This window comes from Pyrus communis, chromosome 8, assembly GCF_963583255.1.
Source record: "Pyrus communis chromosome 8, drPyrComm1.1, whole genome shotgun sequence".
In the NCBI taxonomy this organism is placed as follows: Eukaryota; Viridiplantae; Streptophyta; class Magnoliopsida; order Rosales; family Rosaceae; genus Pyrus; species Pyrus communis.
In genome coordinates this window covers 16,381,712-16,444,515 of record NC_084810.1, presented here as the reverse complement: position 1 = coordinate 16,444,515, position 62,804 = coordinate 16,381,712, and the positions used below count along the sequence as shown (strand labels likewise).

The 62,804-nt window shown below is 35.0% G+C and overlaps 2 protein-coding genes and 1 pseudogene across 3 annotated transcripts; 2 read left to right on the top strand and 1 right to left on the bottom strand.

Annotated features, from left to right (window-relative positions):
• Positions 1–3,334: 3,334 nt before the first annotated feature.
• Positions 3,335–10,925, bottom strand: LOC137743490 (protein TIC 100-like; annotated as a pseudogene).
• Positions 10,926–29,384: 18,459 nt separating this feature from the next.
• Positions 29,385–33,283, top strand: LOC137741460 (beta-amyrin 28-monooxygenase-like). The gene is made up of 3 exons (XM_068481165.1): positions 29,385–30,405; positions 31,688–31,875; positions 32,976–33,283. Exons 1-3 carry the CDS (start codon positions 29,391–29,393, stop codon positions 33,279–33,281), a joined length of 1,509 nt encoding a protein of 502 aa, XP_068337266.1. The 5' UTR covers positions 29,385–29,390; the 3' UTR covers positions 33,282–33,283.
• Positions 33,284–38,665: 5,382 nt separating this feature from the next.
• On the top strand, positions 38,666–47,804 carry LOC137743232 (DNA glycosylase/AP lyase ROS1-like). Of its 2 annotated transcripts, XM_068483110.1 has the most exons (21): positions 38,666–38,778; positions 38,987–39,733; positions 40,580–41,515; positions 41,751–42,065; positions 42,165–42,255; positions 42,350–42,638; positions 42,816–43,187; positions 43,358–43,437; positions 43,544–43,628; positions 43,716–43,807; positions 43,882–43,950; positions 44,041–44,077; positions 44,178–44,260; positions 44,632–45,051; positions 45,743–45,779; positions 45,866–45,923; positions 46,100–46,215; positions 46,330–46,395; positions 46,512–46,626; positions 46,780–46,818; positions 47,438–47,804. In XM_068483110.1, exons 2-21 carry the CDS (start codon positions 39,010–39,012, stop codon positions 47,584–47,586), a joined length of 4,173 nt encoding a protein of 1,390 aa, XP_068339211.1. In that variant the 5' UTR covers positions 38,666–38,778; positions 38,987–39,009; the 3' UTR covers positions 47,587–47,804. The 2 variants fall into 2 exon arrangements, with proteins under 2 accessions (XP_068339211.1, XP_068339210.1); XM_068483109.1 differs by having other exon boundaries at positions 42,350–43,187.
• The last annotated feature ends 15,000 nt before the right edge of the window (positions 47,805–62,804 follow it).

Below are 62,804 nucleotides of genomic sequence, written 5' to 3'. Positions count from 1 at the left end.
AAAACTAAAAATTATACTAATAACGGTTTTTCAATACAAACTATACTAATAAAGATATATTTTTTTTCTTTTGAATAAATGATATTATCTACACTTAGGGGGGGGAAGCGGGTTAAGTCTCACAATAGGCCAGTCGAATAATGTGATTCAAATTCACCTTTGGTGAAAATCAAACTTAAAACCTTTCACTTACAAGTGAAGAAGAATATCACTAGATCGTAAACTAAGTGACTATACTAATAAAACATTGTTATCTTTATGCTGAAGAATGTGGACTTAAAAACTTGACTCACCATCTTTTGGACCACTTTTAATTTGATTCTAATTTAAATTTGTAATTAATTTCGATTAAAAGTAAAGCGCAGCCATGTTGGAATGCTCATGCTGCCGCCATTTTTAATAGTCAAGAACAAGTAATTGTAGGTGGCTGGCTGGCTTGTGAGATTTCGGCGTTCTCCCAAAGTTTAGGTGAGTACGTAAATACAGATACGGTCCATCTCCAATTCATTTCAGAATTAAAGTATTCATACACATCAAGTTAGGATGAAAATATTTACATATTAGGCCGTAATGGCATGCAAATTTGAGTACTATGAGAATGATTTTTATATTTGACGTTAATATATTGATAAGAGAAAAAAAAAAAAAAAGAAGGTAAACCAATCATAAAGTGGACAAAAAGAAAAAGTAGATGGATCACACATTTAATGCAAATCATAGTTACGGTGCTTAATTTCTTATATACAGACATCATATTTACCTAAACAACTATGAAGAGACTTAATTTGACCTCTAAACTACCTTTCATATATCAATTTAATTTTTTGAGTAAATGATGGATTTCAAACGGTGTGAGATTTGATATCCATTCTTATCTCTCAATATCAAATTTATGTGAGTCTATTAGCAACAAATATTAGCACTTAGTAGATGTGTCATTTCAATCCCTAGGAACGCGAGAGTGACATTGGTGTAACATGGTGTATATACCATTGTACCCATCTCTATTCTCATTTGAGATAATTGGAGGTGTGACATGACAAGAAAGAGACACAAAACGTTTTCTCCAAGAATATTTGCAGTTTAAACAGTGTAAAATGCCTTACTTATCTTATGATTTTTAATATACTTTCTCAATCATGATTGCCACTAGTTATCTCTTTTTTATAAAAACAAAATAAAAATAAAAATAAAAAAATAAAAATTTTATTATTTACAGATACTCGTAGTACAAACTTAATCATGTGAATAACGTTTCATTAAGGTAGGTTTGGTCAACGTAGATGAACACATTCATGGTCACCTCCATGGACTATCAGATGCAGAGGTGGTCTCAGTGGCATTCGAACGCGTAGCCCTTAAATCCAAGTGAACAACGTTTCATTAAAAGCAAAATTTTGTAGATATTTAGCCCATAAATCCAAGTGTAATTGTTTGTCACTCAGTACTACGATCTGATGGTATTCCTTTTCGTTTAGAAGTGAGAGATCTTAGGTTAAAATCTCGTAGATGACAAATTCGATACCAAATTAGACTGTTCATTATTTAGCTTAGTTGAACTTTCTCTCATTTTAGTGGAAAAATATCAATATACTCAATATATATATATATATATATCCAACTGTAACTGCACCCGACTGACTATTATTGCACTAAAGGTGAGGGGCGTTTTTCCTTCTACAATTTGATTGCTTCTCTGTCACATCCCGACCCGGGGCAGATTACTTCCCGGGTCCGCTCCACCACCGTAGTACGATATTATCCGATTTGGGCTTACCATTCCCTCACGGTTTTGTTTTTGGGAACTCACGAGCAACTTCCCAGTGGGTCACCCATCATGGGATTGCTCTCGCGCGCTACTCGCTTAACTTCGGAGTTCTTACGGAACCCGAAGCCAGTGAGCTCCCAAAAGGCCTCGTGCTAGGTAAGGATGGGAATATACATTTAAGAATCACTCCCCTGGGCGATGTGGGATGTCACAATCCACCCCCCTTAGGGGCCCGACGTCCTCGTCGGCACATTTCCGGCCAGGGATTGGCTCTGATACCAATTGTCACATCCCGGCCCGGGGCGGATTACTTCCCGGGCCCGCTCCACCACCGTAGCACGATATTGTCCGCTTTGGGCTTACCATTCCCTCACGGTTTTGTTTTTGGGAACTCACGAGCAACTTCCCAGTGGGTCACCCATAATGGGATTGCTCTCACGCGTTACTCGCTTAACTTCGGAGTTCCTACGGAACCCGAAGCCAGTGAGCTCCCAAAAGGCCTCGTGCTAGGTAAGGATGGGAATATACATTTAAGGATCACTCCCCTGGGCGATGCGGGATTGTGACATCCCGGCCCGGGGCGGATTACTTCCCGGGCCCGCTCCACCACCGTAGCACGATATTGTCCGCTTTGGGCTTACCATTCCCTCACGGTTTTGTTTTTGGGAACTCACGAGCAACTTCCCAGTGGGTCACCCATCATGGGATTGCTCTCGCGCGCTACTCGCTTAACTTCGGAGTTCCTACAGAACCCGAAGCCAGTGAGCTCCCAAAAGGCCTCGTGCTAGGTAAGGATGGGAATATACATTTAAGGATCACTCCCCTAGGCGATATGGGATGTCACAATCCACCCCCTTAGGGGCCCGATGTCCTCGTCGGCACATTTCCGGCCAGGGATTGGCTCTGATACCAATTTGTCACATCCCGACTCGGGGGGGGACCACTTCCCGGACCCGCTCCATCACCGTAGCACGATATTGTCCGCTTTGGGCTTACCATTCCCTCACGGTTTTATTTTTGGGAACTCACGAGCAACTTCCCAGTGGGTCACCCATCATGGGATTGCTCTAGCCCCCTTCTCGCTTAACTTCGGAGTTCCCATGGAACCCGAAGCCAGTGAGCTCCCAAAAGGCCTCTTGCTAGGTAAGGATGAGAATATACATTTAAGGATCACTTCCCTGGACGATGTGGGATGTCACATCTCACTAATATTATCAATTGTTAGGGAGAGATTAACATTAATTAGGCATTTCAACTTATTTTATACTTTCACCCAAATTGCTTTGTGCACTACTCTTTTTACTTGAGATGAACAAACCAAAGAACTTAGGAACTGTATCCAACTAACATGCTACTCTTATCGACAAGTAGGCATTGCCATGCGACTACTGACAGACTTCCCAACTAAACTTGCAATCTAAGCAACATCTCCATCACCATAACGTGGAAGCTGGTATTGTCTGGTTGCAAACACAGATAATAGCAATACTCGTAAATCTTTAACCTCGAAATCTTTTGCAATCTACCGAAGGCTGTCTACGATTCATAAGGATGAGACGATCCAAGGAAATGAAAATTTTGGAGCCCCGGAGGAGTTACACTTAACATCCTCCATATTATTATTAACCTAAAACGCATGCATACAGCGATATTGAGAATTACAAGAATACAATAACCGTGACAATGTCGCTACATAGGCCCTCTTCACGACACCTAAAAGACATTCAAACTCAAATCATCGTCATCTTCATTTCCGTCTTGGTTGGGTTTGGAGGGAGAACCTCGAGTATGTATATGAAATTTAAGCTAGAAAAAAATGTGGCGCTTACAAAACTGACCCTCTTTCACCGCCATAGCGTACCAGTGTTATGTTAACTTGGAAGATAGTTGCGGTTTGCCATGTATAGTTTCTTCATAGGGGTTCAAACAATGCACCGGGGTGTGGAGAGACAAAACGCTGTATGCTTCCGTCCCTTGTGCTACAGGCGGCCAACTATGGTTTCTTGATCTCATCTCTTTTGGGCTTATTCTGGTATCCATAGATGTTGAATGAGGTGAGCGAAATTGAGATATGGGCCGCATCCGACATAACCTCCCATTTGAGAAGTTTTTGGCTTCGAAGTTCAACCGTCTTTGACTAGTGGCTTTCAAGTTTACTTTTGGACCAACCACCGGAGGGAAACTGACTGAAACAGCTGGGAGGCAACTAGAGTCTTCATTGCATGAGGGAATAGTTGCGTTCGGCATTGCTCTACTCTTTTTCCAAGTCGAAAATGATTGTTGTAACCTGGATGGAACCTGCACAGCCAAAAAATAAGAGTCTTAAGAACTAGTTCAAATTGACAGGCATCACTCAAACTGCGTTCTCTTAGTACGGGGTATGGTCAAATTGAAAACACCAGCTGATATACCGATTAAAAGTCTTCATATTTTATGCGACAATCACCAGCCACTACTTTCAAATATGGATTATTAACTAATGCAACGTAATATAAAATAAAGGCTGCTGGCATTATTTAGAGTGCCCTCAATCTTCAAAGTATTTCAGACAAACAAGATGGGTTAGAAAGTGACAACGTTTATGATCAATCCATTAGACATAGTCTAACTTCTGAAGGACACTACTACCATAAGTTGTAACAACTTGACGGATATATAGATAAGTTCCCATAACTCAAAAATCATTTGGTTAAGTGAATCTTAAATCTGAGCTACCACAATAATGTCCCCAACTGCACATCGATAGATGCACACGCCCGGATTTATGGTAGTCAGACAAATTTAAATTTTTTAAACTCTTAATTCACAAGAAAACTGATCCATTATTTCATTTGTAAATATAACCTATGCTCCAATTACATACTTCGTAGACAGACTAATTAACTCATTCTACCAATTTATATGTGACTTGCGTATTCTATCAAAATTCTTCTTGCTGAGGCATATTGATAAATTTCGTAGGAGCATTTTTACACATGGAAAGATGACGAAGTGTGTAGTTCATAAAGACAAGAAGGGTTCTTGTTTCAATCATGAAAGCAATCAAGTTCAACAGTTTAAATCCTTAATGCAAATATTAACTGTCATCAACGTTAACTAGACACAAAAGATCAATCAAAGCCTCTACAATAGTGGATTATGAGTTCAGAACTCTAATCGTCATGACTCATCCATCAACCAGTAAACAGCTAATCAGACGGCACAACTGCTCATTAAGAGGACACCACGCACTAGCTTTTTACCCACACCAAATCCTTATTAAATAATATAAATATAAACCTGGTGCAGCGATATATAAGTCTATGATTTCTAATCCAAAAATTATAGACAAGTTCTTTATGAAGTTGCTTAGCTATGAGGTAAGGAAAAGATGCTGATTTGATCCAAAACCATGACATCATTGGGACTACCACAATATAAACTTTCCTACTGCCTTAGCTAATATATTGATTGGCTACGGTTTTCATTTTTGGAATCTAAGGCCCTGGATAGCATATATGTCTTAACACCACAAGACATTCTATTCATAAACGCTGACTTATCACAACAACTTTATGAAATGAAATTCCAAGAAATATTTTGTAAATGAAAAGTTCAGAACTCACTCCAGAGACGAGGCTACTTGATGCAAATGCCAATGTAGATGAAGAAAATGGAGATTTCCTAGGTTTGTTTCCCTTCTGGCCAATTTTAGTTGCATCTTGATCTGCAGTTGCAGAACCAAAACTTGATGGCGCAACATCATCCTCATCTTCATCTTCCTCTTCATCTTCATCTTCATCCTCTTCAACTAAGGGTTTCTCATCTTGCTTAGCCGATGCAGCAGAAGTATCTTCTTCCTCCTGCAAACCCACTTCGACCTTCTTCTCCTCTTTCTCTCTCCTCTTTAACTCCTCATCCACATCCTCAATTACCTCTTCTAGGCACAACTCAGCCTCTACAAGTTCAAGTTCTTTTTCAATCAACTTCAACTTCAACTCACCGGCTTTCCTCTTCTCTTCAGTCCATTTCTCTACTTTTTCAAAAATGGGCTTGCATGCATTTTCTACCGCTGATACTACACGCATCCATAAATTTTTCTTCTTCGCATCAACATTTCTTCCATAGAACTCATCAAAACCAAGGGGAAGGAACTCCACCTTTTTTGGGTCCACCTCTTCCCCATCTTTCAGAAGCGGCTGCCAAAATAAGCACACCCCATATTTTTCATCATTAATATAGTTGATTACCCGTCCAGTTCGTGTGTGTAGGGTTATGGGATCTTCAGTATATACAAGCTTCGATGGGTCTTCAGGATCAGGCTCTGGTTCCTTGTTAACAAGAACAAATTCTGGAGTTTCATCTGATCAAGCAAATGTAACATATATTTAGTATGCAACTTAACTTTGTCCCTTTTGGCCGAAGACCAAACCACACATTATATTCGGAGAAACAGAACACTAAACGGAATTCTATGAAGAAGCCACTGGCTTATGTGGCGAGGTAACACCTCTCAATTTTACAATGGAAAGATAAAAGCGTTCATAAAATTGAGTTTTTCGTATGTTGGGAAGATCTCTAACATTCTGCACTCCAAAAAAATGGGTGGATGTGCAGAGCAAATTTTTTTAAATGGATGCGAGATGGGGGAGAGGGGGTATGTCTATGGATGATGAAATTAATACCCCTTGACCACCAGTATTCAAGCTCAGCGGGCATGGGTATCCTCAGTGGAGCTTTATAGAAAGAGTTCATCCACATTTCCCTTTCTTCATCGACCTCATGCACATATGTTTTCCAATAATCAGGTACCTGACAAAGAAGTATAAACACTTTTCTATGAGAAAAGAAATATTACATACTCAACTTCTTAAACCTAACCAATCAATTTCCTGACTAATTAAGGTATATTGATTTACTTCCATTTGTTTTATGTGAAAATTTTTACCAGCCATAAACAATTGATGATAACTTACTTCATAAAATTGGTTTATGAAGCCTGGTGCCATCCAAACATCATCATCTTCATAAAAGTAGGGATGTTGAGGATCACCATAAGGTCCCCTTTCTTCCCTAACCACTTTAAAAGAAAAGAAATTCCATTGTCATGAACCAAGGAGAGATCACAGACTACACAGAAGCTGAACGGATCTTATGGTATAAACCAGATCTACATGATGCAAAAATTACAATAGTAATTCAAAGTTCCTGTGTACACAAATTTACAAAATCAACAAAATCTGCAATTTCTGAGGGCTAGATTATCAGAAAAATATTAATAATAAATGGAGCAAGGCCCCAAAAAGCGCTCAACTAAACATATGCAAACTTATAAGGGGTGTTCAAGAACTACTGGTATCTCTTCAGTAAAAATAATGCGTACACTCCATAGTCTGCTGAAATGCTATCGTTCCTTTTTGGTCAATGTCCTCAAATGCTATCTATATGGACAATTTAATCCGTGAATAAATACTAACAACATGCAAGTCATATTCCTGACAACAACGGTATATGTTTTAGTGCATATTTAGTTAACCTCTGGCCAGAAACTTCCAACTATAAAAGTTGAGTTCAAATTTCAGTTTCTACAAGATACAACAATTTGCAACTTAACATCCATGGAAGGCAATTATTAGTATTAAAAACATACTTCCATCAGGCTTGTTGACAAACATATTAGCCTTAGCAGCAGCCACATACCCGCATGCAGCTGAAAAGCAACCAACACATTAGTGAAATCTTCGCACAGATGGTAACTTTCACCTCTGTACTTGTAATGTAAGTATAATACATCAAAGAGGGAACATATATTTTTACCGCTGATACATCCTCATCACAACCAGTATCATCCTCCACTAACTCCCCAAAATAGAACCTACCCTGCATGCAAAGAGAAGATAAAGTACCTTAACTCAATAGCCATAATATAGTATGAAGCTGTTACAAACAGGGGCAGAACTTTCACATTATTTGATGCCCTACATGTTATTTCATTACTTTCCACTGTCAATTTTTTCACTAGCATCCCCTACAAGCATCTTGTATTGCTCGAGAGTATACTGGGATTTCCCACTGTCCCACATTTATTAGAGAGAGGCTGTCGTTGTAACCTAGGGATCTAATTTTGAGTTAAGAGATGTTATTAAGTTCTTATGAAGCCCTAGGGTAGTTTACAACTTGGTTTATTACTCGTAGATTGGGAGACAGGTTCTACATCATATTCGGATTAGAAGTAGTAGAAAACAAAAAGAAAAAGTATTGATGTTTTATGGAAACATTGGTGGTCTCAATTCAAAGGAATATGAATAGATATATCAGTATCGTTATAGGTCAAGGAAAGCTATAGATATTCTTTAAAATATAAAAACTGAAAATGAAAATTGGAGAAATATAAAACTAACTAATGATGCACCACTTAAACTTACAATAATAAACTTCATAAAATAAAGCAAAGAATTTATACCGGTACATCAGTTTTGCTATTAAAGTTATTTTTCCAGATCAATTAGCCATGTCTTGAATCTAAACAGTCCTCTTTCTGCTGAATATTGTACAACTTTCACTTTGTATGTCTTACTACCCCATATATTGTGGTCACTCAATCTACATGGTTCGATCTAATTTCAAAGATGTTGCTTCGTGTATTTTATTGTGACAAACAACAGGAAAAAACCTCCACTTGTACTTGATAAGAGGCAATATTTCTCTACTCTTTTGACCTCTTCCGTATCTTAATGTTGACTCTACGTGTTTAGTGAATTTATGAAAAGAAATGGCTTATATTCCATGCACCTACCTAAATGGTAGGCTCATTGACTTCATATACCCCGCATCCATGCATTCTGGCATGCTTCCACTGACCAGCATAACGATACCGACCTTTCTCCATGACAAAGAAAGATCATTAAATAAAATCACAAAACCAGTCTCAGAAAAAGAATATCCATTTGTCTTCTACAGTTGTACAGTAAAACTTGCAAATGCCTTGATAATGATATATGAAAATTGTAAATTAAAAGCCCTCATGCCCATTTCACCTCTTCTGATTGGTAAGAAGGGAAGAGATGCCAAAAGCTAGCTACTCTATACTCACACCTAGACTGTCTATGGGACTATTCAGCACCAGATATTTTCTGGCGGCTTGTTCTGACATTCTTGACACCGTCTAAATAAGATCCTAAGGGTTGGCTACTAAAGAAGGGGGAGTGACATCTTATTCAAGATGACGCAACTTTAGGAACTCAAGCCCATTGACCAATTATCTTACTTGATTTTACTTGATAATCCATACAAATAGCCATATCAAGATAACATATTAAAAAGCTAACCTCCCCTTCCAATCTTAAATAAATCCAATTTTTAATATTAAATAAAATTCATCAAAAAAACATTACAACTGATGTAACATAAAAACACTTTAACTTACAGTTTCCTCCCAAATTGTCTGATCCACTCATCTCTTTCATAAAAGGGTACCTCAGTCTGCCCTCCTGCTTGAAGAATGCTGTCTTCAATATCCATCTCCAGCCATTCCTTGTCTTCCGGGGTCATATAATCTCTTGATATTATGTGCCCTTCAGCACGCATTTGCGCTTCAAGCCTTACAAGAGGGTAACGAGTAACTCAATTAGTTTATAATGCAGAGAAAGAACTCTTAAAGCACTAACTGCTAAGAAATAGCAGGGCACATGAACATAGGGATAATAAATTTACTTGGAACCCGGAATAGGCTCTATATCAGGTATATCAACTTCAACAACCCCATGACCCTCCATGTTATTTTGAAGCCATTCACCTTCATACCTATAGAAGGGAAATGAAATTACATTTCTCACATAAAACAGAATTAACTATTTGCAAGCTAACCGAATTAAATAAACTTAGATAAGGATAAACAGGGGGCCTCAGACAAGGCAAAGTAACAATGCCAATTTATTTTTTAGCTAGTATATTGAACTTGAAAATTACTCCAACCTCACGAAAAAGAACCATAGTGATGAAGCAGACTATATCTCCTGCATGAAATCTTTTTGATACAAGCTTTGTCCACCGCACCCTAGGACGCCAATGTCAAAATACTCACTATCCCGTCATATGCCCCAACAAACAAAATAAAAAAAAGATACATTTGCTCAAGCCTGCCTTTCTTTCACAATTCTTTTTCTTTCAACATTCTCTTCTAGCAATTTTAAAGATGTGCAAGATAGTCATCGATATATAAGAGTACGGTCACAACTGAAATTCATAAATTCTATACAAACCTGACAAGTCCCGGGTCGGCAACGTAGACTCCTTTCCCATGAGCCAAGTCATCCCACACAGTGCCATCATACCTTCAACAAAGACCATCACAACATAATGTGATAAGAAACATGACAAGTTAAAACACTGAAAAGAAACAACTTTTTAACATACAAGGAGTAAAAATACAATCTTGCAGGAATGTAGAGAATGAACATTCGTTTCATCATAAAAGAAACAAAATCCGAGTGCAGTAAAGAAAGAAACAGAAACATACGTGCTTCCATCTACGAAAACATAGCTAACCCATTTGAGAAACTCCTCAATCCTATCCATTTCCTCAATCACAGCCTTGGGATTGGAAATGTCATGGTGGTCATCCGGTATAGCCGGGTAAGGCTTCCGGTAACGGGACATAAAATGGGGCAATTGGCGGGTCCCTGCCGGCCTTAATCTCCTCCCCCCCCACAACTCCTTCAAGAAGTCCTCCCCCTGCCACAACTCCTTCAAGAAGTCCTCCCTCCAATTCTCCGGGTCCTCGGGAAAGTCGAAGAGGTCCTCGTAAAAGACATAGCTTTTGTCCTCCTCCTCCTGCCTTCTCCTCACTCTCTTCCCCTGGAGGACCTGAGAGAAGAGCTTCATGTTCACCTCGGGTGTGTTATCGGCCTCGGGAATATCTTCACCGGGTCGGATGTACTTGAGTGAATCATCCGCTTCGGCGCCATCTTCGCCGCCACCAACACCATCTCCTTCGTACTCGGACTCTGAGTCGTCAGAGGAGGAAAGATTTGCTTTTTCCTCATCTGGGTCGGAATTCGGGTCGGGTTCTTGGTCCTTGAGTTGGGATTCAGTGGGTTTGGGCGAGTCTTGGTCCGGCATTGTGGTGGGTTTTCGGAGAAGAAGAAGAAGAAGAGAAAAAGGTAGCTGGCGAAATGGTCGAATAAGTAGAGAAGCAGCTGCAGAGAGGGACAAACAGAGGGTTTTGCCGTTTGGTATTCTTTACGCTATAAAATTCAAATATATAAAAATAGAAAATAGAAAATAGAAAATAAAGTAACATTGGTTTGTATGTGATGTAGAGTGTTTAAAATATCAATATTGGTAGAAATATCGATACGTAAATTTGTGAAAATAGTAATAGGTATATCAAATATTGATATTGGTTGTTTTTTATGGGAATGATGAAAATTTAATATGAAACTTTAGGAATTGTTAAACGTTAGTTTGAACGTATTTAAAGATGTGTAAGAAATATTGACGATTTCTATCGATTTTAAACTAAACTTAAGAGTTTCTCCGATATGATGTGAAGTTTAGACTTCACCTCCAATTTCCATATTTTTCTATGATTTTTTGGATATTTTCATGAAAATATCGACTATCTCTAAGAAATTTTAAACATTGATTATGTGGCCTAGGTTTTTTGTTGAGGTTTAAATCTTAGCCCGTGTCTTGAATTTGGGCCTGGGGTACTCAATTGAAGACCAAGTAAACTGAACATTTTCACATGATACTTTATTGGGTGGTTTTATGCTATCCCAAGTTATCATCCTACTTGGTGTAGTACGGTGATAGTAGTTGAACTGCTATTGTAAATTGTTCGGTGATTAATGACACGATGATACAAATGTTCAAAGTAGTATAACAAAGAAAATAAAATACAATATTAAAAGGGAGCTGTTATTAACATTTCAAAAATCTCATTCTACATTTCTCTCACAAGTGTATTTTTCTTTCTAATTATAAAAAATTTGAAGTGCAAAATAAGATTTTTAGAATGCTAACAATGATGTCCTATTAAAAATGCATAAAATAAGATAACGGTGCAAAAGATGTAATGGGGCAATTGAAACAAAGCTAAAATAATCAAGGGTGCACCAATCAAATAATGGTGCAAAATGATATTCGAAATAATTGTAAAAATACATCCTTAAAAATATGCTGAGTCATCATCGTAAATTTGGAATATTGTGTAGTTAGATCATAAGTCAATAAATCTAAATTGATAAGTGAAACTTCAAGATTAAATCTAATAACTGACTAACGTACTTAGTCTTATATCTAATTATTTTTTAGGGTAAAGTACAAAAAACTACCTCAACTATTAGGATCACGACAGTTTCATAACTCATCTTTTAAAATTGACAATGTCATACCGCATCTTACGAATTTGTGACAATGTCATACCTCCGTCAATTTTTCTGTTAGTTTTTCTGTTAAATGCTGACATGGCAAGAGACGGGGACCACTTTCTATTAAAAAATTAATAAAATATTATTAAAAACTAAAAAAAATATTTAATATTTTTTTAAATATTAAAATAATAAATAAAAGTAAAATTAAAAAAAAAAAGGTAAAATACAAAAAACTACCTCAATTATTGGGGTCACGACAGTTTCATACCTCATTTTTAAAATTGACAATGTCATACCGCATCTTACGAATTTGTGACAATGTCATACCTCCGTCAATTTTTCTGTTAAGTGCTGACGTGGCTTGATTCGTGACCTACTTTCTATTAAAAAATTATTAAAAACAAAAAAACAATTATTTAATATTTTTTAAATATTAAAGTAATAATTTAAAAAAAAAAAAAAAACCCTCATTTCGTCCCTCCCCTCCCCCCTCCTCCCTCCTCTCTCCTCACCCCATCTTTATCTTCTTCCCCCACCTGCAAATCCCAATAAAAAAAATAAAAAAAAAAACCTAGATCCTGTCGGCGGGAAGATGGGTGCGTAGAGAAGGTGGAGGATGGGTGTGGAAGAGGATGTGGAGAATGGATGAAAGTGGTGGATTTGGGGTGTGATGGGTTTTCAAAAAAATATTTTTTTCCTCTTCTTCTTCTTCCTCCTTCTTCTTCTGCAAGGGAGTTGATGGTTTTAAAAAACAATTTCCTTCCTCCTTTTTTTCCTCTTCTTCTTCTTCTTCCTCCTTCTCCTTCTCCTTCTCTTTCTTCTTCTTCCGCAGGGGGGTGTTGATGGGTTTTCAAATTTTTTTTTTAATTTTTTCTTCCTCTTCTTCTTCTTCCTCCTTCTCTTTCTTCCTCCTTCTCTTTCTCCCTTCTTCTTCTTCCGCGCCGACAGAGGGGAATTTTTTTTTTTCCTTCCTCCTTTTTTTCCTCGTCTTCTTCTTCTTCCTCCTCCTCCTCCTCCTTCTCCTTCTTGTTCTTCTGCAGGGGGTTGTTGGGTTTTCAATTTTTTTTTATTTTTTTAATTTTTTTGGGTTTGCAGGTGGGGGAAAGAAAATGAAGATGGGGAGAAAAGAGAGGAGGGGGGAGGGAGAAGGGAGGGGAGGGACAAACTGATGGTTTTTTTTTTTCTCTGCTTTTTATTATTATTTTAATATTTAAAAAATATTAAATAAATTTTTTTTAGTTTTTAATAATTTTTTAATAGAAAGTATGTCCCGAATCAAGCTACGTTAGCACTTAACAGAAAAACTAACAGAAAAATTGACGGAGGTATGACATTGTCACAAATTTGTAAGATGCGGTATGACATTGTCAATTTTAAAAGATAAGGTATGAAATTGTCGTGACCCCAATAGTTGAGGTAGTTTTTTGTACTTTACCTTTTTTTTTTTTTTTTAATTTTACTTTTATTTATTATTTTAATATTTAAAAATATTAAATATTTTTTTTTAGTTTTTAATAATATTTTATTAATTTTTTAATAGAAAGTGGTCCCCGTCTCTTGCCATGTCAGCATTTAACAGAAAAACTAACAGAAAATTTGACGGAGGTATGACATTGTCACAAATTCGTAAAATACGGTATGACATTGTTAATTTTAAAAGATGAGGTATGAAACTGTCGTGACCCCAATAGTTGAGGTAGTTTTTTGTACTTTACCCTATTTTTTAATTTTATTCTAGTCGAGGGACTAAAATATGACTTTTGGACAAGTTAGTGATTGTGCTATAAGAGCATCTACAACAACCAAGCTAAATGAGGTTTTTGGCTACTTTAACAAAAAATGTAGAAAAATCAAACTTTAACATGCTAGCTAAATGACTATCTTAATTTTGTAAACGGTAACTAACTAAATTTAGCTCGGAAGAGAGAGAAAGTTAAACTTTTACTACACTTTAAAAACTATAAATTTGCATTGTTTGTGGGCTTTAGGAGAAGAAAAAGAGTTTGGGTTGTTAAGTTAGGAAAAAGTAATATTTATATTTTGACTTAAGCTAAAATAGCTAACATTGCTAAAAGTCGTAGATAGCCAAATTAACATTTGGGTCATTTGTCATCATCCTAGGCACCAACTCTTGCCGGTCACCCTTCTTCCTTATCTAACATCGATTTAAAAAATTATAATTGTGTAATGCATGTGGTGTTGTATAATTGGTTATATGAGCCTACACATGCCAAAACAGCACGTAACAAAAGTTTTTACGGAATCCTAACAAAATAACCATATTAATTTGCAGCAGCAAATTTTAGGAACCAAAATGAGGAGTTTGGTCAATTTTAGGAACCTTCATGATAAAAACCTTTGTATGAAATATGTGGTAACACTAGTTCTTATTACATGTGTACTTCGTTTCTTTATTTATTAAGTGATCTTACTAATATAAGATGAAGACTTATAATCAGAGATGTAATGAGTTGAAGAGGAAATTCAATACATAAATAAGGTAATTTACAACTTAATCTTTTTTTGTTGAAATGAAATGATAGCGGTTTTATTATAATATAAACAGCTTATACAAATATTAAAAGGACATTCAAGAAAACATAGGCCTTCAATTCAAATAAAAGTAAACAAAACATAAAAGATCAATTCGACCAAACTAGTTGCCACAATACTAGTGAATTTGAGGGCGAGATAAGCCTGAGAATAAGTAAAGAAACGCATCAAGTCTTGAAATCATTCACACTCAAACACAGTAAACTTTGATAGCACTCCAAACCCAAAAAAAAAAACTCAATTCCTAATTATATTAAAATAAATAAATAAAAGTCAAACATTGCGAATTAGCATCTAAGAAATTCCACACAAATAAATAAATAAACCACTTGCTACACACGTAAGTCTGTGCTACCAATCAAATGGCTAGTCCCTTTTTTTAGATGAAAGTCAGAATTTGGCTGGAAATTCTGGAGTAGAATTATCTCCCCTCCTATTCTCATCCTCTTCCCTCCCCTCCTCTCACACTTTACTTTTGTCTTATTATCTCTATAAAAGAATCAATATAAGATGTTGACGTGACTTAATCATAACCGTTCAAGTAGGAAATGAAAGAAAGGGAGAGAGATTAGGAGAGGAGAGAATCTTCTTCTGGAAATTATTCCCTTTTATTAGGTAAAGGTAGTGTTCTAAAAATTGCTCTTGGTAGCCGCTTAGGTTCTAGGCAATGGTTGTCTGAGGCGATTTAGGGCAGATCATCTACAAAATCGGTGAAGAGCAAGGCAGCCACCTAGACGCTCGGCGGCATGTCTAGGCAAACTAAATCTGGTCATCTTATATTGCTGGCTCTGCATCTCTCGTCGTCTCGAACTCCTGTCTTCTACTCTGTGCATAATTTTCTCGTCATCGTATTCTATTATGCTCTAAATACCATCCCATCTACAAATCTCGCAACACTAGACTCGAAGAACAAGAGAGGTTACAGAGGAAACTAAAAAAGACGATGTGAAAGAGAGGAGAAAGAGGAAACAGAAAAATAATACAAAATAAGGGGTTTTCGATTTTCAAGACGTCAAAAGGTCTTGCGTGTACCCATCACACTTTTTACAGTCATGTCTACCACTAGACCTTATCATAAGAGAGGATCCTCGCTGGATCCTCTTTGTGAGGATCCCGGAGATCCTCCAATCACATCCGTTCATCGTATAACGTGCGGTTAGGTTTTGTCAGGTACTGTTTATATTCAATTGTAAATAAAAAAAATTTACAATAATTTTTAACTGCATGATATATGATGAACAAATATGATTGGAGGATCCCCAAGATCCTTACAAAGAGAATCCAGCGAGGATCTTCCTTGTTATCATAAAAAGCAAGAATTGATTTCTTTAATATTTTTTGCACTATTTTATCTTTGATATTGGGATAAGAATCTTCTCTGGATTCTCTTTGTGAGGATTCTAGGAATCCTCACATCACATCATGATCATTTATGGTATATCGTGTGATCAGTTTTGGTTATGTACTATTTATGTTTAATTTTAAATAATAAAATTTAAAATAATTTTTAACCGGACAATATACGACAAATTGCTACAATGTGATGATCTTTAGAATCCCCACAATTTGGATCTGAATGGCATCCAAATCTCTGATATTGCAATTAGAACATTGGGTAATGTGAGAGAGGTAAGTGAACGGACTCCACTGATGGGATTGGTGTGGGAAAGGTGGGACGGAGTTGTAACTATGTAGATTTTTCTTTCTAAAATAAAAATAAAAACTATATTTTTTTTATTCTTTTGTGTCAAACTATCTTAAATTACTATATATATATATATATATATATATATATATATACTGCAATAAGTTTTAATAAAATTTATTTTCATTAAATACTTGCATCACTAATTTTAATTCATTATTCTTATGGATATATCAAATATATTTAATTTAACTGTATGCATCTATGTTATTATCTGTCATCCATGGATATTCCGTTTCAACCAACCTCATTTCTTTATCATTCAATATATTGAGGTGTTAGGTTCTTTGTACATCTTTTATTTATGCAATCTTAATTCTATGGACGGTTTTACCGCCTAATCTATCTCTGATATTTTCTTTACTGTTGATATCTGTTGGTTCCTCCCCATTTGTACATCTTTCAGGTTGTTGGTAATTGATCCTCAAAATCTTCTCAACTCATTGACTTAGCTTAACAGCTAATAGTCGAAGCAGCAATGCTCCACAAAAAAGAAGACTCAGACTCAGACTCAGACTCATCGGACGCCTCGTCCCAACATCCGGCCACATGGTCAGACTACCCAGATGCCCAAGACCCATAGGAAATTTGAAATTCAAAATTGTAATAATTTCCCATGAGATCGTATCCTGAAAAGCATCATCAGCAGTAGTAGTCATCATTTCAGATTCCTGACAAGATACTATTCATTAACAGTAACACCAAACAAATCACTGTTCATCCAACTTTTCTGAAAAGCAGAACGTGAATCCACAGTGAAACTTCATCATTTGCCAGCCTTTAACAGCTAGCAGCACATGCAAGCGGGATTCCCGACTCAACTTTCTCAATCTCAATTATTCCTCTCAGCAGGATAAAAGGAAAACTTATTCTCAGAAGAAAGGGACTTTAGTCAAAGACAAATCTTCTGCGTATTCAAAAGAACAGAAGAGATCACTCAAATTCAAACACTAATAAGTTGTATTATTAAGGATGTCTGCGAGTTCCATGTTATCAAAGTTCATCATCTGCCATTAGGCAAAAAACTGTTTGTAAACTACAGTAAGTTTTAATAAAACTTATTTTCATTAAATACTTACATCACTAATTTTAATTCATTATTCTTATGGATATATCAAATATATTTAATTATCTGTCATCCATGGATATTCCGTTTCAAGAGGAATGATTGAGATTGAGAGAGTTAAGCTGGGAATCCCGCTTGCATGTGCTGCTAGCTGTTAAAGGCTGACGAATGATGAAGTTTCACTGTGGATTCACCATCTGCTTTTCAGAAAAGTTGGATGAACAGTGATTTGTTTGGTGTTACTATTAATGAATAGTATCTTGTCAGGAATCTGAAATGATGACTACTACTGCTGATGATGCTTTTCAGGATACGATCTCATGGGAAATTATTACAATTTTGAATTTCAAATTTCATACGAGTCTTGGGCATCTGGGTAGTCCGACCATTTGGCCGGATGCTGGGATGAGGCGTCCGATAAGTCTGAATCTGAGTTTGAGTCTTCTTTTTTATGGAGCATTGTTGCTTCGGCCATTAGCTGTTGAGCTAAGTCAAGGAGTTGAGAAGATTTTGAGGATCAATTACCAACAACCTGAAAGATGTACAAATGGGGAGGAACCAACAGATATCAACAGTAAATCTATTCCAAGTATACTGTCTCTAAAATCAGTGAATCTAGCATCTCGGAGACATAAAAGAATATAGGCATTAAGACTTTTTCTTGTTAATGGTTTAACAGCTATCTGGACTAAACCAATATGAATATAGTTATGACCATCTTTCCTATGAGATTTGATTTGTTCAGGAGAAAATAATTGACAAGTCTCATGTTCTTTACTAAGAGCATAAGCATTTTCAACTGTTTTAACATGATGTTCAGATTTAAAAGAGGTCAAAGACCATTTTTTCTTGTAAATATTTTTGCTTGAAACTTTTGGAATATTCCAATCACCAAAATCAATGCTTTCATCAGTTTGAAAATCAAGGTTCTTCATTTATGATATCTGGTATAGTTCCTAAGTTGGATCTGGAGCTAATGCTGGCCATTGAATTATATCTAAACAATCTACTCATGATAATCACAAATCAGAAACCATAGCATTAATTGATTCCAATGCAGACTTGAATTACATTCAAGAAGGGTTAATTCCTACTAAGTATTATCATAAGTCTACTGAAATACTTAGTGCTGCGAATCAATCCCCTATGAAATTAAAATATGAAATTCCAAAAGCTCACATTTGTCAAAACAATATTTGTTTTAAAACTCCATTTGTTTTAATTAAAAATATTTCTGATCCAGTTATATTAGGACTCCATTTCATAGCTTTAATTTATCCTTTTAAGGTTCATCATAATCGAATTACTACTAGTATATTAGGACAAAAAATTACCTTTGAGTTATGCATGGAAACAGATCTCAAAAAGTTAAAACAACTCCAGAAGGACAATGTCTCCAAATTTATTAACCAAATCAATATGAAATCTCAACAAATTAATTTCTTATAATAAGAGATAAACACAAAAGAACTGAAGAACAGCAAACAAATAAGTCTTTATTAGAATCCATTAACCAGTTTTCTGATAAACTTGTTAAGGAAATCTATTCGGATATCCCCAACGCCTTTTGGCATAGAAAATAACATATTGTTAAACTCCCTTGTGTTAGGGATTTCAATGAATCGAAAATCCCAACTAAAGTGAGACTCATCCAAATGAATCAAGCAATTTTAGAGTTTTGTAAAGCAGAAATTAACCAGCTTCTAGAAAAAAGAATTATTCGAAAAAGCAAATCCCCATGGTCATGCCCATCATTTTATGTTCAGAAGAATGTCGAATTAGAAAGAGGCACTCCATGATTAGTTATTAACTATAAACCTTTAAATGATGTTTTGGAATGGATTCGATATCCAATTCCCAATAAAAGAAATTTAATAAAGAGACTTTCTCAAGCAACTGTTTTTTCCAAATTTGATATGAAATCAGGTTTTTAGCAAATCCAAATTCATGAAACTGATAAATATAAAACTGCTTTTGTCAATCCTTTCGGACATTATGAATGGAATGTAATGCCTTTCAGTTTAAAAAATGCACCAAGTGAATTCCAAAATATTATGAATGAAATTTTTAATTCATATAATCATTTTTCAATTCTTTATATTGATAACGTTATAATTTTTTCAAAATCAATAAATGAACATTGGAAACATCTGTATACGTTTGCTAGGATCATCAAAACTAATGGATTAGTTGTTTCAGCCACCAAGATTAAGTTATTTCAAACCAAAGTTAGATTTTTAGGATATCATATCCATAGGTCTACCATCCACCCAATAGATCGAGTCATCCAGTTTGCTGAAAAATTTCCAGATCAGAATACTGACAAAACTCAACTTCAGCGTTTTCTTGGATCACTCAATTATGTTTCTAAATTCTATCCTCATTTTCGACAACAATGCAAACCTTTATTTGATCGTCTTAAAGATAATCCTCTATCATGGTCTCTTATGCATACTTCTATTGTCAAATAGATAAAAAATCATGTCAAGACTTTGCCTTGCCTTGGCATTCCAACTCCCAACTCATTCAAAATAGTTGAAACCGATGCATCTGACATTGGTTATGGAGGTATCCTCAAACAGAAAACTTCTTCCGAAGCTCCTGAACAAATTGTTCGTTTTCATTCAGGAGTTTGAAATTCTACTCAACATAAGTATAGTACTATTAAGAAAGAGATATTATCTATTATATTATGCATTAGCAAATTTCAAGATGATTTATTAAATCAAAAATTTTTGGTACATGTTGATTGCAAATTTGCAAAACATGTTTTATAAAAAGATGTTCAAAATATTGCATCAAAACAGATTTTTGCACGCTGGCAAGCCGTATTAAGTATTTTTGATTTTGAAATTGAATACATTAAAGGCAGCTAGAATTGCATCCCCGATTTTCTGACCAGAGAATTTTTGCAGGGGAAGAAGGGGTACTAACCAAAGAAGGTCCTAACCACTCTAACCCCAGCACCAGTAAAACAGGAATCTATTCCCGATTCCTCATCAGCCTTAGCCATCACAAACAGATTCACTACCCTAGGATCAACCATAGGAAATATCCGACCAAATTATCAAACAGCATTAACTACCCAATACGATCCTTACTCTCCTCTTCAAACCCCATCTCATTCGAGACCAAAAACAGCTAGCTTTGCTAAAACATCACCATATCTCAAAAATCCAAATTCAGAAAGGCTTTTTAGCATCCCACATCATATTGATAAAAATCAATCACCATAACGCATTGCCAAAATTCTCCTTCCCCCAAATTATCATTATCTTCCGACTGAATCTTTCAAAAGCCTCAAATATTACCAAGCCATTCTCTCTGAGACAGAAAGCATTGCTATCAAACCTATTTTTAGCACTACCCATGAAAATAAAATATTATACCATTCCCTCCACATCGGAAAATTTCTTTCTGAACAAGAATAAGGAATTCCCCACTACCATACCACATCTTTTATTTCCGCAATCTAAATTCTATGGATGGTTTTACCGCCTAATCTATCTCTGATATTTTATTTACTGTTGATATCTGTTGGTTCCTCCCCATTTGAAGGTTCTTTGTACGTCTTTTATTTCCGCAATCTTAATTCTATGGACGGTGTTACCGCCACCAATCTCTGCACCTTCAACATATGCTTTACTAGAAGACCAGCAATTTCCTGAACTACCCACCATTTCACCCATCTGGTTCTGTAAATACCACCATTGTCTGCTTGTTTGAGGATACCTCCATAACCAATGTCAGATGCATCGGTTTCAACTATTTTGAATGAGTTGGGAGTTGGAATGCCAAGACAATGCAAAGTCTTGACATGATTTTTTATCTGTTTGACAATGAAAGTATGCATAGGAGACCATGATGTAGGAGACCATGATGGAGGATTATCTTTAAAACGATCAAATAAAGGTTTGCATTGTTGTCGAAGATGAGGATAGAATTCTATACACACACACACACATACACACACATACACACACATACACACTCTAGCATTTGTCTACACACTTTGTGTATATAAACACATTTTTTTAGAAAATGAGAAGGAGAGAGGGAGAGAGGGAAAACGTTGGGGGGGGGGGGGAGTGGGAGGTTTTTGTTTTTGGTTTTTTATTTTTTATTTATTTATTTATTTTTAAATATTGAAGGTATTTTAACATCATCTGTAGGTGAGGCTTCAATAAAAAACAGTAAAATTTGGACGTGTGAAATTACATTATTGCCCATCATTTTTTTTGTGTGATAGAAGACTAAGTATTCTTTTCACCCTCTTTTGGTTGACAAAAAGGGTTTCATTAATTAATAGGAATATATATATATATATATATATATATATTATTTGATGTTATTATATTTTATGTAGAAAAATTTAATTAATTTATACAAATTTACGTAAATTCGTCTAGACCGTCTAAAATCCTGCTTAATTTTAGCGTAGCCGTTTAAGCATTAGGTCTCAGTTTGCCAACTAATTAATGCCTGATGTTTTTTAAAACTTTGGATAAAAGTCAAAATTTGGCTAGAAATTCTTCTTCTTGATGGTTTACAACTAACACCTTACATTCATGTTAATCAAAATGCTAGCTTGGACGTTTCAGTTATGCTAATCACATCCAAATCTTTTACCTGTACAAGGAAACTTTTTCCATGCAGATGTAATTGTCAGTTTCCTCACTGCTGCACATTTTTTCAAACTACATTGTGATTGGGAGGTGAATTGTCTGCCCTCCCATTCCATACTCTCTTCATGCTCTCCTATGATGTGTGGTCATGGTTAAACTACGTCAACATTTTATATTAATTTGATAAAAAGTAATAGGAATATAAAATATTGACGTGGTTTAACCGTGACCACACAAACATGAGGGCATGAGGAGAGTATGGAAATGAGAAGGCAGAAAATCCACCTCTTTGTGATTGTACCTTCATAGTACAAAATTGCCTACTTTAGTCATTTCCGTCCAAATTATTGTTAAATTTTTTATAAAAATGTTTTGGATTAATAAGAGAATAATAAGAAAAAATAACAAATAAAGAAGAATTTAAAAGAAAAAAGAAGGTATGAAATCCCACCACTGTCCAAAGCACCACAAACGGAGCTACATAAGGCCCAGGGGAGGCATCCGCCCCCACTCAGTTTTTTGGGTGAGAGGAAAAAATGTAATATAACAATTAAAAGTTTGAGTTTGGTTCCAAACATTCCACGTTTCCTAACCTAAACCAAACTCAATTGAAATGGGGGGTTTCATACATACATTGAATTCAAATGATCAAGTATCACAATGACACAACAATTTTACTCCGCAATGTATTTATATGAATTTACTGCATCCATTGGTTAAGGGCATTACAATTTAGAATTTAGTTTTCTAATTTAGAGATTTTTTTATTGTACCTTGTTCTCAACAACCTAAAACCCATTATTTTACTTGGTTGTGTTAGGATGCCCCCATTTAAAAAAATCTCTAGCTTCGTCCCTGCAAAGTACCACACCCCAACATACAAACCACCATGAATCGTCATATCAGCCACGTTTCTTTCTCTTACCTTTACCTCGATCCACCACCCCTGCCACCAGGAACAGCCCCAACAACCACCCCACACTCTTTCTCACAAAATTCTTCAGCGTACGATCCTCCACTTCCAATTAATCTCCCCCTATCCCTGTCCCAACTCTCACCGACGTTGACTGCACACAACCCTAACCCTAGGTTCCCTAACTAAGCCGCGACATCTCGTGCAACGGGAACTCGCCGAATAGGACGAACCAGGATTGGGTTCGTGGTTCTCGAGTTTGGCTGCGAAGACAATAAAATCCAATTCGCATTCCTCAGCCTAAAAAAACGTCAGGTACCAAACCAAAATAGTTCGGTTCGGTTCGGCTCAGTTTGTGGTTTTCATTTCGGTTATTGAACTGATACCAGCCCTAGTTTTCGGGTTGGTATGATATTGGTGTGCTTTAAAAAAAAATGTTTCTATTGTGCTGTGAGAATAAGCTCATTTTTGTTGCTTCACGTTTTCAGCATTTTTCACCTAAAACTGTTAAAATAAGTTGTTTTTAAGTGTTTACTAAACACATTTTTGAGTTCAGCTTTTTTTTATACCCACTTTTTATAAAAAAACTTCAGTACCAAACCAGTACTTCGTTATATCAATTTGTACCTCTTGTATAGATACACAATTCTTTAGTAATCTCTACCTCTTGTATGGATTTTTTATCCCTTTTTTATTCACCTCTTAATTTGGTAAATTCAAAAAAAAAAAAATTTGGTAAATTCCATTTTTTTTAGTTTTCATTTTAATAAGTATATAAGATTCAAGATTCAAATTTAAGAATAAAAGGATGCATTAAATTAGTTTTGGATTTTAATAAGTGTACAATCAAATATATAGGATTCAAAATTCAAAGTTTAAGAGTAAAGGATGCATAAAAAAAAAAAAAAAACCAATTATTTGATGTGGTTTGAAGAACTACCAGATTTGATTTAATATTCTCTATTTAAGGATAATAATTTCATTTTGTAATATGGTGTGGAACGCTCTTTTTTCTTAGACAGTGTTAAATTCCCTACAAATTTTTTATCAAGACCCTTAATATGCACCCTAGTCTTAGCATTGTACTTATTCCCTCATTACTAATGAATATCGTACTACTTAAAAAAAAGGATGCATAAAATTAGGGAATTTATTTTGTTCTTCTTATTAGCCTTTAAGGGACAAAATAGACATAAAAATAAGAATTAAAATATTTAAAAGAAACTTTAACGAAAAACTCATGGTACTGTTCACTTTAACGAAAAATCACATTTTTACACTAAAAAGTCAATCTCGGTACTATTCATTTTACCCTTTATTTTGTCCTTATCGTTAAAACTCAAAGTTTTCAAACTATTTTCATTAGTTTTCCTATATTTAAACCTATATTAAGTGCCATCAAGTTGCCGATGTGGATAAGTGGGTTTTTCCTATAATTTGTATAGTTTTTTTAACAAACGATATTATCTACACTAAGAAGAAAAATGTAAACTTAACCTCATAATCAACAATAATTTGTATAAGTGACCGGTCTGGTTTGGTATTGTTGTGCTTTGAAAAAAAACTGCTCCTACTGTGCCGTGAGAATAAATAGTTGTGAAATAAAGCAGCAGAGTGTTTGGTAAACTTTTTTGTAAAACTGCTTTTGGAAAGAAAAAAAAGCAGTATTATAGTTTTTGGTAAACTTTTATTTAAAACAACTATGACTGTGTGAAATGACCAAAAAAGATATAATACTAGATGTGCCATTAATTTAATTTTCTTAACAAATAAAGATGAATTACTAAATATACTTTATTTTTTTCAAAGCATAGCAATACCAAACCAGCTTTTTAATAGTAGTTATGAACAAAAATGATTTCTAAAGAAGCAAAATCCCACACAAAACTGAAACCTATCTTGTTATCCAACATTTCATATTATGTTATTTTTTGCTTAACTACTTAACAGAAGCATTTCAGTTCAAGGTTCGAAGAAAAAACCCCGAATGGGATATTTAATGTAACAAAATTAACTTTAATGAATCTCAAGATACCATGCATCAAATCACAACAAAGATCACCTTACACGTATAGTAGAATCTAAGCATTTGGAAACTTAGCAACACAACATTGTCAAAGAAAATTGAGAATTTCATTCAGACAAAAGAAATGGCAAGTCTCAAAACAAAACACTACACTCAACATAGAGGTATCATCCTACTCTCTTTCACTGACCACTAGGCAGCGTCTTGATAATATCCGAATCACCTAAAGACAATACCAAATGACAAAGTTAGCCAAATCAGTTTTTCACAGGTCGGCAAACAAATTGCTTAGAATGATACGAAAACTATGGAGTACCTACATCAATGATGCTAAGGCAAAACACCCGGAAGTACTTTCCACATGTTGTACCAAGCTCAACATTGTCTGAAAATAGAACAAATGGTAAGTCAGATGAAAAGATACAAGTATAGTAGGCAAACTAATTCTCATTTTATTAAAATAAAATGAATAAAAGTATAAGACTCAGGATTTTGCAACATATATGATCATACTTATGTTATACATGGAAGCACGAAGAAAGACCCAAAATACTAATTAGTAGAGGGCATTCCTATTCCATACAGGATATAGAACTAGACGATAAATAAAAAGGCATTTTATGCATGCGAGAATTTCAAACATAATGAGAGTAGTGTGACCTAAGAGTAACTCAACTAGACTAAGCAATAACATACTACCACAACAAACCAATATTTTAAGGAAGGAAGATATATGTTCCTAAGTCACGCAAACACATAACAAGATGTGAATGGAAGAATTAATGAATACCCACAACGAAGTATACTGTCTAGTGAAAATCCAAGAGCCAAAAGGGTAAGGTAAGATGACCAAGACAATCAGGCACCATGGACTAATCGACACAATGAGATAAGTTGTAACATCTAACAACCAATACATATCCTATTAATCTAAACCTTTTGCGTACCAGCAATCACAGAACAATCAAACAGCTAAACCTTCTGCTACACTAGAAATGAACAAAAACGCTGCAATTACCAAAAGGATTGTAAGATGCTTACCATAAAACTCATATCAAAATATTCATCAGAGAAGACCAACAAATTCAAGCTTATTGGATGATTCTAACATCTCCTAAATTGCAGATATCAACACATAACCCGAACCCGATATACACCTTTACCAAAAACATACAATTTCATTTTTCATTCACCTTTTTATCCTTCTACAAAACTCTACAACAAAAGTGCCAATAACAATTCCCTTAATTTAATTAATTTGAGTGCCTTATGACATTGGTTTAAGTATAGCTCACATTTTGGGGCTTTCAATATAGATGTGGATTGATATTCATTTTGTCTTGATCTTTTTGTCAGGTCATTTATTGGAATTTCTTAGAAGTTAAACGATGAGATGAAGAATAGAAGATGGGGCTGTTTGCAACGAGTTAATCCAAGAGGAAAGGATAATAAATTGGTGATTAAGCTTGTCAGTTATGGAAAGAAAATGAAACAGACATGGGAAGGCAAAGAACAAGGAACGGTTGAGTTATAATTGACTTAATAATGGGTTGATAAATGACCATTATTCAAGAGCGATATGGAGGTTGTCTTCGCAGCAGCTCAATATAACCATTCCCATTTTTATGTTTTTGGATCAGCTTGCCCCTTCATAATTTTAGACTTTTTCTGATTTTATTTCAGTTTAAATCTCCCTAGCTAAGGCTGGGGGGGAACCTATGTTATGATTATGTAGTTTTATTATTTCGATTCTATTTCGGAGTTTCAATGTCAATTTTATATTGTGGATGTTCAATGGAATTTCTAATTTATTCTATTTTCAGATTGATGAATGTTGGTTATAATTCATAGGTTTAATCATGTTTTTCCTATAGTTTTGTTTCACATTCATGCTTTTAGTGGATTAATAAATTAGTAGATTGCTATGATTTTGACAGAGTAATTTCTTAATATTTTGTGTCGTAGGTACAAATTATATTTGGGATTATTTCTATACGAAATTGAATGGGCATTTTGTTTTGAATATCTACAATGAAAATCACTTTTCAAGTAGTTTTGTTGAGGAAAATTTAATTGCTATATTTTCCGGTTGAGAGTACTTGTTGTTGGTATCTCAGTTGAGTTATAAAAAGGATTCGAAATAGTGAAGTTGCATAGTTGTTGCGGGTGAAACCCTAATGCTTTAGTGTTTTTAATTGTTGAACTTTTCTTCTATAAGTTACATCTCATTCGATATTGTTCTTTGTTCCAATCTTGATAATTATGCGTTCTTTTTCAACACTCTCTAAGGCATACGACACTCGGACTTCGAGTTTAGATTGCTACGCGACACCTGCACTTGGGTTTAATAAGCACCTAACAAGCACACTTTGCCAAGTCTGCTTGTTAAGGAAATTGGATTTCTATATCATCCCTATCAAGGATACTACATGATCCTCTTTTCACAATGGATTCAAGGGAATAATTGTGGACTAATTTAATCAAAATGTGGACCATGTAAATAGTTATGGTTTTGGTTGATGTATCGGCACACTAGTCATATATAGGTCCACACACATTGCTACTAACCTCTGGGTCAATTTTTCTTTGAGGGCACACCATCTGGATTATCCCATAAAGTCTAAAAGATTGGATAATGTCGGAGAGTTTATATCGAAGATTTTTTCTACAAGTATAGCATGTCTTTTGGGTTTGAAATCGAACATCGAATTCCCTATGTTCACTCTAAAACAGTCTCGCAAAGCTATCATAAAGCACAATTAAATTGATTGCCTGGACCTTGGTGAGTGCACTAAGCTTTCAGTTCTTTAATTTAATGTGTACAATCAAATATATAAAATTCAAAAATTCAAATTTAAGAATAAAAGGATGCATGAAATTAAAGAGCTTATTTTGTTCTTATTAGCCTAGGGGTAAAATAGACATAAAATTAAGAAACAAAATATTTAAACCTATGTTAAATCTTATCGGTTGCTTAAATTATATTCGTGAAAATCAAGGTTTGCCGAATTAGTATCGGTTGTATGGACACAAATACTCAAAAGAAATAAGTGCATTGATTGGAAATGTGGTTCGGCCGTTGGAATGACAAACTCTAAAATGTACTTGTAAATATCTAATCATAAAATGGGTTCAGCTTTCAATGTGTTGAACAATGTACCTTGATAACATCTCACTCGCCAATAGACTAATGGGATGACCTATTCCAACAATGACTCATAAATTCCTGATTAATAGAGACTTGGATAGGTAGCCAACCAAACCCGAAGTAGTGCTATTTATTCCAACTCAAGCCTTAATTGCCTGGCTCTATCATAGATTGCTTTCACAATATTGTTTATCCAAGCGAGAGTTTGCGCATAACGTCTGTATGTTGAGTTGAAGATCTACGGATAAAATAATAATAATAATAATAATAATAAACTAACCACCACGTGCATTAAGTGCAGCGACACTACCACACTCTAACTCAATCAGCCACTATTTGCTAATGAAGACCACGTGCACATGCATCTTTGATCTTTCATCCAATGGAACTCTAGGATATATATATCATGACAATCCCTTCCACCCATTTTTGCGTGACAATAATCCTTCTGATATTTATCCAAATAGAAGACCACATGCAGCTGTGAAATGCCATCTCCTTTCAAATACCATCTCCCCTTTTAAAATACCAAATGTCTGACTTTATCTCCATTCAGTCTAATCAGTTCTCATCACCAGACCATTGCATCAGGAGTCAAAATCTCCAAGGTGGCCAAAGCAACATCACAAATGAATAATAAAAAGATATACCATTTGTCTTCATGTGATAATCATCCCATCTTTCTTGCTTTGAAAATCATATCTATAATAAACACAACCGTGCTTGGATGTACATCCACATTATTCCACCACCATTCCAACTAGCTAGGATCTAGATAATATTAAGTCAAAATAACTGAATAAATTATTAAGAAATAATTATTATAACTAAAATCATAATATTATTCTTAAATGATAAAAATTATTTTAACAATTATGTCATCCATTTGTCTAAAAATATGCTCATTCATTGACCTCGTTTGCTCAGATCAATACGTAAAATCAGGTCCAAACACTTAGATAATGACTTATGTATTTTTTACCTCATCTGGAAGAAGGAAGCAGTAAACAAAGACGGCTGGGCATGCAAAAATTAATCTAAAGTCAAAAATTTTGTGGAGACTAGAATTTGGTGTACAAAATTATATGATTCGCGAGAAGGCTTGCTTTGTTGCTTCGAGCTAACTCAGCTATTTTCTTTTAATTCATTGATCCTTCCATTCTTAATATATATAGGATCGATTTATGGCTTGCTTGGGTTCAATACTTGAATTATAAGTAGATCGAGCGTAATGGAGCTTTTGTACTTGATCTTAATTAGTTCTGTGCTTACCTGTGTTTCTCTCTACTATGTTTTTAACAATATCCATGTCGCCGGCGGCATGAAAAATGTAAAACTTGATCGTCATCCGCTCCCACCTGGAAGCACAGGATGGCCAATCATCGGTGAAACCCTGGAGTACCTAAGCACGGCTAAAAAGGGTGTCCCGGAAAATTTCGTGTTAGACAGGATAAACAAGTACTTGTCATCCGCCGGCAATTCTTGCAAGGTTTTCAAGACATCGCTGTTGCTTCAAGACATGGCAGTGCTGTGCACTGCGGGAGGAAACAAGTTCCTCTTTTCGAACGAGGAAAAACTGGTCAAGTCGTGGTGGCCGGCTTACTTGGATAAGCTTATCGTTGGTAACTCAGAAAAAACACTCAATATTACTGAGGAGTCCAATCGATTTCGCATGATTCTCGCTCCGTATCTGAAGCCTGCCGGCCTCCAAAAGTATATAGGAACCATGGATTCGGTCACCAAAAAATATTTGGTTACCTATTGGGACCATAAAGATCAAGTGAAGGTTCATCAACATGCAAAGAAATATGCGTTTACGTTGTCATGTAAACTCATGTTAGATACGGAGGATCCACAACTATTGGGCATACTACAAAGGCTATTGAAGGATTTGTCTTCTGGGTTCACGGCATTGCCAATCGATCTTCCGGGCACAACATTTAACCGAGCCATTCGAGCATCGAGGCAACTCAGGGAAGAAATTGAGAAGATTGTGGTTGAGAGGAGAATAAAGCTTTCCGCTGCTAGTGCCTATAGTATGGTCAACGAAGATGGTGATCACGGAGATATGTTGTCGAGCTTATTGATGGAGACATATAGTGACGGGAAACAGATAACCGAATCGGAGATTGCCGACAAGTTGTACGGTGTTATAGTTGCTGGCCACGACGGTCTAAGCAGTGCGTTGACTACCATTATGATGTATCTGGCGGAGCTTCCTCAAGTCTATGATGCCGTGTTTAAAGGTAATTAAGCTACATTTTCATGGATTTATCAAGAATATCCTCAATTAGAATCATTTCTCGTCGTAGTCAAATTGAAATATTATATAAATTATCACAACCCTAGACTTGGTCTCTACTCAAGTTGCAATAACGAATTGGATAATGCTTGCGTGTTGGGGAATGATCGGTTATTCCCCACTTATAAATAATGTATCTTCATAGATAAAACTTTATAATCGAAATAAATTCTTAATATTCATTTGAAGATCATCTATAAAAAAAAAAAAAATTATTCAAATTTGATATCGTTTAGTCATTTAAATGTATTAAACAAATCAATGGTTTATAATGAATATGCTATTTGGTACATATACCGTTAATTTATTATGATAAATTTAGATGACTAAACAGGCACCGATTCGAATGATTTTTTGTAAGGATCTTCAAATAGAGATTAAGAGATTGCGCGGTTCCGATTATGAAATCTTATGATCAAGACACCTTATTTGTAAGGAGGAATGCGCACATTTTCTCCAAGAAAGAAATACAAGAATTATCCTAACTAATTTGTAATTCTCTAGGCTCTAGCTCTAGCCAAGTAGAAACAAAATTCTCTATTTAAAATTTAGAAAATCAACCATCATAATCTTCTCATCCAACGTGATTCAGGAAATTGAGGGATTAATATGGCACCTCAATAAATTAGTCTTTTAAGAACCTGCTTGTCAAGTGGCCATGTTAATTAAGAGAAGTAGTGATCGAGGTCAATTATGTGAATTTTGTACGCATGTATTAATTAGGTTTTACAGTTTATTTTTACAAGGATGTATCTTCAGATTTTTTTTTGGGTAAAAATAATTATCTTTAACTAAGGATTTAGAAAATAAATGGTCAATATCATGAAATGACGTTGGGGAGTGGACAAAAATGACTTAGTGCCACATTAACTTGCTAACCAGTTAATAATATGCATGTACATAATTTCACTTTATTCAACTAATTAAGAATAGGTTGCTTACTTACTGACACTTACTGACACTGTACTACCTATTAATAAAAGACTCTTTGTTAACCAAAAACAAAGAAAAATATTATTTTTTATGCATAATTAAAAGAAAATATCAGGAAAAAAATATAGGTACTAAAATAATTTCACACATTTTTTTTTTCCTTTACTCACCCACATGTCATCAAAGCTTGTTTCTATTAAGAGTGTTTAATTTTTTTTTTCTTTTGAACAAAATTAAGAGTATTAATTAAACCCTAACTAATTAATACGGTGGCCAAAATTAAACTTGAACAGAACAAATGGAGATTGCAAACTCAAAAGCAGCAGAAGAGCTGCTGAACTGGGGAGACGTACAAAAGATGAAATATTCATGGAGCGTGGCATGTGAAGCAATGAGATTGTTGCCACCAAGTCTTGGGACTTTTAGAGAGGCCACGACCGACTTCGTTTATGAAGGACATCTAATACCAAAAGGAATGAAGGTAAATTATAATTATAATAATTATTATTAGTATTATTAGAGATGTGATATTCACACACCCCTTTTTACTTCTTCCACACCTTTTTAGTTTTCGGCCGTCGGATCGGATGAATTGAGAAAAATTAACGGACATAAATTAACAAGGGGTGTGTGAGAAGTAAAAAGGAGTGTGTGGATAGCACACCCCTATTATTATTGGGATGGAGATAATTATAAATTAAATAAATCTTACTTCACTAATTATTAATAAATTAAAAGTATTAAAAAAAAACATTTATAGATTGTTATAATCAGCCTTGCTCTCATAAGGTCCTCATTTTGAGGATATGTAAGAACCAAATACATATTAGCCGCAAGATTATATTAGTTTAAATTCAAATGCTTAAGATATTTGACAACTCAATAGACCTTTTAGATCTAAACTAATATAATCTTGTTGCTAATATGCATTTGCTCCTCATAGGTCCTCAAAATGAGAACCATAGGAGAGCAAAACTCTATTATAATAATTTGGGTTAAGCCACACATGCTTATTATAATAAGTTGACATCGAACTTGCTATTTACAGCATTAAAATCTAAGACCTTTTGTTTACAATTGAAGAGAAATATCATTACATTAAGTGACTAATCAAGGGACGAAAGCAAATCCGAGACGTGCACTAGTCTCCTACACTTAATTAAGAGGGACTTTTAATGAATAGGGGTCATTGTTAGAGTCACTCTACAATGTGGTTCATCGTGAACATTTGAGAATTATTTGTGTATGAAAATACTAAAATTGGAAATTGTTTGACTAAATGACCATCACCATGAACATTCCGTTTTTCTCGACAACATTATTATATAGTTAGAGGACTATGGGTTCCTATTTCATTGATTTCCTTGGTAAGGTTGATCCATGAAAGTCAACATAATTGTTTCGTGGATCTACTTTTGATTCCTTTCGGGTAAATATTAAAAAGGGGAACGTCTTAAGTTATGGGGAATATATATGAGCGCACTGGACATGATATAAATGAATCTTTTAATACAATATATATAACTGAACTTAATTTAAACTTGATTACATATGTATATGTATGCATGGATGGATATGCAGTTGTATTGGCATCCGCATTCGACACACAAAAACCCAGAATGCTTCCCAAATCCAGAAAAGTTTGATCCGTCGAGGTTTGAGGGACAAGGACCACCTCCTTTCGCATTTGTTCCTTTCGGAGGAGGACCTCGAATGTGTCCCGGCAAAGAATACGCTCGACTCAAAATACTGGTGTTCATGCACAACGTGGTCACCAAATACAAGTTGGACAAGGTTTTTCCTGATGAGAAATTCATATGGACTCCTGTGCATCTTCCTACGAAAGGACTTCCAATAAAGCTTTTCCCTCACAACAAATCCAAATGACAACGTCGTAAGCCCTTAAAAATAAATAGTGGATGATCAACGATCGTATGATAATATGTAATGATATTGCAAACTGAATTTGGTTTTAGCTATGAGCTGTTGTTATTGTATAAATCTATCTGTTTGTAGTCTACACATGAATCCTATTCATGTATATGATTTCATTAATGAATAAAGATTGTAAAAGTTAACCATGTTTGAATTTAACTTTTTTTTTTTTTTTTTTTTTAAGTTGCCATATTGTTGACCCTAAGAATTACAAAGCCTACGTGGCGTGCAGGCCGAGTAACTAATAAGCTAACTACATCATTCGGTTGAATGCGGGGCGTGCCAACTCGTCGGCCGAGCTCGGCCGAGGAGTAAAATTTATTGATGTTGTGTTGAGCGCGTTGCTGACTTCTTTATCTTGCGACTGCGACCGACGAAGGAACACTCTCGGTCTTTGGGTTCTAGAGCCTGAAGACGAGGCTGCTAGTTCTGCGAAGTTCACAAATCGTCGGCGCCTGATTCGATCACTGTGATTATATTCGTAAGAGTATAGGCACGTCGAATCGACACCAAACTATATGGACACAAGTACTCAAATGTGATGTATGTCTTGATGGTGAATGTAGTTCGGCCGTTAGAATGCCGAACTCTGAAACTCACTTGTGAGTATCCAATCATAGAATCACTCGGCGTCCAGTACACCAAATAACGTAATTCGTAACACCTTACTACGCTGAGAGGGCTAACAAGGTGACCTCTGCCAACAAGGATTCGAAAACCCTTCTCGGCCGAGACTTGGATAGGTAACCAGTCGGCCTCGACGCAGTGCTGTTTATCCAAACTGAAGGTGCTTCTCGGTCGGCTGATTCTGTGGCAACAGTGCTGTTTATCCAAACTGAAGGTGTTCGCCGGGTGCCTCCACAGTGCTGTTTATCCAAACTGAAGGTGTGTCGGCTGAAAAAGAAAAGGAAAAAATCTCAAAGTATTTGAGAGGCTTTGCGCAGGGCAATTGTATGTTGAATTGAAGGTCCTTTTTTGTTGCATGATTTCTTGTATTTATAGCACCCATTCCTTGAGACCGAATCGCGCCCCTATCTGGATTGGGAGTCCTTGTCCCGTTCCAACTTTACTTCGAACAAACCTACTCCCATTAGGACTTTGAACTTTCCCCTCTTCCGAGGCTTTATTCCTTGCTGGCCGGGAATCCTAGTTGCACCAGGACTTCCTCGCCCCTTTTTGTTTATTTGGATTACTCCTTCTTAGGATAGGATTTGACCGACCCTGCTAACTGGCCCGGAATCTATCAAGCAGCCCATAGTAGTTGACATAGCTTTAGGCCGAGCACGACCCTATGCTCGGCCCAACAATATTATTTCGGGCCCAAACACATATATATAGGATTTTCTTTGATACGATTAGTCAATTTAGTTGAAAATTATATTACGTGACAAACATACATATAATATAAAACTACGAATTGTTGCAGTCATATTTAGAATAGAAATGTGATTGTATAAATCCTAGGGAATTCGAGAATATATCTTATATTCCTATTAGGAGTAGATTACCTATTCAATGTTGTAATCCTAAAGGAAAATGTTTTTACCTATCCTACTACTATAAATAAAGGCACAATGGGGTGAATCAAAAACACCTCACAATTAAATCAATCTCTCTTCTCTCTCAATATTGCCAAACCCCTCTCTCTCTCTAAACCCTAGATCGTTCAATCAAATAGGCTTATGATGCGAGAATTATACGCACACAAATTAAACCCTCTTTTTGACAATTGTAGTATAAGTATAAGTAGGGATCGTTCTGGACCGGGGATTAAGAGGGATTGTTAATCACTTGGATTTGACTAAAAAAACGTAAAAACACAATATAAAACACTATACTAGACTCAAAGAATTCAAAAATACTTTAAAACATAAACTAAACAGATTCTAAGCACTAAAGAATAAGAAAGTAAAGGGGGGGTTTGATTTGACGAAATTAACTAAATTGCACAAATTGTAATTAAAGGCAAAACGTAAATATGAATGTGATGAAAATATGGATGATGGAATAGCCAAGGGGTTCTTCTCCACACATGTTACACTTGCATACAAGATTGATTCTTAGTTGGTCTTTCGATAAATTATGAAACTCAACACTCCGGGTTAATTAAGTCCGCTTAAATTAACCGTCAAGTTCTCCTTAAGTTAATGAATTGGATGGGTTAGCGCAACGCAATTCACCACATTCTCCAAACGTCCTTTACGTGAAAAGCACAATAAAGATACAATCAAAGATCATTAAGCATTATGAAAACTATAAGTGTTGACGAGGCATTCGTTACTATGATGAGCATGAAACTCGTGCCAAGAATTCATTTAACGCGATTGTTTATAAGCAACCTCCACTACTTGTGAATATAAGTTCATAACGATTAGGTGAAACTCACTTATATTCTAGCGTCATATTCATGTATGAAAATTAAGCGCGCATTCTTAATAAACATACATAAATAAGTTATCAATCAAACGGTTAAACAAATTGAATCAACAACTTATGAAATTCCAACCAAAGATAATCAATTCATATTGCAAGCATAAACATGTATTTCGAATCACCCCCTAGCTAAAGGGGGTTTAGTTCCTCATAACTTTGAAATCAAAGAAACACCTAAACATTCCAACAACTCAAACTTGAATTGTATGAACGTTTAGGCACTCTTCTCTTCCATTCCTCATACGTACAAAACAAAGAGAATTAAATTATAACTTTGAAATCAAAGAAACACCTAAACATTCTAACAACTCAAACTTGAATTGTATGAACGTTTAGGCACTCTTCTCTTCCTCGTTGTTGTAGCACAAGGTCTAAGGAGATGTTTAGGGCTTTAGGTGTATGTGGAATGGAGTGGGGAGTGGTTGGAGATGGAAGCAATGGAGGAGAAAAACTGCAGAAAATGGAAGAGGTTGCACGGTATAGAATGGGCAGTTTTGTGTTGTGTGTTGTGTTGTGAATGGAATGAATCAATTGTGGCTGCAATGCATGCTTATTTATAGGTAAATGAGAGGGAACATGACAGCTAGGAATAGGTGGAAATGTGGCTGCAAGTTTGGTGAATGATTATGAGTGAATGCATGTGCATGTGGCTAGGTTGGAAAGCTGAAATGATGAAGTGGGATGCTGGAAATGCAAAGGGGAAAGCTGGAAAGGCAAAGGTTATGCATGGCAAAGGGTGTTTTGGTGCTTGAAATGCATGTGTTTGCATGTGAATTAAAACTAGAGTGAATGATGATGAATGTATGTGGATTAGTGATTAAAGAATAAATGGATGTGCTGGAATTGAATGGAATGCACGACATAGTGTAGTTTTTGGTGCATGTGGCTGCAATGTTGTGCAATGATGGAGGAATAAGTGCATGTGGTTGAATTGGTGGTGAATGTGCATGGCAAAGAATGGATTTGGCTGCAATGGTGTGTAATTGGGGTAGGGTTTAAGTGCATGAAATGGACCCAAATTGCTCCCCCTTGCATGGCAAGGAATGGTGTTTGTGTTAAGCCCATAGCAAGGTGAATATAATTGGGTTAGGGCCATTGTTTTGTGTCCTCAAGTGCATACTAGGCCTTCAATTTCATCCAACACTTGGGCTCCAAGCATAAGCTATCCATCCTTAGCCCAATAGTGCTCCAAAAGGCCCCAAAACACTCCACAATGCATCCTTTCGTCAAACACGTCTTATGATCCTGAAAACACACAAAAGAAGCATAAAGGACTAAAATAACTAAAGAAACATAACGTAAATGTACGAGAACAAGCCATTTAAGTCGCATGAATATGCTCTTATCAGCTTACAACACGAATAATATTTTTTTGTCGAGATGGCTATATAACTCGTAAGACTACATTTTACTAGACTTGTTGTAGAATAACGGAAACAAGTCTCTTATTTACAGGAGAAAACTAAATCAAACCTTAATCCTTAATGGGCAAATAATTTGCCATTTAGTATTATGGTCTAGATTCCTCTTCACTTGTAAGTGAGAGGTTTTAAGTTCGATTATTACTAAAGACGAATTTAAACATTACTAACCTAAAGTGAGGCTTAACCCACTCTCCCACCCCCAACGGTTTTCCCAAACTTATATGCAGTACTTGCGTATCCCTCACTCGTCTCCCTGTAAAAGATAATCATATTTTTAAAACATAATAATATGAATTATTTATCGCATTGGAAAATCTCCTCTCTTCTTAATGGTTTTCCCGCTGGCACTAGGCAAGCTCTCCCTTTTAATAATTTGTATTCTGACTGCCTTGTGATTTACTTTTTAGTTTATGGTTTCTTGCAAAAAAAACCTTAATGGTTTTCAAAAGCTAACTTTAGTCCAGTTTTTAAGATTAGAAAGTCATATGAATTTATACTCTTTTTTAAATTTGTCATATAAAACTAAAATTTTAAACGATTTGTGATATCAATATTCGAAAATCATTAATTTGTCATCTAATTCTACCCTGTTAAGTTTTTCATCCAAAATAATGCAATCACATGACTTATTTTCAAGGTTATTTCGAACATTTCAACTCTTCACCCCGATTGCCTTCAAAGTTATTTTGTACATTTCAACTTTTTTTTTTTTAATGAACATGATTGATAAATGAATTCTCAAAGCGTGTAATTAGTTAAACTTCATGTTCGTGAGCCTAATGTACATTTTAGTAGTTCACCGTAAATTTATGAAACAAACGTGACATGTTTTTCTTTTCGTACCAAAAAATAAGTAGATAACTTGTAAAAAAGAAGGCAAAAGTTGAAAGTCAGTTTATTGCCCACCCCAGTATACATATATATTTGTATAAAAATAACAAATGATAAACTTGTGAGAAAATAAGGTCAAAAGTTCAAAATAACTGTTTTTGTGGATGAAACACTTAAAGAATTAAGGTAAAATAATAAATTAATGATTTTATAAATAACAACAAACTCACGCTACAAAAAAGTAATTGACATGAAAAGTTGCATCTCTTTTTAATATTTTCATGTCACTGTTGAATAGTGACTCGAGATTTTTTTGAACCAGAAAATTTTCAAGCACTAACGAAAAAAAAAAAAAACAGTTGCCACCACTAGTAACAAAATATTACGGTTAAATAAATTTAATATAATTTACCTGCTACACAAAATTTAAAAATTAAAACGATTTAACATGCAACTTCATAATATCATACGAGCATGTGTCATTATATTACAGTCATATTGAAAAATTTCTTCCATATAATCGCATTGAAAAATTTCTCGCTTGCTTGAGACTCAGGTAAGTTGAACCGAGTCAAACTCTTAATTACTTCCCTAAGCTAAAATAACGTATTTGGTTCCATAAAGAACTCTAACTCACCGTTATTAATAATTATCCTTCAAAGTAGCAGATAGATTCTCGACATAGATCCTCTAACCCTTTTAAACTAACTAAACCCAAGTAAAAAATTACGGCAGATTTTGCTAGCTTGGTTTGTTATCAGGTAAATTCCCGTTTCTGCAAAATTTGTGCTCTCCTTTCCCTCAGCCGGCCATGCATGGCTGAAGTAATTGACTTTTTTTTTTTTTTTTTTTTTTCTTGTGCTGTGATTGTGTGCCCGTATTGTTTATGCTAATATTTGTGATCAATTTACTGTCTCTGTTTTCGTTTTATTAGTTTCTCAGTTGTTTTTTTGATAACTGGTTTCTCAGTTGTTTGGTAACTTGAATTCGGCATGGCCGAACTGCAAGTATACCAGAGGAGAGAACCTGTTTCCAGAGACAATGCCATGGAAGAAGAAGCGAAAGAGGAGGTGGTTCAGAATCGGAAGCAGGGTTTGTGGGTGCCACAAACGCCTGCAAAGCCTGCTACAGGGAGGACACAAAAATCATATTTCAGAAGACGATTCAAGAGCAATTCGGGACAAAATAATAGCGTAGTGGTGAGTGATTCCCAAGTGGAATTGGAGCGTTCTGATGGGGTTTCTGTGTTTTCTGCTGCTGCAACTTCTTCAGAGGAAAACACTTGCCTGATCGACCCAATTGAAGAATGTCCTAGAGAGGAGGAAAAGGTACAGAATTTGGGTGGAATTGGAAGCACAAATTTGGGTTCTGTTGGGTTGTTCGATTTGAATAAGATTGTGTTGGAATGTGATGAGGGTTGTGTGAGTTTTTCTCATGGGGGTTCCGAGGATGCAAGCCAAAGTTGTTTAGAGGGATTAGTGGCAGCAGAAGAGGTTGCGGCGAATGATGGTGAAATTTTGACAGTTGGGGAGGAGCTGGTGTTGCAGGGGATAATTGTAAAACCTCCAATTTCTCAGTCATCAACAAATGCAACTAAAAGGGGTTTATTTGAAAAGATAAACGGTTGTTTCATTCCGGTTGCGCAAACTCGTATCAATGAAGAAAAGCTGCAGCAGGGGTCTGCCATTCCAGATGGTATGTCGCAATGCAAGTCCGGTAAGGATTCTGTTCAAGTTGATTTATCTGTTTACTTACTGTTTTTGGGCTTAATTGGATTACAAGTCCCGGTAGTCGAAAGAAAACCTATCTGGTATAAACTAACAAATTTAAACCTGTCCATTAGGATTTAAGTCCAAAATTAAAGCTACGGAAGTCTCCGTTAATTGTTAGCGTAAGAGACCAATCATCTCTTCTTTGTTACTAAAGATTGTCGCACCATTTGGAGCAAGAAGGAAACGTTTCTTTGGTCTTGTGAGAATCTGAGATTTGTTCTTGGCTCATCTGCCTGTGAGAGTGATTTGGGTTGTGAGAGCCTCTAAACACTTTTGTAGTCTCCATTTGATATTAATGAAATTTTCCTCGGGATCTCCAAGCTGAACGTAGGCTTATGCCGGACCAGTATAATTCCTCGTAACTTTCTTTATCATATTTTGCCTTGTTACATATTGGCCTCATAGCTGAAGCTTCGGCACAACAGGATTGAGTTTATTGAAGTGTTGAGATTTCAATTTTGACGAGGGACGAAAAATGAGAGCAAAAGAGATAAGAAAGGAGAGGATCCTATTACTTTGTGTTACTGTTTAAGGATTTTAAATTTGCATGTTAAGACAAAGTAAATCAATTGTTGAACTTGAGGAACAGGATTTTATAATATTAACATGAATTTTACAACCCGAAGTTACTGGTTGTTGCTTACTTGTGAGAATTGGAAAGCATCCATTCAACCTGTATCAGAGTAATGTCTACTGTAATTCCAGATGGCATCACACGCTTATATACTTTCAGTTCTTGCTGATATTACTGGTTGCTTTCAATATTCTGAGATTGTGTAATTGGCTGCAGGTGATCAACAAAATCAAGAAAGTGTTAAGCAGGAGGATATCATCCATCGGGCAGAAAACAAGAATCGGACGTCCAATGCAGCAAATTTTATGGGAGGCTCCAAATTTCCTAGCACTTCGAGCCCATCTCAGAAAAAGAAAAACTTGAAAAGAAGCCCAGATGGTGGTATAGATTTGAATGAAGGGCCACAAAAGAAACCGAAGAAGAAAGTATATAGGCCGAAAGTGGTATGTATAGGAAGACCAAGGCCTATAGAGCCTAAGACCCCAAAGAAGGCAACACCAAAGCGTCCTGCTTCAAAACCAAAGACACCAAAGCCTACAACTAAAATGCATGTTTCTTCCGACAAAAATATGTCAGCCGAGAAGTCTTCAAGCAGCCCCAAACACTTGGCCCCCATAGAAGTCACCTTGGGTAAGGTTGCATTTTCTGTGTCAGACGGAGCAACTCTAGATGGTGACCTGAAAATTAAATCAAACACGGAGAATGCCATCATTCTAGCGACTCCTCCACAAAAAGTTAGAGCTAGTCAAGGAGCACTTATGAATCTCAGTTGTAGAAAAAATTTAGGACTGAACATTCCAGCTACATGCAGGAAACAAAGGTTGGCGAGGAGGAGGCGGGAAGAAGATTGTTGGTCGACAATAGCTAGATATTTTCTTGAGAGGGAAAGATACCTTCTCAAAGGGCTTGGTGACAAAAATCAGGGACATGCTTCATTCCAAAAAACAGAAACCACAGATCTAATTGGTGCACTGCAGCCACTGATTATGACAAGGAAGAAAAGATCAAAGGGACATACTCGGGGACGGAATGGAGGGTTGGTGACAGAGAAATGGACTAACATGGGACATTCCCTTAATATAGAGCTTCACAATGGTGAATGTGAAGGACATCCATCTAAGCATGAGGGCCCTTGCTCCACCAACATAAGAGGTATCTATATTTTGCATAATTTGGGACATTGTACCCTCCTGTATTAATTTAGAGTTTCATAACCATAAAAGTGACAGAAGCCTACTGAAAAATGAGATATTGGGGCTGACATACAAATTGATAGGTACTTTGGTAGAGATTATTTTTCTTTCATTGAGTGTACGCTATCGGAAGCAAATTTAAGTGAATGCCACTGTAAATCATTTTGTAAGAGTCTCTTTTGCATTTGGTGCAGATTCACAGGAAGATAATATCAGTCCGTTTGTACAGAAATGTCCAGATATCAGCCATGGAGTTAACCATGACAAAGATGTACATGTTCCCAGCAATGACCATGGCATTCTAGTTCCATACAAGGACAAGCACAGTAAAAGGCGTCCAGAGCTTTCTCCCACAGACCTTGAACGAGTTAAGTCATGGAAACTTCAATTACAAGCGAAGGTTAATGAGGGTCAAGAGAAAGAAAGTGAAGAGGAATGGTGGACGAATGAAAGAGAAGTCTTACATGGACGGATTAATCTACTTATGTCCCGGATGAACACAATCCAAGGTACAACCTTACTAGCAATTGATTCCAGCTAATACTTGTTGAAAATGTTACAGAAAATTATATTCTAAATTCCTAACAGTAAAACTATATTCTGAACAGGAGATAGGAAATTTTCACCCTGGAAAGGTTCTGTGGTGGACTCAATAGTTGGAGTTTTCCTAACTCAAAATGTGTCGGATCATCTTTCAAGGTAACTCAAAATCTGCTATAGTAGATTTTCTCAATTATATTTCTTCTGTTTGAGGTTCCTAATGAGACTATTAACAGATTATTCTTTTCTACAGCAACGCCTTCATGTCACTTGCTGCCAGATTCCCTTGTCAGTCCCATTCCAACGAAACAGATTGTGAATACACAAACATGGTTGTCACCCAAGAATCAGTTGGAAGTAATATTCTTGCTATCATGCCAAAATCTGAGGAGGAGTTACACACAGGTGAAGTGGCACTCTCAATGGACTATAGACACAAAGAGTCAAGCTCTGACAAACCCAATGACCTTGAAGGGTCGTCAACGCCATTGTGTGATTTCCACAACCCTCCTGAGGTTTCCCAAATTGGTTTCAGTGAAAAGGTAAATCATCTCAGAGTCTCGGAAGATAATGTTGTGTCAGATAACTGTGGAGTTCAGGTAATCTCCGAAAAAGTTGAGTTTCATACATCTGTAGAAATGTCTAGTCTGCCACCGCTGTGTTCCCAAACAAAAGATGTGATCGTAGAACCAAACGATGAGAGTTATCTTTGTTCTCAGAATATGCTGGTGGATAAGCCTGAGAGCCCAGTTGATACTATAATCCAAAATCTTGTGGAACCACCTAATGAGGCCAACAACTTCAACCAGGTAAATCAGAAAGGAGAGAAACCGGATTTAAATGATCAACAATCAGACATGAAATTTGATAAGACGACGAAAGCTCCTCGAAGAAGAAAAAACAAGAAGGCTATAGTGAAGACTAAACTTAGTTGGGGGTGGTGTAAAAGTATATTTTCAACCAGTAGAGAAAGAAATAGGAATCACATGGATTCAGCAGACTGGGAGGCAGTTAGAATTGCAGAAGTTGGTCAGATTGCTGCGGCTATTAAAGTGCGTGGCCAACACAATATGATTGCAGGACGAATCAAGGTAAAACAAATTTATTCTTATTCTCATATTCGGGAATTTTGGACAAAAAGACTTTCATAATATTTTCTTTACATGAAACATCATATTAACAGTCAAGTACTTTTATTTGATGTTGCACAATTTTTTTTCTCTTCACAAATTCTAACGACTACTTTTACTCAATGTTACAGAAATTTCTTAACCAAGTACATGAGGATCATAAACAAATAGACCTCGAGTGGTTAAGAAATGCCCCGCCTCAGTTAGTAACGTAAGTATGCATTTACAGTATAAGCTTGATAAAAGGTTCCAATCATTTAATCCTAGTTATATATTGCTTCGTGAAAATTTAATCATTCAACCATTTATAATTGTAGGAAGTACCTAAGAGAAATTGAGGGCATTGGATTGAAAAGCATGGAGTGTGTGAGACTTTTGGCACTCCAACATGTAGCTTTCCCGGTATGATTTAAATGATTATTGTGCAACGACTAAATGCGAACTATGCTTTCATAAATTCAAAGATGAATTCTTCTTGTCTTCTATTAGGTGGATGTAAATGTTGGCCGGATAGCGATTCGTCTAGGGTGGGCTCCCCTTGAACCATTGCCTGAACAAGTTCAACTACATGTATTAAAACAGTAAGTATATAGTACTATACTAACAAGAGATATTACATGTATATCTGTTGACGGTATCTAAATTTTATGTGTAGGATGCCACTGTTGGATACCATTCAGAAGTATCTTTGGCCACGGCTAAAAACCTTGGATCCAAAAACATTGTAATTTTCAACATCCGTTAGGATTATTTTTACAAAAAATCATCTTTGATAAAGTAAAACTCGTACTCATGTTAGTATATTTTTCAACAGGTACGAACTACATTACCAAATGATAACCTTTGGAAAGGTAATACATTTTTGCAGAGTAATTATTTGAAGCAGAAATGTGATTTTAAAATTCGTTAAATATATTTATACATAATGGGTGTGTTTCTATATTTATGCAGGTCTTTTGTACAAAGCAAAAGCCAAATTGCAATTCTTGTCCAATGAAGGGAGAGTGCAGACATTACGCTAGTGCATTTGCAAGGTTTAAATTTTTAATTCGAGCTCTATATCACTTATATATACAGTGAGATTTTAAAAAAAAATGTAGAAAATGAGAAAGTATTTACTGCAAAAAGATAAAAAAAAATTTAAAATTTGTAATTTAACGGCAAGTGGTGGGATTTAGGATATATCATTGTGCCGAGTCATTGTACATGAAATTTTAGATATTGCAATGTTCGCTATTGAAAAAAAAGGATAGTAACAATACAGTATTAAATATTTTACACTATTAGTTTATTATCTTGGTAGTTTCTTGCTTTTATGTCCATTACATTACAGACCTTTTCAGATGCATTGTAACTTTGAATCTCTTGGTGTATGATATGTGTCTAATGTACATGTTTGATACAGCGCCAGGCTTGCCTTACCAGGGCCAGAAAAGAAGCCAGGTTCAACAAAGAACGGTAGTTCTACCGATCCCTTGATGATGGCTCTTCAGGCACTCAATCCACCAACTGTCTCCTCTCTTGAGGTCAGCCTTGACTCAAAATACCAAAGCAAAAGTTGTGAACCTATCATTGAGGAACCATCATCACCGCAGCCTGAATATACAGAAACATCATTAAGAGACATTGAAGATCTTTTTCTTGATGACCCTAATGACATGCCAACAATTAAAATGAGAGATGAAAGATTTTCAACAATATTAGAGCCGTACACAGGTGTATTTCAAGAAAACGATATGGCAACAGGATTAGTTCCTTCCCGATATGCAAATTTTCAAGCTCCCAAATCGAAGGATGCTTTCCGCTTATGCACGAAGCACCTAGTGTAAGTTGGGTTTGCCTTTTTCATTTCTTTAGAAAGTTATAAATTCATATGAAAAATAAAGAGTAACCTTTGCATTTAGTAATTTAATTTTTAACCTTAACCGTTAGTGTCCACGAATTCTCTCTTATACAAATTAATTTCTCAAGGAAATCCCTCAATGGAAACTCCCGCTCCTTGCATGTTAGTTGTCGTGACACATTTCTCTCTCATGGTTCTCTTTCTCATATAAACTCACATGATTTGGTCTTTTTCTAGACAAATCAATTTTTCTGGTCTTATTTCTTAGTATAATCATTCATTTGGTCCTTTTCATGCTGCTATACATATGAGATATCAGACCTATTCTTTTTATTTTTGTTTTTGACATAAGATGTTTTTGATATAATGCAAGAGAAAAACCATTAGCAGAAGGTTGAAAATTTGTGATTAATGATGAGCATGAGCTTCAATGAGAGAAAAATGATGCCAAATCTTTGTTTTAAGAGAGATAATTGGTGGATATAGAGGGTGAGGTTGAATTAAATAATTAATAAATTTTTATTTCACAGAAAAAATAAAATAAATGCAAAGGTTAACTATTGTCTGTGTTTTGACATATGACATAATCCTTGTGGGAATTTTTCAGATAAATCCCCAAAATGCTGTGCTATGATATTTCATTGCATCGTAACTTATTTTAATTATCATGCAGCTATGTTCTTCCAGATTATCATCCTCTATTGCAGACTGTAAGTCATTTACTATTCTTTTCCTGTGCAAAAGTGTTTTCAGCTGCATAGTGGTATGTAAACCTCTCATAATTTTAATGTCACAGCTAGAAAACAGAGATCCCGATGATCCATGCCCATACCTTCTTGCTATATGGCCATCAGGTATTACATGACTGGAGCAAACAATATTTATAACTGCAATGTGTTTATATGTGAAAGATTCGTGTTTTCAAAAGTTCAAGGACTGTGAGGTCTAAAAGTTAGAGCATACTAACTTGAAAATAAGATTCAATGTTGGAATATGTGCTAATCAAATTATGTGGAAATGTGATTATCAGATGAAAAACGATGCGATCCTCAGGAGTCGAGAGAATTGAGCAATATTGTAGAGCCATCTTTTTCACTTAATAATCATTCACAAGCAGCTTCACAAATGGTTCGTGGAACACTTTTGGTGAGCAACACTCAGGGTCCACAAACACTTCTACATTCTTTTAAAGTCCCAACTTGCAGCAAGTACGTTAGACAATTATGGAGAATGACATAATATAAAATGATGCATAAACAGATGCCGTGTCGAACTGCAACAAGGGGGAGCTTTCCACTCAACGGGACATACTTTCAAGTGAATGAGGTGAGTTTACTCACAATTTCTCCAATAATATATATATTTTTTTGTCAGCATATACTGTCAGGTATTTTAGATCAAGCTACCATACTAGAACACATGTATATATCATCTCCTTGCAGATATTTGCTGACTATGAAACCAGTATACGCCCCATTGAAGTTCCTAGATCAAGCTTATGGAGTCTAGCTAGGTTAACTGTATACTGTGGGTCCTCAACATCTTCAATCCTTAAAGGTAAACAAACCTTCAGTCGCCTTCAGTTTGGCATGTTATGCTGCTAGATCATCAAATGACATGGTTGATATGGCGAATCATGTCTTGGTGAAGGCCAAACTCTTTATATATAGAGAGGGAAACAAGCATCTCAATAATGTCTTCTTATTGCAGGCTTACAATTGAACGAAATTAAGGACTGCTTTGTGAAAGGTTTGTAACTTCTGCCCCTGCTACTATGTATTTACATCATCGATTTGGTATGAGAAATCCATCGTTTTTCATAGAAGTAGCAATGACAACCTAGATAGTTTGCATCACCATAAGTCAGATTAGTATGGGAAAAAAAGAATTAAAATGAAAGAAATAACTAAAAGATTTATGGGTTCAAACTGTGGAATAGAACGAAGCATGATCACACAAATCGTCATAGAAAAATTAAAAAGAGTAATGAGAATAACCAAATAACGTATTTCAAATTGTGCATGTTTGATGAAACAGTCTTATTTGTAATCTTCACACATCTTGATAATTGGAGGGCAAAAATGAGCGATTAAGTATGATATAGTAGGAACTATTTAATGCTATTGTTGTTGAATGTGAACTATTGTCTTAATGGTATAACTTGAAAACTGAAGTTGCAAACATGAAATTATCTTTGTAATTTAGTTGCATCTATGTGCATCTTACAACAAACTACTTTATTAAGAAAATTTATAAGGAAGAAAATACAGAAGCGATCTGATCTGGCCTGCGAGCATATATAGCCATCTCATGTTACGATATGAAATTTAACAATAATTCTAAATTATCTTGAACTTTTCCCTTTCAGGTTTTATCTGTGTCCGAGCCTTCAACCGGAAAACACGCGCTCCTGAAGAACTTTCAGATAGATTCCACGTTCGACCAACTAAGAAAGGAGACAAAGGAGGCAAGGGAGGCAAGGGAGGCAAGAAGAACAAAAAAGAGGATGAGTTGTGAATCGGAGGAGATGATGATGCAAACACTAGATGATAAAAATATTCTTAAAATGTGCAGTTTCGTACACACAAACTAGTTATAATTCTTTTCGTCAAATTTGGATGCATAAAGTAGATTTCCAATTTAGCGGAATATAAACATTTATCAATAACTGCCTTTGAAGCCTCTAATGAGAAAGAAAGAGACGTCATATATGTAGGTTTTTCTGACAAAATAAATCTGTGCCATCTTTTGCACAATATGAGCATGTAAATTTTTTAGGGGAGCATTGTTGCTCACCACCATAATTATAGTCTATGCTCATCATACAACTAATCATCTGTCACGTGTTATTTTACTCAACTCTGGTTAACTTTTACATTAAATATTAATTTTCTTTTTTTTAAAAAAAAAAAAATTAATTAAGATTAAGTGAAATGACACATATTAGATGATAGGTGTATGATGAGCATGCATCATAATTTATGGTAATGAGCAAAAAGTGCACCCATTTTTTAGTGTTGAGAGAAGGCATCATCTATTCATAGAGTGGAGGATGCAAGAGGTTTCATTTTATGCTTTCGCTTTTCCACGGCCTCTGGTTAGGTAAGATTTTTTTTTACACCAACGATTTTGGGGGAGGGAGACTTAAGCTGAAACATGGAAGTCATGGGTGAACATTCGTATCTTACTAAGCTATATAAGCCCTTTGCAAAATCTCTGATCTCGTTTAGGATTTAATTGTAGAACTCCAAATTGGATGACCCTTGAATCCTTGGCCGAGCATTTAGATTGTAGAAACTAATATTGTCAAGGAGAAGAGAGGATTTGAATGGCCTTGGTACCACTTTGATTGGCGTGAATTGGAGCTAAAAAGTTCAACGAAAAGAACGAAAATTTGAAGGCTGATTACTTTGTATTATATATACATAAAAGTCTAGATAGAAAATATATTTCCGAATTTGAAGAACCGTCAATTGCTGGACAGGCAGGAAGTCGCTACCCTCCTCTAATACAGAATTTTTGGAAGAAAAAAGCACTGAGGAAGACCACTTTAGCAGCAATAGTAACACACAAAAAAAACATTCAATTTTTTTTCGATTTTTTTTTTTTTAATTATCAAGGCACTAATCATATCTGATAATTGAATTATACATACAATATATATAGGGGCGAATTCATGACATCAATTTTTTTACATAATTTTTTACACAAGTTTTTGTGATAACCCCTCCATAATGTATGTCAACATCCGAACTGTCTGTCGTTTAGATCTTCCTTCAAAGATCATATTTACAAAAAATCACTTAAATCTGAAATCATATGAATGTTGGATTAAGGGTTTAGGTTTTCTTTGTGAGATCGTATTCGTCTATTTTATTCACTACAAATGAATGTCTTAATAATTTTGTAATTGTCCAATTTTTTTTTGCAAGGATGATCTATGAATGATGAACTAAAAGATATACTGTTTGGATTATTGAAATACATTACGGATGAGACCTCACAAAAACTTGTGTCAAAAGTTATGTAAAAAAATAGTGTCACAGATTCCCATATATATACGCGCGTGTGTGTGTGATGAAAATATTCGCTGATGCACCGATATTTTCATGAGAAATCATCACTTCTTTTTAAAAGTTCATTGTATGCAACGATGAAAATATTCGCTGATGCACCGATATTTTCATGAGATATTGATTGGGTGGAGAATATTAAAGATATTCTTTACCACAGGAAAGAACACTAAAAAATATAGAATTTTGAAATAACAGAAACGCAGTGCATTAAGAAAAACAATATAAAAATGTGCCTCACCCTCAAAAACCCCATAACTTAAAAACTTTCAGTCAGTGGATATGCCTTCCAGAATCGGAGGAGGTCCGACATTTCAAGTTGTGATATTGTAATTTAATATAAGTGAGGGAATACTTGGGAAAATGAAGGACCTGATTTAAACATTGAGACCGATCCAGATCATTCAATATCATGAGGCATTGTTGCCATCGATATTGGATGGTTGAAAATTATTAAGACTTCAAATACATAATTAGTTCTCTAACTTTGCAATTTACTTTACCTATCTTCAAGAATATACACACATACAGCTGTTGGATTCTATATTGCAATGTACTATCTAGTGTTGGACCAAAACAATTGGGAAGGTGACCACCTTGTCTTTAATATCCTATCAATTAAATAATGCAAGTGTCTGGCTAGTTTCTCCTTGGTGGAAACTTTACGAGCAGATACTAAAATCAGCCGTTTGCTTCTGTGAGCACATATATAATGTATTAAGTGCCACCAAAGAAACTACCGGAGGAAAGAACTCAACCGACAACCAAACCAGTTGAAGAGAGAATTAAGAGCTTTCTTTCCACAATGCCTTCACGTGAGCTTTCGGACTACAAGTTATCAAAATCTTGTTTACTTCCCAACTGTGTCTAAATTTACTCAGCCTAAACTTCCTAACTCCCTACCTGTATGCAAATTAATTAATTGGAAAGTTTATTTAATGCCATGTCCGAAGATCACCTACCAATTGTAAGTTTTCATGGCTTATGACGTAACACGTAATCTCAGAAGTAGCACAAGCAATATAGAAAAATTGGGATCAATCCAACACATACCTCGAGTGTGTGCCCGTGAATATTCTTAACTAACTAATGTACAAGTTATTTATAAACGGTTGAAAATCATTCTTATACAATTGTTCTGGTTCGGAAGGCTTTCCTAGATTCCCCCACCCTATCATTAAAAAAAATGATAATATAGGCTATAGTTAAGGGTTGAATACTACAACAACAACAAAACATTTTCCTACTAAGACCAACTCCAATGGTAGGCTAAAAGCTAAATTACCCCCCAAACCCACTCCAACCCAAGGAGAAAATTTGGGCTAAATGCTAAACCAATGCCAAATTCCCCCCAAAATTTAGCCCAGAAATCGAAGTGGGCTCCACCCAATATTTATCGGAATTTAAATTTATTTTAGATTAAAATGTTCATAAAATTAATTTACGATAGTTTACATATTTAACTTTTAGCCCAACCATTGAAAATGATCTAAATGAAAATATGACAATTTGTTTTAGCGCACTTATTCTGTCTATTTTGTAAAAAGACTCATTGGGAGTTTGAGGACACACTTATACAATTAAATATCATTATCTACTTTAGATGTAACTGTTGCATTATGTTAAAAGGAGGATACATATCTCCAATCTGATAATTAGCTTTCCAAATGTTTCCTAATAAAGGAGATTATGAAAATAACAAGAAATGAATTATTGAGTTGAAAATATGAGGAGTATCAAGGCTTATGGTGCTGTGTGTAGATGTAGTCCAAGTGAGCTTCAGCCATTATCCTTCTCTTTGAACAGTCCTCATCTCCATCAACTCAATCCTCCACCCCCATATAAAAATATATCCCAACAGAAAAGCAGTATAAGACATATATAGTATCTACTTGATTAATTACTCTAGCTAGGGTTAGAAAAAGAATAACAAGAGGAAGAAGAAAAAAGAAAATAAAATAAACATACATTCATTAGTTCATTGCCTTTCAATTCTACAAGTGAATGATGCGAGATTTATGCGCACACAAATTAAACCCTATTTGTGACAATTGTAGTAATGATGTAAGTAGGGATCGTTCTAACCGGGGATTAACTAGGGGTGCTAATCTATTTTGAATTGACTTGAAAACACAAAAACTAAATGTAAAGACTCTTAACAAGACTACTATGACTCAGAATAGCTTTGAAAAACTCAAACTGCCTAAAACAATCAAATTGACTCAAATAGAAACTAGAACTTGATTTAGACGAATTTGAAAGTGTTTATGACTCCAAATGCTTAAAGACACAAAAATAAAACAAATACGAATGATTAAGACTCAACGAAATATGGGGGAAATGTGTTTGGACGATATTAAATTAAATGGACAGAATAAAATTAAGGGCAAAATGTAAATATGAATGTGATGAAAATATGAATGATGGAATAGCCAAGGGGTTCTTCTCCACACATGTTACACTTGCATACAAGATTGATTTTCAGTTGGTCTTTCGATAAGTTATGAAACTCAACACCCCGGGTTAATTAGGTCCGCTTAAATTAACCGTCAAGTTCTCCTTAAGTTAATGAATTGGATGGGTTAGCGCAACGCAATTCACCACATTCTCCAAAAGTCCTTTACGTGAAAAGCACAATAAAGATACAATCAAAGATCATTAAGCATTATGAAAACTATAAGTATTGACGAGGCATTTGTTACTATGGAATACGCATGAAACTTATGCCAAGAATTCGTTTAACGCGATTGTTTATAAGCAACCTCCACTACTTGTGAATATAAGTTCATAACGATTAGATGAAATTCACTTATATTCTAGCGTCATATTTATGCATGAAAATTAAGCGCGCATTCTTAATAAACATTCATAAATAAGTTATCAATCAAACGGTTAAACAAATTGAATCCACAACTTATGAAATTCCAACGAAAGTTAATCAATTCATATTGCAAATATAAACATAGTTTCGAATCACCCCCTAGCTAAAGGGGGTTTAGTTCCTCATAACTTTGAAATCAAAGAAACACCTAAACATTCCAACAACTCAAACTTGAATTGTATGAACGTTTAGGCCCTCTTATCTTCCATTCCTCATACGTACAAAACAAAGAGAATTAAATTATAACTTTGAAATCAAAGAAACACCCAAACATTCCAACAACTCAAACTTGAATTGTATGAACGTTTAGGCACTCTTCTCTTCCTCTTCGTTGTGGCACAAGGTCTAAGGAGATGTTTAGGACTTTAGGTGTATGTGGAATGGAGTAGGGAGTGGTTGGAGATGGAAGAATGGATTGATGGGGAAGGCACGGCACAAAAGGGAGTTTGTGTGTGTGAATGGATGATTTTCTGAAATGGAAGAGTTGGAGTGGGGAGTGAATGAATGACAAATGAATGAGAATGCAAGGAGGGTTTTTATAGGAGGAATGGAGGTGTATATGGCTGTTTGTTTAGGATGCAAGTGGCTAATTAATGATGGAAAAACAGCTAGGAAAGCATGTGAAAGCTGGAATTGCATGTGAAGGTGTTGGAATGTGCTGGAATGGTGTGTGAAGGCACGGCATTGAGTGTTTTCTTGCTTATTTTCTGGCTACATGATGAAAGGTTAATGAATAATGCATGTAGGTGGCTGCAATGATGAAGAATGAGAGCTGGAAATGAAAGGGAAAGCTGGAAAGGCATGTGAAGCTGCTTGCTGGAATTGCATGTGAAAGGCACGGCATAGGGATGAAATGAATGATTAAATGTGCATGGCTGGAATGATGAAGAATAAAGGATGCATGTGGGTTGAAAATGGCTGGAACAAAGGGGGAATAATGATGAAGAAAAGCTGGAAATGTTAGGGAATGTGCACGGCACAAGGTGAATGTGTTGGCAAGGCTTGTGGAATTGTGTGAAGTGTGTGTGGATGCATGTGAGTGGCTGATTTGTGGTGGTTTTGCATGGCTTTGATGGATTGTTTGATTGGGCTAGAGGTTTTCCATGGCTCAAAGGATTTGTTTGATTGGGCTAGACCCTTTGTTTTATGTCCCAAAGAGCATACAAGGCTTCAATTTCGTCCATCCTCTTTGTTCCATGATTAAGCTATCCAATCCATACCCAAAAATGCTCCAAATAGCCTCAAAATGCACTTTCTTGCTCTCTAAGCCCTTAGAACCTGAAAACACACAAAAGAAGCATAAATGACTAAAATAACTAGAGAAACATAACGTAAATGCACGAGAACTAGCCATTTAAGTAGCATGAATATGCTCCTATCAGTGAACCACCATTAACCATTTCACTGAGCTTCACCTTCTCATGTCCTCTACAGATGCCAAAGATTTATATATTGCTAAAAATAAGAAGGGAAGTTAAGGAATAATAACTTCTCTTTTTACAAAATAACAGGAAGAAGGATTCAAATTTCAGATCTTTTTTCATAGAAGTAATAAAATACACTACTTCCAAATTAATAGCTAGTTGGTATAACAGCACAAGTGTTTTACCTTCTTTGTTCACTAAGAGACGGATCGATAATGTTAAGGAAAAAAGGATGAAAAATATGCAGAGAACAACAACAGCGCCTGATTTGAAGCTTTGCTTCATGGCTTCGAATTCAAATATGTGTGTGTGTGTGAGAGAGAGAGAGAGAGAGACAAGCTTAAAGTTTGGAACCTGAGGTGGTGGAAAAAAGGAAGACGAGGATGGGGGAAACTATACATGCGGAAAAGAATGCAGCAGGCACTCACTCAGCTTCTGTAAATCAAATAAGTCACATGAAGGAACCCTCCTCCCTTGTAAACAAGGCATGCAGTTGCAATACCTTTTAACGTGGGGCCAAACAGCACCATCTTCATATTTTACTGTACTCCATGCTTTTGTGTGACAACACCTCTCCCCTCCACTACTTTTGATATATGATATATGTCATGTGTGTGTCTGAGAGAGAAAGAGGGAACGGGCTTTGTTGCTGGTTTGGTTATTGTCCATATATTTGTCCGCCATAATAGTAGTCCAAAAGAGTCCAAACACGCTGCAAAAATCAATGTTGTATACTGATGGACAGTGTTAACAAGTCAACCTTTTGGACAAGCTGCCTGAGACAGCTGCTGCCATCATTACTAAACTTTGGATTAGGATTCTCTCTCATTTTTCCATTCTGTTCCATCTTCTCTTCTTACGTTCTTTTATTTTATTTTTCTCTTACTATAAAAAATTAATATAAGATGTTAACGTGAGTTAATCATGATCGTTCAAATAAGAGGAAGGAAAGAAAAGGAAAAAACAAGAAGAGAGAGAATTCTACTTCCTAAGTTTTACCAATTTCTATTCTATGAGATACGAATCTGAATGGAACGAGTTTGTGGCCTTCCAATTTAATAAAATATTATCATTTTTTGAATTTTTTTTAATATTGTATACATTACTGAATTAAGATATTATAATAACAATAAAATTTGTTCTAGATAAGTTGGTCTTGATATATAATTAAAATATGAAGATAAATGACATCATACTAAAAATCACGTTTGCTTCACGCCAGATTTATGTATATACTACCGGTATTGAGTGGCCACACCACCCATCTTATTAGTGGCATCAGTGATCACACCAGCCTATATTTCTACTGAGCTGTGCTATTTTAATCCAAGCCCTCATCTTATACATTGAAATATCAAATATGTGCCAGCGCACAATTTTATCACAACTTTTTTTAATGAGTTCTAGTCTATTTCACCTAAGATAAGATGCCTAAGTTGGTACATTAAGAATCGAGACCATTGATCTCTTTGATTATGTGATTTACATTCCGAATCGAACAATAATTAGGGTATTGAACAAGTTCATTTTGTAATTGAGATACACCAGTCGACGATATAAATAAGTATATTTATTTAGCAACATAAGCATCATCTTAGGAACATTTTAATTTGTATAAGTATTATAAAGACCATTACCCTATTTAGAACAATCTAATATATATATATATATATATTTGTGTGTGTGTGTGTACGTGTGAATCTAGATTTTGTTTATTCTACAAATCAGATTCATAGTTTAACAACAAATATACATTTCGACTTAAGTATTTGTATAGTATAACACAAAAAATAACCATGAGAAAGTGTTAGGGTTTACATATGCTTAAGGTCCTAAACATAATTTTATAATAGTACTATACACACACCTTTTTTTTTACTTTTCAAATACAGTTTTTAATTTACAGCTGTTAAATCAAATTAATTAAAGATAATCAAAGAACAAATATTAATAAAGAATGTGTGGAAGACAAAAAGAATGTGTGAATAGCACCTCCTTAATTTTATTATTAGAATGTAAATTTGCTTTACTAAATCAACATGACCAATGATTTAGATTATGAGAAAAAAAATCAAATCTATATGCATGCGGATATATTGAACCATTTGGTCAGTCACTACGAGGTCATTATCTTTTGGCAATGGTGGGTGCACACCAATTCTTGAGTTTGAAGATTCTTGTTTCTTCTAAACAAAGAATGGTTAATATAAATTGTAAAAAGGAGATTATGCTTTTCTTTTTGGAAGATTTGAATACCAAAGTTTTGAAACCAAATTTTGCAGGCCATATAATGTAATTGTTGATGATTAGATTATTATTTAAGTGTTGATTAACATATTTATTTCTAATTGGTAACACGTCATATAGTTTACAAATTTAATAAAAAAATTTAGTCTATGCATTACTCTTTGTTGAAGGTTAGACTTGAATTGGAATAAATGTCTAAAAACTACAACCCACGTAGCTACTGGCTAGTAGTTAAAAAAAAAATTAACAACCAAACAAAAATTCGTAAAAATTGAAAACAATAAAAAAAAAACACATAGCATTTCAAACTCAGAACCTTTCGTTAATTTTAAACAACAAAAATCATTTCTTCTGATTAAACTTCTTGATCATTAACCAAATTTATAAATTTACACACTTATGAAAAGAAATTCACAAAAATTGGAAAGTGAAACAACAAAAACAGCATTTTTGAACTCAATACCTTCTCGTTAATTTAACAAGTATAAACCACCAGCTTTGGATGAACTCCTTGATCATTTGACCAAATTTTTTAAATTTATACTCTTATGAAAAAAAAAAAATCATAATAGTAGAAAGTAAATAAACACACATAGCATTTTGAACCCAAGACATCCTTGTTAATTTTCAATAACAAAAACCACTACTTCTAATTAAACTTCATGTTCAGTTAAGCACATTTTATAAATTTATACTCTTATGGAAACATATATGAATATAACATATAACCCTTAAGACATGCAATCCGTATGTGGCATTCAAATCAAATGTGGACATGCCTGACTCATTAAGCTTCATGAAAACCCTTTGAAAAACCATACAACCCTTAAGGTGTGGCATCCACCCTAAGTGAACTTACAATTATTAACCACAAGAAGCATTACTCAATTTTTAGGGTGACACTCCAACATAAATTGCATCTGATTACTTATCTAAACAGCCTAATGGTCGCGAATCATTAAGACATAAAGACAGTTTAAACACGGAGATTAATAATTCAAAGTATACATGCATAATATTATAAGCAATTGAATAATACGTATTCATGCTAAGACTCATGGTTTCGCCCTAGCAAAAGAAAGTTAGTTATGCATAATCATACAAATAATAATAAGAACATGGATAGAAAACACGTGATAAATAAACTTCAATCGTCAAAAGCTCTATAAATTGAACTCTTCAAAGTAGTGTGTAGAGAACCCTAGTGTCTAGTTAGCCTTATTTACATTATTACAAACTAAAATCCTTCGTCTTCTGAAAACTAAGAAACAAAATAAATTAAGAAAAATTAGAAAACAATCTCCTAGTCAAACATGGAGAAACTGCAAGTAAACTAATCTGCCACGTTATGAAACTTAGATACCTCAAAAACAATCCAAAATTACTTTAAAAAAAAAAAAAAAACCGTAAGATGTTGTGAACATATTTCTAGAAGGGCTCATCGCCCAAAGACATCATATTGGACGTCAAAAAGTCCAAATAAGCCCAAAACATCACTTTGACAATATTGCACCCTGATCCTTTATAAATTAATCGCTTGGTAGAAAAATCTGAAACTTTAACACAAGTAACTTAAAAGTCTTGCTAACATCCTTTAATTGGAATAATTCCAAAATTCATCCATTTGAATACTTTTTTCTCAAGGAGAAATCACAAATCCTACTTTAAGAATATAAAGCAAAGTATCAAAATTTTACTAAAATAATTACCAAAGCATACTAAAAATATAATTAAATATATAATATACAATCGACTCATTATTGAGCACGAGCAATAATTCAAGCAAAGGCCATTAGTGGGTTTGGGTTGTGTGAAGACATATTTATCATAGATTCATAGTAACTTATTCTCTAGGGAAGTGAGTTGGAATACAGCGAGGTTGCGTCTGCTAGTCCAAGAAAAGTGTGATTGGAGAACATGATCATGATCATGTTATGTCACACTAGCATTGGGAACTGATCATTTTGTTCTTGATATCATATATAACCTTTTAAATATTAGTAATTGTTTTAGTGCTTGATTATCTTTGCTTATATGTATTACTAGTGTTGAGGAAAATTTGAACTCAAATTTTATATAATTAATATGTGTAAAAGCCTGTTTAATGCACTATAAAATTAAAATTTATATTTAAGTTTTCGGCCAAAGTGAGATTTAAAGTTAAGTTTTAATGTAAGATTTGAGTCCACCTCATGTTGCTTAGAAAAATGTTATTCACCTCAAGAAAGTTTGAGTTATAAGTCCAATCATATTAAATGCTCATACTCAACATTACCAAAACTCAAAATTTGGGTATTGACTCCAATGTTTCTCACCTTATGTAAATACTCTCAAATATTAAAATTCAAAATATATGTAGGTTGAAGGGGGTTTATTGCTTTCCAAATTTATATTAGTCATTGTATTCAAAATTTATAGACTTTTGCAAAGGTTTGTCTATGTGATAGACTTTTGTAGATTTCGTAGACTTTTATTGATTATTAGAAACTCTATGAAATCTACAAATTTTTAAATGATAGACTTCAACAAATTTTTGAGAGTTTAATGAAGACTTTTGTAGAGTTTAAAAGGAGTTTAAAGACTTTGTAAGGTGGCAGTAGGAAGTTATGGTGACGAGGACTGTGACAAGGGGATGGTAGTAGAGGTAGTGGTGGGAGTGGTGTCGACGACTAAGGTAACATGGTGGTACTATATAGGTGGCAATCATGGTGGTCGTGTCAATGGCGGCAGAAAGATGATTGTAGGAGGTTGTGCTATGATGATTATCAGTATGACAAGGTGGTGGTAGAGGAAGTGATACGATGGTCCAACAGTGGTGATGATAGTTGCAACAATAGTGGCGATGGCAGCAACAGGGTAGTGAGGATGGTAGTGGTTAGACATGGTGCGATGGAAGTGGAAATAGTAATCCTCATTGCATCATGGTGGATGGTGAAGTATTAAAGTTATGAAAGTCCATCAAAATCTTATAGGGAGAGTTTGGATTTGTTATGACTAAAAATATAGCATAAAAAGTGAAAGTCCATAACTTTTTAATATCCTTTAAAACCAATGAACTTTTGAATACATCTAAACTCTTGTAAACTTGCAGAAAGTCATAATAGAATACCACAAGATTTTAAGAGACTTTTTAGAAGTCATAAAAATGATCTTTTTCCTTTTTTCAATACAATGTGCTTTATTGATTCAGCATACACCTGAGTTTTTTAATCAGGTTAACTCCATTAAATCCATACATAATGCACCCCTTTAAGAATGGAAATCTTTACATAACATATGCTTTTAGCAACATAGCACACCATACAAATGCAGAGAATGACGAACAATAAGAGGAAGATTTGAATGAAGCGTCTAAGCATTTAACCCATCCGAGATTAAAGACATAAATATATACTAATCTACATGGTAATTTTACACCATAAATAACAAATCAAAGTAACAAAGTACTATATTGATCAAAGTTGTAAAAGATTGAGTAAAAATGAGATTTTATTCCAGCCACGCATTCATTAAGAAACATATAACGGTCGTGCTTATCAAATTCCAAACAAGTACTAATTCGGTCTAGTTTCTACCTTAGCCCAAAAGATAACTTGTCAACCCAAACCGAACTAGTACTTGGTATGAGACCAGCCCATATATGAATTAAGATTCATAGTTCGGGTCCGCCGGGTTTTGGATGAACCGGTCCCCACTTGATAATCGTGGTTGGTTAAAAATGAAGAAAGTAGCCGAGCAGACAGCGCGAAGCTCATGAAAACTGAATACATGCAAAACTCTCTACCATACTAATTTGACCACTCAAACATCGTATGAACCATGAAAACAACATGAATCTCAGTCTGAGGCTATAAAATCATGCATGCATATATCTCTTTCGAGACAGCATTACTATCCTTTAATCTCTCTCTCTCTCTCTCTCTCTCTCTCTCTCTCTCTCTCTCTACTTGGAGAATGGCTAGGCGAGAGCTCGCGCTACTCGTCCACTCCTTGGAACAACGAGTAATTACGTTCACTTCACCCCATTAGCTATTTATTCCGTTTATTTGCTAATAGATCTGCTTATGCTTATTTTGATTAATTTATCTTTTTAAATCATTGTTTGGAGTTTGATGTTATAATTTCTTCCATCCGTTGCAAGATTATATGGATGTTTGTGTCTCCCTTAATGAAATGCATATATTTTATTAAGAAACAAACTTAATCTATTTTTGTTTTCTTTTTGTTTAATTAACTTGGGAAAGAGTATATTTTATTGATATGAAATTTCAGATAATCTATATATGTTCAACGTTAGGTCAGTGGTTTGGTTTTTTTTTTTTTTTTTTTTGTGACTTAGGTCAATATTCTCAGTTTTTATGTAACAGAGAAAGAAAAAAACATATGATAATGTTAGTTGTGTATCAAGTAGTCTTTTCGATTACTTGAATAAAGATTGCGATATCAAAGAAGGGTTTAAACACTCACTCACTTTCTCTGCAATAAAGAGGCTGTAGTTATTGGTGTTAAACAACGTAAGTGTTACAGTAATTTAATGTCAAATTTTACACTCACTTTCTCTGCCACTTTTTTTTATACTATTTCTCAATTATTCCCCACCGCAGTTTCGCCTTGAACACATGCATAGGAATTTTAAAGACTAATTATTAACCATGCTTCCTGCAGGGCATTTTTGAAGACTTTTTTGGTGACATGGAAGTGTTACAAGAAAAGGATCCTCGCCCTTTCGAAGATCTCTTCCCTGAGTTCTTTACTGCTTTTGAAAAGAAAATAGAAGAGCTCGCACCAAATCTGTAATTTCCTTCACCATTTCCTTTAAGAATAATCAACTGTTTTTGACATACATTATTTATATATTGATTGGAGAAAATTCAATTTTAGGAGTGAGGCTAATGCCAACTATGCCATGGTGCAACATTTCTCTCAGAAGATCAAGGAATGTGCCGAGACGTACGTAATTGATTGCTAATAATTTCATATTAAGCTGTTTCGTGTATGATATATGTGTGTGGTCTTAAATAATATGCTTGTGAAAAAGATATTTGGTGTCTAAGATCTATCTAAACTGAATCACATATAGTGCATTAATTTATAAAGCTTCTACATAACTAAAATTTTAACTAAAAATATTATTACCATCACTGGCGGAGGCACATGAGGACTAGAGTAGTCCTAGGCCTACCCTGACTTGAAAAAACAAGATTAGTATTACACCTATTTCTATTGCTTTGCAACTCTTCTCAACACTTATCTAATTATTTATCTATCTTTTCATCCAAATCCCATCCTAGAATTAAGAATAATATTTCAAATGGTCATTTATTACAAATAAAAAAAAATTTTGAAATTAAAACCCATCATTCACTTTTAACTAATAAAATTGTCTTTCACTACTGCACTGGGTGAGCTATTCCTCATATTCTTCTTGAATTTCATATATTTAGTCATTCCAAATCCCAAACTTATTGAATAAAGAACAAATAAGGTTTGTAAAACTCTGTTATTCTCTATAAAATATTTGTTTCTATTCTATCCTACCTTACTTGAGTTTTAGGGTTTGCAAAATTTTTCTCTCCATTGATTTTAATAATTCTTTCAGTAGTATAGATGACATCATGCAATGGTTTTAAAATATGAAATTCGTCAAGAATAATTATAATTACTATAAATAGATAAAATTATCTATGCATATGTTAATTTTGACTACTTAATTATTTGGATATTTTTATGATGTTTTTGCATTCGTAATTTTATAACCACTATTTGTTTTTTTTTTCTTTTTCTATATTGTGTGAGACCCCTCCTCACAAGAAATCCTATCTTCGTCACTGATTAACATGCATCGCAGATAATTTATAGATCATGATCATAAAAAATTCAATTTTCATCACCTCTCCATTTTTTGTTGTACATTATATAATAACCTTTTGCTTTTATCTAACTCAAAAGCTAGCTAAGATTGATGCGTTAATTTTGGACTAACAGTTACGGTTGTACTCGGTTGGCCAATTACTCGCAAGACCTCTGGGATACATGTGCTTCAAGAAACAACAAAGAAGAGTAAGACTTTGTTCCCTCACCATATATACACACACACGCGCGCGCACGCACGCACGCGCGCGCGCACGCACGCACGCGCGCACGCATCAGCACTTAATTAAAGCTTCTAATTAACATGTTTAATGATCAGCTGATCATGTTCTTCGACATATATAACCAAGTTTGAGGGAACAAAACATGTTTTCAATTTCCACAACCAATAAAATTTCAAATTCTTCGTCAATTATTTAGAGCAATATATTGCCTTCGTCTCTTAGACGATTGTAAGTTCTCTATTTTTTTCTTTCAGAACAATGGTAATTTAAAATTATGTATGTATGTATGTACGTATGGTTTTATAGAAACACCACCTTTTATACAAATTCTTATCTAAGGAAAGTGTCGTGTTTGTAGGTGCCCGATACTTTTTGAGAGCCTCAAGACTGAATATTATGCCACGAAGGCGCTTCTGATTCGCATTGCCAAGGTACTAAACATATAATTTTTAACTAATTTGATCTCTTCCCAGCTTATATGCTATAGGATAATCAATGTTTCTGTTTCTTTAACGCCTTATGTAGATGTCATATTTATCGTGCATATGATTAAAAATAAATACATACATTGACTGATAATTTCTAGACTGGACAAGTACAAAGATACACACTAATTTTCATGGTAATTGTCCTCCCACGAATCTTCTAATCTTCTTGTTTTTTTCCCCACAGCTGGAGAGTGAAATGTCTGAAGATGAGCAGGATGAGGATGGAAAGTAGATAGTTCTCGGTCGCTTTGTTCGATCGTCTCCGGAAGACGTGATGTTTTCTTTGTTTTAATTAACCATGGAATAAGTTTCTATCAGCATAACTTACTAGACTGATTTATGACTTGCTCAATTTATGTTGGGTTTGGCATCTGAACTAGTGAATTTGAATAAGTTCGGCGTGGAGTGAACTAATATATATTTTGTGCTATTTAAGATTTGGTTAATTTTCTACCTATTTGATAAGTTTCTATATATCTTATTATTAAATTTGGTACTATGATGTGTTTTCAATATTTTTTTATGGC

What these genes read in the sequence shown, in the direction of transcription:
- LOC137741460 (XM_068481165.1), top strand. Translation starts at nt 29,391, where the DNA reads ATGGAGCTTTTGTACTTGATCTTAATTAGTTCTGTGCTTACCTGTGTT. An exon ending in CTATGATGCCGTGTTTAAAG is followed by an intron (nt 30,406 to 31,687) that starts GTAATTAAGCTA and finishes AAACTTGAACAG; the next exon opens with AACAAATGGAGATTGCAAAC. An exon ending in TAATACCAAAAGGAATGAAG is followed by an intron (nt 31,876 to 32,975) that starts GTAAATTATAAT and finishes ATGGATATGCAG; the next exon opens with TTGTATTGGCATCCGCATTC.
- LOC137743232 (XM_068483109.1), top strand. Translation starts at nt 39,010, where the DNA reads ATGGCCGAACTGCAAGTATACCAGAGGAGAGAACCTGTTTCCAGAGAC. An exon ending in TTGCTCCACCAACATAAGAG is followed by an intron (nt 41,516 to 41,750) that starts GTATCTATATTT and finishes CATTTGGTGCAG; the next exon opens with ATTCACAGGAAGATAATATC. An exon ending in GTGTCGGATCATCTTTCAAG is followed by an intron (nt 42,256 to 42,349) that starts GTAACTCAAAAT and finishes TCTTTTCTACAG; the next exon opens with CAACGCCTTCATGTCACTTG.